Source organism: Syngnathoides biaculeatus, chromosome 11, assembly GCF_019802595.1.
Source record: "Syngnathoides biaculeatus isolate LvHL_M chromosome 11, ASM1980259v1, whole genome shotgun sequence".
Taxonomy (NCBI): Eukaryota; Metazoa; Chordata; class Actinopteri; order Syngnathiformes; family Syngnathidae; genus Syngnathoides; species Syngnathoides biaculeatus.
In genome coordinates this window covers 27,694,783-27,766,871 of record NC_084650.1, presented here as the reverse complement: position 1 = coordinate 27,766,871, position 72,089 = coordinate 27,694,783, and the positions used below count along the sequence as shown (strand labels likewise).

The window sequence follows — 72,089 nt, the reverse complement described above, 5'->3', positions numbered from 1 at the left end:
CATTACATAATAATAATACATCACTATTTATATGAGAGCAGATATGATGATATAAGTCAGTGATATGACTAAAGATATGTGTCTTGTATAAATTATGCATATAATGTGAAATGACAGCATGATTGGACATTAAATGACGCAGTGAACCATAATGTGTTATGACAAATCACGTGACATTGGTCTTTTCTCATACTGGTTGCTGCATGTAAAGAAGAAGAAAGTTTTGCACATGGACAACTCAGTCCAAGTTCCTGATTAACACAATATGGAGACGCATTATAACTTTACTGGCGTATCTGCCAAGTTATAATACACCACCTACTTGGCAATTTTAATGCACTTTAATGAGACAATTTGACACTAATTACATACATGCTAAATGAAATACATGACCTGAACATGCATTTATTGAAAGGATGTAAATTTGCAATGTGTTTTTAACACTCCATGTTCATTGCTATTGCTGGGCTTCCTCTCTGTCATTTTGTGTCCCAGATTCAACCACTCAAAAAATTCTCAAACAACCTGCAACTAGGATAATGAGCCCCGAAGGGGTCTTGGGGAATTTGCACCAACGGCGGTTTCATCAGGGCGCATACAATGCTTCACTTAAGTATGACAACAGACCAGAGGGGATATACCTTGGGCATTTTCCCATAGATTTCACAAAACACTCACAGCTTAACTAAAAACTCCTTGCCATTGCTTGCTGAAGCTTTCGCTTTAGGCCAAAAAGTCAAGTACTGTGCATTTAGCATATCGGTTGCCATGACAACTAGCATCTGACATTTATGGGTGTATTTTATTAGCAAGGGAAATCAGGAAAGTTCCTGTCTACAGAACCATTTCGTTTTACTTTGAGCTCAATGGTGTTGCCAGTTTATGAATTATTATAAGGGCAAAATGATTGCAAACTAATTACACTAGGATGACATAGACCAGGGGTCCTCAATGCGTCGATAGCGAAGCAGTCTTGGTTGATCGCGGGACAGCGTGGCAAAAAAAAAAAAAAAAGACATCAGCCAATGTTCCCTTTAAACTGTGCATGTGCGCAATTGTGCACCATCGATGCAGTCTCTTCACGTAAACAAAAAAAAAAAAAAATCTAATGCAAATCGAAAGAATAACATTCAGCTATTCAGTTTGTGGAATTTTGCAATGTGGTTCAATGAGTGAAGGCTGACTGGTTATTACACATAATGGAACAATTCATATAATACTGTAAAAAATGAAAAGAAGCCACTGGTTTCTTTTAAACAGCACACAGAATGTTCTTTAACAACAACCGCTCCTCCGCCACACTTTTTTTTTTTCCTAATTTACCTGACACCCGCCCCCCCATCCCCACTCTTAAAGTCGTACACTCATAATTACAAATGTTACAGTACTTACGCAGCCCATCAATGTGTTTTATAATGACTGTGTCCACCACCGTTGCTTTAGTTTGCAACACAGTCTGGGCAACGTAGACCAAAGACGAGCTAGACATGCTGCTTATGTTTACTTTCGATATTTATTTTAAGTTGCAATCACTGTCAGAGTATGTGAATAATCGAAGAAAAAGTGGTCAAACTGGATGAGATCTTCTTCCTCACTCATCTCAAAAACATGGATGGTAGGTTTATTGAAGACTCTAAATTTCCTGTCGGTATGAATGTTAGTGTGAAAAGTTTTCTGTTTCTATGTAGCCTGCGATAGTCTGGCGACCATTTCAATGTGTATCATGCCTCATGGCCAAAGATAGGTGGGGCAGGCTCCAGCACGGCTGTGACCCTTGTGAGGATAAGCAAAGCACAAATTCTATGGATAAATAAGTACCCTATGAAATTTCATTTTTCTCCAACACTAACTTTTACTGACTGAGACAAAATGTTTTTTAGTTTAGTTTTGCGTGGAGGTCATCAGAGAATGTGTTTGGTTTAATGCTATCATTTGAATGTTTCACAATTCTTAGGAAGTTCTTTCTGAAAAAAAAAATGACATGAGAGGCTGAATTTACTGTACATTTGGGGGAATTATTGATTGTACAAAGGGAAAAAATTGCATAGATGTATCATTGAGAATGACCGTGCATCTGAAAACGTTTTCTTGCTTGTAGAAGTATTTTTAAACATAAAGATGTAGACTGACACTGAATCTAGCCTCTAGGTGGTCATGCAGCAGGAGAGAGTGTACTGCTGTTGATCATAAGAGAAGAAGATAGACCTCGATATGCAAGCACAACAAATTCAGGTCTATTCGCTATGATGCAGGGATTAAGATAAAACAGCACAAAGACATTAGTGATTTCTGTGTTTGTTTCCCAGTTTAATGTTCTCACCTCTGCTGTGTAATTTCAATCAAACCTTGCACATTAGGGCTGACGTGTATTGCACACATGCATCTGCCTCTAGTGTTTTCGACATGTCATGTTGCCTGTCACATTTGAAAACTCATTTTTTGTTGTTGAGCTTCTATGTGTTCCATGTGGTGCAGTTTCTTATTAAACACAGCAAAGAAGCTGGAGGCCAGGTGTTTTATCTATACTCGTGCTAAAACCCACCTGGTGCCAGAGATGAAGAACATTTGTGCAAATATGTGGCAGATAAACACTTGAATAAGGCCGACTGTAGTCATCGTGGATCGTTTTGCCGCCTGACTGGGCAGTGGTGATGAATAATTAATGAGCAGGACAGAGGCAGTTACCATTTCAGGACGGTTTCCTGATAAATGATTATCAGCTCCATTTGGTCTGTATTTGCATAGGAGATGAAAATATTGAAAGGAAGACGCATAGCTGTTGCTGTAGTGGAGCCTCTAATACTTTTGTCTGCTGACCGGCATGTCTTCTAATGTTATAATCAACGAGCTTGGTTGCTCATAAGAGACCGAACATAAAACTGAAAAATCAAAGATGGGTGTTGGCCTGGCCATGTGAGAACACGCTTCAAACATGATGCATTCAGTTTTGTTATGCAAATAATGTTGGAGCCAGAACATTACATACACTGTGCAAAAACACATTTCCTTTTTTTTGTCTCACTGCCTGAAGTCTTATAAGACTAAACCTCTCCAGTTTCAAAACAGTCAGGAACACCCAAATTATTTAATTTTGTTAAATGTCACAATAATAACGGATCATTTCTCGAGATAATTTTTTTATTATTACAGACACAAACTGTACTGTCTTTAAAGAACCTGGGAAGCACAGATGAGGAGTTCATGGCTTTGGAAGCCCTTGATATGCAAACGGACAAAATATGAGTTCATTGACGGCACACACACGGATGTATTTAAGGCCAGACCTCAAAACTCTGCTTCCTCATTTGAAATAATGGGTAACTGAGATGAAAGTGTTTTGGTCCGAAATGTGCTGTGAATCAACCCTAAAAGAAAAGCTAAAGACCTTGGGAAGATGCCGAATGAAGCTGGTGAATATATAAAAAAAGATTACAGTTTGCAAAAAGACACCAAGACAAAGATCTTAACTTCCGGAGATATCTCCTGTGTTCTGATTAAACTAAAGTGGAGTTGTTCGGCCATAATTACCAAAGTTATATCTGGAGGAAAATAGAGGTTGCAGACCTGAGAACACCATACCAACTGTGTGAAGCATGGAGATGGTAGCGTCACGTTGTGAGGCTGTTTTGCTGCACCAAGAACTGGAGCACTTCATGAAATAGACGTCATCATGAAGAGAGAGTGTAAAAAGGAGTTATTAAGGCAACATCCTAAGACATCAGCCAGGAAGCTAAAATTTGGGTGCAAATGGATCTTCCAAAAGGTCAATGACCCTAAGCTTACTGCCAAACCGGTAAAAAAAGTGGTTTGAGTATAAAGTCGATGTCTTGGAGTGGCCATCAAAAAGGATTGATCTGAATCCCATTGAAAATTTGTGAACAGATCTGAAAAGGGATGTGTGACCAAGGCAACCAACAAACCTGACTCACCGTTACACCACTTCTGTCAGGTAGAATGGGCCCAGATTCCAGGCGAGCACTGTCAGAAGTTTGTAGAAGTTTACCCAAAACGTTTGACCCAAGTCTTGCAGTTCAAAGGAAATGCTATTTCATACTATGGAAATGTATGCAAATATAAATTTCTCTCAGAAATTCTCTCACTCATTTTTTTTTGTGGCATTTAGCAAAATAAAATAATTTGGATGATCCTGCCTGACCTGAAAGAGGAGAGGTTTGGTCTGATTTGACTTCAGACAGTGAGACAAAAGTGTGTTTTCACACAGCATGTGAAAACTTTCGGATTCAACTGTAAATTACTTGTCTCTTGCAGCAAAAATTCAAATTTATGTTTGCAGAATTCTTTTTAGTTTTAATAACATTTAGTATAAGGAATTAGTTATTAACAAAGGGGAAGGAAAAACAGGTTGTCAGACACAAATCACATCATCCATTTCTTAGCCCCTTATCCTCACAAGGGTCGTGGGAGTGGCGGAGCCTATCACAGCTGTCATTAGGCAAGAGGCGGGGGTACACCATCAACTGATTGCCATCCAATCACAGGGAACATAGAGACAGAGAACAGTCGCACTTACAATCACACCTAGGGGCAATTTAGAGTCTCCAAGGAATGTGGATGGGGGGACATGAGTACCTGAGAAAACCCACGCAGGCACGAGGAGAACATACAAAACTGCAAATAGGCGGGGCTGGGATTTGAACCACAGTCCTCAGAACTGTGAGGTGAACACTCTAACCAGTTGTTCCACCGTCCCCCCCCAAATCGTATACATTTTATTTTAAACATACTACATGTGATCAGAGTGACTTGGTAAACAGTGTGTGACCTGTTACCCAAGATGATTTTGCAGGCCTTTTTTCAAATAATTACAAGCAATTGATGGGATCACGACAAGGAAAGTGAGAGGCCACTTGCTGTGTTGTCCCTGGATCAGACTACAAGAAAAGTTTGGTCTTTCACAGTTACACCATGTTAGACTACTGCCAAAAAATCTTGCAGTATTATGATCAAACTGTTGTAAAATTAAACATCTATTTGTATACCACCATATCCGATCTTTTATTATCACTGGCCTTTATCTTGCCAAAACAAACTCTGCGGTGTGACCGAAAACGTGTCACCTCTGTGTAGTGTCCTTAATAACACGTTGGTCACAATATACAATCATACTGGTTGACGTCAAGGTGCTCGATAGTTGATACGTCACACTGCATGGATGATATCCCCAAAAACTCAACCATGCTAGACTTTTCATTTTGGGGTCATAGGACCAAATCTTTGGTTGTGGATTATGTAACATGACGTGTTTTCTCTGAGTCATAGAAACTGTCGCATGCTCATGGCATTGTGAGCATAAGCATTGTATAGGTGAAGGAGCCACAAATTGTCTCGTCTTGTATGCTGAATGAGCAAACGCTGGGGCATCCGTTTGCAGACATTCATCAATTGATCATCTGGCACATGTTAAAGAGGAAAATTTGTAGACTGTAGTTTGGGTTTGAAAGAGATCTTGTTTTTTATTTTATAATTTTCTGGACACACAAAACCCGGAGGGCAAGAGTGGAGGAGGGGAGCAATTGGGTCACGGGAAAAAGACGTTGAACAAAGATTGCCAAGAGCCAATGCAACGATTGAAGTCCCTTGAAGATGAAATAGACCACTTGGTGTACTGAGTAACAAACATGGAATGAGCAGGCCCAGGAAAATATTGTTTTGTGGCAATATTCGTGTCAGAAACAAGAGTCTCTAAAAATCTGAAACAACTTCCAAAGAGCAAGAGTGCAGAATCTGCACTACAGATCATGAAGAGGAACAAATTACGGCAACATCAGAATTTGGGTAAAAATGGACAAACAGCTGGTCTCGTACTTTGCACTTTTGCCAGTTCTGAGGTTCCTGCACAAATCTCAGCTTCTCCTTTCCTGCGGTCCTTGACTATCTTCTAAAGACTAAATTGTTTATTGTGCATAGTTGTTTGTTTATATGTGTACTGTCATTGGCTGGCAACCAGGTTACGTTTTATCCTACATTTCATCCAAAAAGTCATCTGGGACAGGCGCTCACTCCAGCAGATGTATAGATGGCTGTGTAGATGGTTGGAGGGGTAGATGTACAGATGGCCAAAAATGTGGAGAGAGAAATTGGGTCTTTTTGCTGTCTTAGTTACCGCCAATGTCAATATTTGTTGACATGAACACATATAACTTTGATTCCTCTCGACTGTGTTCAGTCTGTTCTGCATTCTTTCCATTCAGTTGTCCAATCATAGGATTGCAGGAGGTCTACCTCCACCCAATAATTAGCATACACAATACTTGTTACGGCCAAAGAGAAATGTGCCAAAAAGATTGGTGGATTTTGCTTTGCAAACATACCACTATGTACAGTAACAAGATTGAAGTCTGTATATTTGCAGTGCTTCTGGACGGTTTGGCTTCCATCTGAGGATGAAGCATCCCTGTCAATATCGCAAGTTTGTTTATAACCTTTGGCCCCCACTTTCTAGCCCCATCATGCACGATGTGTCCCAGTGTAATCAGCTTTCTCTTTTTTCCTTTTTTTTGGGGAGGGCGGCTTAATCTTGTCAGGCCTGACAATGACGACTGATCTCCACTGTTCTTCTTTGCAGTGGGATCATCCCACAGCTCGGCCTATTCAAACAGCGAGATTCCGCAGAATCCATAATCATCTGTCTGAGGGATTTTTATTCCCTTTTTTACCCCCTAATTTTCTTATTCAGTAAGAGAAGTAAAGTAAAAGAAACAGTCATCTCTTTTGATTATAAGCTCTTTTAACTAAATACAAAACAGACCTGCCAAATTCTGAAGGTCCTCCCTTTTAAAGTCTTGCATAATCTTTTCTGTTAAAAAGCGACAAGCAGACAAGTGTCTCTGAGTGCTCTTAAGATTACTTGGCGCTTAGAAGAAAATAGACAAGGGAGGAGAAGACTATATTATTCGGAGGCTACTTACAACTCCTCCACAGAGGGCACTTAATAAAATACTGTACAAGCTTCCTTTTACTATGTTCTCCACATCATGTTACTTTGATAACTCTCCAAATAACTTCAAATTAGTTGATAATGCAGCATAGTGGATGAGTGGCTATTATATTCCCCCTTACTTTTCTAAGATTTGTGCCAGACTCTGGCCTTCCCGTGTGGAGGTTGCACATTTTTTCTTTGCTTGGGTGGGTTTTCTCTGGGTATTCCGGCTTCCTCCCACATTCTAAAACATGTATGTTAGGTTCACTTGGGTCCATTTCTGCTCTGTGATTGGCTGACAACCAGTCCAGTGTGTACTGTACTCTGCTTCTTGTTCAAAGACTGTTGGATAATGAAGGGATTTGCGAGTTTGGACCCTACACGTGTTCACGAGTCAAGGAAGATATGACCAATGATTAGAAAAAGTTAACAGCAAATGGATTTATTACAAAGGAATGCGCAGTACAGACGACTGGGTCTTATCTCGGTATCTGCCGCACACAAGACGTGTCTTCTGGCAGGATAGCCAAAGAAGAAAACAAAAGTTGCCCGGTAACACAAGGTTTTTATATGTATGGGTCCATGCTAAAAGTGGCAAGCCCCCCCAGTTCTGAGGACCCGGGTTCAATCCCGGATCTGCCTGTGTGGAGTTTGCATGTTCTTTCCGTTTTCTCCAGGCACTCCGATTTCCTCCCACATCCCAAAAACATGCAACATTAATTGGATACTCTAAACTGTCCCTAGGTGTGATTGTGAGTGTGGCTGTTTGTCTCGATGTGCCCTGCGATTGGCTGGCAACCAGTTCGGGGTGTACCCCGCCTCCTGGCCATTGACAGCTGGGATAGTCTCTACCGCAACCATTGTGAGGATAAGTGGCTAAGAAAATGGATGGATGTGACATGAGGAGGCTTGGCCACTGCCAAGAGCGGCGTGGCCACGCCATTGCTATGGGCATTGACACCTGTCACTGCTCACAGTTGTGCTCTGAGAGGATTCCGATAAAGACATGACAAACTACTTTCCTCCAGTGAAAAGGGAGTGGACTTTATCATTCCCGTCGCTCCATTCTGTTCCCAAGAACAATATTCATGCCCCCCAGTTTCTGCAAGTCTCCCACTGGGAACTCTGACTCTGAGCCAGACGAGAAGCCAATCGGGTTCCGCCTAAAGCTGCCGACTCTCATTCATTCGGGTGGGCCAAGTCAGAAAACGATAGAGCAAAAACACAGCATTCTGCAGCCTGTGGTTCTTCAGGCACAACCCTACAAATCCTATGCTCCTGTTCAGGCAGCAGCGCCGACTCCACGGCTGCTTCCCGTTCCTGTCCTGGTGGCGGCGATGACTCGTTGGCCGACTCTTGTTCCTGTCCCAGCGGCGATGAAGGCTCGTCTGTTGCCTCACATTCCAGTCTCGGTGGCACCGAAGGCTCATCGACTGCCTCACGTTCCTGCCCTGGCGGCGCCAAAGGCTCATCGGCCACCTCACGTTTTTGTCCTGGCTATGGCGAAGGCTCATTGGCCGCCTCACGATCCTGTTTCAGCGGTGGCGAAGACCTGTCGGCCGCCTCACGTTTCTGTCTCGGCAGTGGCAAAGCCTCGGCGACCACCTCACGTTCCTGCCCCGACAACGACGACTTTACGGTCCCCATCGTTATGGTGCCGGTTGTGACAGGTATTCGTCCGTCTCACATTCCTGTCAAGACGGCGACTGTCCCGCGGCCGCTCCCTGCTCCTGCTTCGACAGCGACCCGTCCCTGGCCGCCTCACGTTCCTTTCTCGATAGTGACCACCCTGCGGCCTCGTCACGCCCCTGTCTTGACAGCTGCGCGTCCCTCTCCTGCTTCAATGGCGACCATTCTGCAGCCATCCGAGGACCAGGCCTCGGTGGAGTCCAATCACCAGTTGCCTCATGACCTAGACTCGTTGGCGACCAATCCACGGCCATCTCATGACCTGGCCTCAGGGGCGACTAATCCCCGGCAGTCTCATAACCTAGCCTCAGGGGCGACTGATCCACGGCTGCCTCACGACCGAGCCTTGGCGGCAAACGATCCCCGGCCACCTCATGACCACATCCTGGGAGGTCTTCGTCTGGAGCAGTTGCTTGGTCCCATCTGGTTACTCCTTCGCCTTTGGGTTACTCCTCAAAGACGGCTGACCGAATCACCCTGAGGGGACCCTGGTACTTGGCGTCCGAGCCAACCTCCTGATATGCTCGCCTGGAGGCCTCTCTTTGGGTGGCCTGGATGGCCACCAGACAAACTGGGGTTGACACCTGTCACCGCTCACAGCTGTTTCACATTGGGACTGTAATTAGACAGGCATTTAAGTTGGAGTTTTTGTCACTGGCATTTGCCAGTTCGCTGCCTTGAGTTAGTGAGTTGCGTTCACTACCAGCAGGAATCTACACCACCAAGAGAAAGTGCAGTGTGAGCTTCTTCTTGCCTACCCTAGCGTTGTGTTGCCTCTGCCTTCTCGGACTGCTTACACTGTGTATGACCTCAGGTTTTAATAAAACTATCCCTAACATCATGGCCTCATCGTTGAGTCGTGCATTTGGGTCCAGCCCCGCACCATTGTTTGACTGGATGGATGGATATTCTTTGCATTATGTACTTTGGATGTATTTTTTTTTTTGGGAAGCCAAGTAGACCATCTCTCATGGAAAAAATAAATAAAAACCTTTTGAAATCTAAGGTAAGGATAACATTGACATTTTTTAAACTTTATGTATAAAACAAACTAGTATATTGTATTTAATGTCTCACGTTTAATGTCAGCACGTAACAAGTTTACTTTCTAATAAAATAACCATTGTTTATTTGAGCCCCCCTCTAATACTCATGAATTTGATGCCAAACTTAAATTTTCTATTAGCAGCGAATAGAGGTGACTAGATTATACAAAAAATAAAATAAAAACTAAAGTCAGAGTAGTTCCTTGGGAATAATATGACAAGTAAAAGAAAAAATAGTTCTCCAAATAATTACTTGAGGAAGAGTAAGAAAGTAATCAGTGAAAAAACTGCAAGAATTGCGTAATTAGTCAGTAACTTTTGATTTTAGTTTTCTATTTTATTTTTTACTAGTCCTGCTCAGCTGCATGGCTATGTAGAATGGTGGATCTGCATACCTTTTATCCTTGAACAGTTTTGCTGTGAAACAGAGGAGTTAAAAATATTAATAAATTTCATGTTTTAAATCAGAGCAATAATCCATTCATCCATTTATTTTCTTAGCCGTGTATCCTCACGAGGGATGTGGGGGTGCTAGAGACTATCCCAGCTGTCAACGGGCAGGAGGCATGGTACACCCTGAACTAGTTAACTAGTCAATCGCAGGTCATATGGAGACAGACAGCAGTCACACACAACTAGGGGCAATTTAGAGTGTCCAATTAATGTTGCATATTTTTGGGAAGTGGGAGGAAACCGGAGTGCCCGGAGAAAACCCACGCAGGCACAGGAGAACATGCAAACTCCACACAGGCGGGTCCGGGATTTGAAACCCGTTCCTCAGAACTGTGAGGCCAATGCTCTACAGATGTTCCACCGTGCTGCCATTTACACACACGCACAAACACACAGACACACGCGCGCATATAACTTCAAAAAGCAGCAAAAAGGACTTCAACAGGGGGCTATTGATCCTTTTCAAATAATATAATTGGACTTTTCATTTGTTGGAGGAGATCAAATGAACTCCATCATTACCCACCAAAGACAGCAAAATATTGTTTTTGATGTAGATATACTTTTTAAAGGGAATAGGTTGCCCACTAGTGTTTACATTTTTTGGCATAAGCATGGTCTGAATAGAGCCTAAATTTATTTGCAAAAGATGCACAAATTCAAATATGAACATCGTGATGAATCACAAATTTATGGGTTATGCACGGTTAGCGAGTGAGGACGATTGTCTTGGGGTTAAATTATTTTCACACCAACAGGTTGGCTGTTTAATGGAGCAAAGCATCAATGACACAGTATCTATCATCTTTACTCTGAAGTTGACATTCGAACGTGTGATTGAGACTGGGTGTGGGGAGAGAGCAGAGTGGGGTTAGATAGATGTCGGAAGTGCTGTGCTCTTCAGGCTTTCAGGCGTAGGTCAGTGCAAGCATTTCCAAATTGGCTATGTGTTCAAAGAGAATGAGAGAGCGGTGAGTGAAGATGAAACCTCTTATTTATCTCGGCAATACCACACACTCTCTGAGGCCTTGTTTTTTTTCTTTTTTTTTGACACTATCTGCTACTCACCCAAGCAGCACCCTTGGGCCATAGCAGCATGGAGGTATCAGCACATAATGTACGCTTTCAATTTGAATATGAGTCCTCGTTCAGCTATTTAGCTTTGATTATGCACAAGTGGAATTATTTAAAAGTGTCCTGGATTCCCAAACTCCTCTCTACCCAACTCTTCTTCTCTGATTCATCAAACATGTTTTTCTTGCTCATTGGAAGCTGCATGGAGGATGCAGACGGAAATGTGAGACATCTGGTGAATCGCTGACGGCCTATATCATCATCGTCTTGACATGTAAGATGATGTTGGCCACAGGGTAAATGGTAGCACTCACAATTTTTCTTTTTTCGGCGCTCAGATGGTCAGAATCTTCAACATATACCAAAGTGGTTCTCTTTAAAGGAAGTGTCAGACGCCCTGCCTGATAATGAGAAGTATCATGATCCATTGAAATTATTTACATTCACACTCACAGTTTTAACAACTGTGAATTGGTTTTATATATTCAAACCATATTTGGATGCAAAGTTATATTGCATAATCAGACCAGTTCACTATCCGTCCGGAAGAAAACTTCTGTTTGTTTTAAAGTTTAAAATCATCAATGTCGCATCAAAATTAAATGCTTAGATGCTGCATTGCGACATTGTGCATGTTGTATTTTGAGGCTAGGCTACTTATAGATTGTAGGGGTGGGTGACATACAGTATATCATCTGTGATATAATTCTAAATGTTGCTTTAACAATTAGTTTCATACTGTATGTAAAAGACAACAAGCAAGCAGGTGCATGGACAGCATAGGGGAAAGAGAGGAAGGAGGAAGTGCATACCTCATTTGCCGAATCATCTTTCAGTCACGTGACTCAGAGGGAAGCAAAATAAACTTGTTTTCAAACTGGAGGGTTGAGCAAATCTTTCAAGGGGTTTTGCAGCTAAAAAAAATGGGTAAAACAATGAACCTCAGTTGAATGCATGTACCCTCTAGTTTGTTCTTGGCCAACAGGAAAATGACACAGGCCTCCGATGTAGATGCTGATTTCGCACACTGTTCAAAAGTGAACCAAAGAGAATGAACCGCACTGTTGTGAAATTTTCACTGAAGTATTTGTTCATACATCCATCCATTTTCTTCACCACTTATACTCACGAGGGTCACGGGGTGGCTGGAGCCTATCCCAGCTGTCAACAGGCAGGAGGTGGGGGACACCATGAACTGGTTGCCCGCCAATCGCAAGGCACATTGAGACAAATAGCCGCACTCACAATCACAACTAGGGGCAATTTCAAGTCCCCAATTAATGCTGCATGGTTTTGGAATGTGGGAGGAAACCGGAGTGCCCGGAGGAAACCCACACAGGTCCGGGGAGAACATGCAAACTCCACAATGGCGGGTCAGGGATTGAACCCGGGACCTCAGAACTGTGAGGCCAACATTTTACCAGCTGAGTCACCGTGCTGCCTGTTCATTTTGGATGAATTTACAAAGAAAACCTTATGCTGTCAAAGTCAGCCCAACTGCTGGTGAGGGTAATGCAGAAGCTCTTTCCACTCATTTGCTTCCCATTGGAGTTTTGTCCGTGAGCTGCCCAATGACCAGCACAGGTAGCTCGGGGTGCTGGCAGGGTGCCCTATGGCAGGAAAAGGTCAGGCACATCCATGCCACCTCGTGGTGAGAGGCGGGACTTCCTAGCTGGGATAGGTTCTTTGACAAGGTTGAACGAATTAGCGAGCGCAAGTGCGAGGATAAAGGAGATTTGGCCTGTTTTGCTCAGGCATAGCAGGTTATCACACTTGATAAGAAACAACCAGTCAAGGTTTTAAAACGTTGTGATGAAACTCTCAAATCAAATTTCCCCTCACAGGATGAATAAGGTTTTCATCCAGTCATCCATCCACAACTTCCAGTAAAGAAAATATGAGAAAATCTACAAAACACTCAGAAAAACTCAGGGTGTCATTTAAGCAAACAAGTACCATATGAAAACGCCTTCAACTGCATTTCTTTATGATGCATTCTATCCAAACGTGTATACCAGTGTGCTGCTGGCGTGCCAAAGTTGCTCAGTTTAAAATATTTAATGACAAAATTTGTTATAGTTTGATGTCTTCTTGATTTTGGGCCTTTTGTTTAAATTTTTTTTTGGGTCAATAAAAGCTTGACTATAATATACCTCATTTGACATATTGTCCTGTATAGAGCCTGAGCGTAACATGAAAGAATTCTTTTAAATATTGCCATACAATATTCTTGCGCATTGCAAAAGATGCATGAACGATTTTAAGACAAGAGCTGTTATGAAACGTTATCTTGTGTCAAATTATTATAAAAAATGTAAGAAATGCGATTTTTATTTGCCCATATCGCCCACACTTTTTTACATTTGCTTTTCTGTATTGGGAGGTATTTAGATATTTTATTAGTTATGTAGAAGATTCTGGATAATTTATTTTTCATCATTTTCTTTATAGTACCTTTATGGGCATTTCACGACACCATTCAAAGAAAATAAAAAAAAGGCGCCAGGTAAATAAAGTTTTGACCACTGTAAGGAAATTGATATCTATGCATTTTCTGGGCCGCTTATCTTCACAAGGGTCGCGGGAGAACTGAAGCCTATCCCAGCTACAGTATCTATGGGGGGGATGCAGAGTACACCCTGAACTGGTTGCCAGCCAATCGCGGACACACAGAGAAAGGCAACAGTCATACTGAGAATCACACTTAGAGCCACCAATTAATATATGTTTTTGGGATGTGGAAGGAAATGGAGTGCCCGGAGAAATCACGCAGGTACGGGGAGAATATGCAAACGCCATACAGGGAGGGCTGGGATTTCAATCCCGGTCCTCAGAACTCTGACTCCAATGCTCTACAGCTGTTTTCCCTGGGAAATTAACAAATTAGTTTTAAAATACTATTTTCAAACAAATGTTAGAATCGCTCTATGGGTGTTGTAAACTCCTGATTCTGTGCCAGAATTTTACTGGCCAACTAATTAGTATCTGACCCCATGTTATTTAAATCAGTCACTCACATTTGAAAAATGTACGGGTGTGGTCACTCATGCCTGCAGATATAAAGTTGCAGGTGTGTGTTATGTTTATAATCATGAGTGCACCCCTTTAAGAGCAGATAGGAGCGGTGTCAGGTAAACTAGGAAGTAGAAGTAGGCTGAGCAGCAGTTCTGCCGTGAGCTTCAGTGTTGAAAAAAAAAAAGACACATTAGGCTGCGGTTCACAGCACTGGATCAGTGGCGCAGCTTAGAGGGAACATTGGTCAAGACTACACAAAATAAGCGATGTTTTTCAATATCTATGTATTTCTACTCGTAATGTATTTTACGAGTGTGAGTTTTTTTGCGCTCGTCTGTGCAGATTTGCGAGTGCGATGGCGTACACGCCCGTCAAATCACAGTGACTCCTGTAAATTGTAACTTACAAATGTAACCCTGATTCAGGAACACCTTACTATTTGAGCTATTCCATCTACAAACTACAGAACAAAGAAAAAAAAATTCTGATCGGTGCACTTTGTCGCAGGGGGCAAACGTTTCATTCATCTTGGTTGTCCCGGTGGTGAAGTCGGTGTGGCGGACTGCTTTCAACCTCCCTAGTAACCCTATTCCTAGTGCCTCATTATATAGTTCTTTTTTTCTCCCCTTTATTTTCACATTTGCTTGCTCAATATGCATCCAAGAAAAAGCAAGGGACAAATGTCACAAAAGGTAGAGACTCACATTGGACTTAAAAAAAAGACTAGTTGTGAGAAGTAAGTCACTGTTGCATGCATTGCGTAGTTTGCTCTCAAGTAGGCTACAGAACAGTATGGAGAGAAAGAAGTCCACATTTACCACTATCGCTGCTACCATGGCTACCGGGGTGAAGTATCTTCGAAAGGACTGACAGTTTTGCACCAAGTCTGTTGGTTGTTTAAACCAAAATCAGGTCGCAAGTATCAGCATTTAAGAGGCTGTCATTTGTGAGATGAGCCACTTACATGCTAACTTGTCTTCAAGATAAGAAGCTGTAAGTTAAGATGTTAAGGTACAGTAGATATCAATTTTTTATTGTTAATAGCTGGAAAAACACGATCAAGTTAAAGGGTTTCGTGACTTCCAACTGCCTATGAACACACCAGAGCGACTCATGACACAGTGTGGCTGTGTTTCGGCAGGGCAGCTACATATGAATGAGGAGGTCAGTTCCACTTGTTGTTGGCTTATCTTAACTTACTTTAACTCAATGCTGCGAGGAAATGTTCAAATATTGATTTGATTAAAAATGAAGTCACTTTCAGTCTTGTCATGGTTTCAACTCCAATCAAACCGCACCATCATGATTCTTACTCCTGTCCAATTCCGGTGACTTTGTTTTCATAGTTCATGCTTCCACCCTGTCCTAATGACCTTCATTCCTGCTCCTGCCCAATCCTGTGATTGATGGTGAAAGTCACGCCCATTCAACAGGAGTCCTGTGCAACCTATGGAACCTAGTGAGAATTCTGAAAATGTCAGCACTCTAGTCTACAGGGTAAGAGACTCACCTCACGAGCACAAGTCTCCCTCGGTTTGTTTATTTTAAATTTAAAGATCTCGTATTTTACCAAAACAACTTCTTTTTTTTAGTATTTGGGACATAATATAGAGCTCGTGAACATGACATCACAGTTTGCATGGCACCGTATTGCCGGTGAAACCAAGCTGCTCTGGACTGCGGAAGCCATTAAACCAGAGCAGATTTTTCAAATTGCCCAAGACCTGTTGTGCTGTTGGTGGTCACAATAGATGACACAGTCCTTCAAAGATATCATTCTATAGACTACCAGTTGAAAAGACCAGAAAAGATCGATGGGTTGCCGGTCAAACAAAGTTGCTCGGGCATCGTTGAATTGGAGTACGTTTTTCTCAATGTCCGAGACCTATTGTGCTGTAGGTTGTCACAATAGACGAGACAATTCTTCAAATAGATCATTCTATGGAATGCCAGTTGAAAAGACGAGAAAAGATCGTAGTGCTTTGCGGAGGTTAACATGTGGCTGCAATACGCTTCCGCGTACGGAGGAGACGACTCCCTTTCCTAAAATTTCCCCCCAATCATAGTTAATGAATGCGAGTTTGTGTATAACCAGGGGTCATTTATTTAAATAGTGGTATTTGTATTGAAAAAATCTGAGTGGGTCCATCACAATGTGGGATTTATTTCTGATTGAGAACAGATCCAGCAACGAAGTATTTGTATCCGTCCAGACTTTTATACACTTTCGAAAACTTCTGTGTAAATCTTGCCAACTTACTCACCAGATACATGTATATCCAGTTGTCCAAGACAAGCGGAATCGAATTAACTGTCCACTTTCTTATCGGCGAAAACGTCGACTTTGGCATTAAATATGGGTCCTCTATGGCAAGTGTCTTATTTTTCCACGAACCTTTGTTTATTATCACCTTTTAAAAGTTTAACAGTATCAGACAAAACTGGATGTTGTGCTATTAGACGTATTTTCATTTCGTCTCAACAGAATTAACTTGCAACAATGCTTTGTTTGACCATCAATATGGCGAGTCAAGTGATTTTTTGACATAGTTGCACAAGCTCTATTGACTCAATGGGCCTCATTAAAATTGAAATATTTGTTAAAATCATCCACACATGTAATGAGGCCATTTTGACTTCTCGAGCTTATCTACGTCACTCGCGAAGTTCTTCGACATGCTCCCCACTCCCGAGGCAGCGCTGCAAATATATCAAACATGCATGCTCTCACAAGGCAGTCTTGAGGCAACTAATCCTACAAAAGGGGGGTGACTTGTTAGACAAAGCGAATACAAAACTTATAAGGTTTTGGAATGGCATTTGTGTAGTGAAATTTTGAACCTGGAACTGTTTTCATTTGTAAGGATATGATTTATTATGTTTAAAAAAAAAAAATCAAACCTTGAGAAACCAAAACAGCAAATTCAAATTGAACAACATATTTGCAGTGAACATTTCAGCAACAGAGCAAAGCCTGCAGCCAATAAAGCACTGTAGTGTGTTTACGATGCACAAACTGTGTGTGTGTGTGTTGGTTTCAGATGAAGCCAACCGGCGACTTATCTCACTTGAACTAGTGCCTGGGGAAACCGACTGTATTTCAAAGTCCACTAAAAGGTTCTTCCAGTGGCGTAGCGAGCCAGGAGTGCGTTATGAACACGAGTTTGTTGCTTAGTGCACTAGCCGACTTAGTCCATGCGCATCACTCGGCCTCGCCCCCATTACTCTGTCCTCACTTGTATTGCTCACGCTAACTGTTGTTTCGCAGACATCTCTTCCAATTACCATATGAGGGCACCACACTCGAGGTCAGAAAACAGCACAATATCGAACCAAAGATGGTGGGTGTCGCTCCTCTTTGGAAATGGATATGGCTGCCATCCAAATGCATTTTTATTTTTTTGCATGGAAATGAAGTCTGCTGCTGTACAGGAGAGAGCCGACATATTGCTTTGAAGCTGCTTTTAGTATAATCCAGTGAAGCTACACTCTCTTCCACTGCTCAACCATGCAGCTGTCAGTCTAATTAGTACTAATGATAACTGCTAGACGCTGTAAGTTTAGTTCATTAAATACGGCAGCCCACTACTAATGTGATTCCAGTGAAGCTGCTGGCAAACTGCAAGCACTGTGCGATGGTGAGGGCAAGCCCACATTCTCTTCCTCCGTTAAGAGGAACACAGAGTAAAGGGGTCACGTCTTATTTTTAGTACCCCAAAATACAAGCAGCACCATGCAGAGAAGGAGCCAAACGTAGTGTGGTTATTAAAAAATAAAAACTGAAGTATCAAACAGCTATAAGTGTTCCGACCCTTTGCTCAGTATTTAGTGGAAACACCCTTTTGAGCTAATACAGCCATGAATCTTTCTTGGGAATGAAAACAACAGGTTTTACACACCTGGTTTTGGGAATCCACTGACATTTCTCCTTGAAGATCAACTCCAGTGCTCTCAGATTAAATGGTGAACATTGGTGGACAAGAATTTTCAGGTCTCTCCAGATATGCTCGATTAGGTTTAATTCAGCTCTTGCTGGGGCATTCAAGAACAGTCACGGAGTTGTTCTGAAGACAGTCTTTGTAGGCTGTGTGCTTGGAGTCAGTGTCATGTTAGACTGACTGAGTTTGAAGGTCTGAGCACTCTGGAGAAGGGTTTCTTCCACGATATCAACTGTACTTGGCCGCATTCATCTTTCCTTGGGGTGCAACCAGTCGTCCTGTCCCTGTAGCCAAAAAACACCACTATAACATGATGCTACCACCACCATCCTATATTGTCACGTCTGTATTGGACAGATGATTTACAGTGGCTGGGTTTCTCTACCCATACTGCTTAGAACACAGGTATCAAACACAAGGCCCGCAGGCCAGATCTGGCCCGCCACACAATTTTATGTGGCCCGTGAAGGCAAATCATGTGCGCTAAGGTCCGTGATTCTTGCTAAAATCTATACCAATATTTCAAATTTCATGTATAAATATGATGAGGTGATTAAAGATTTTTCTTGGTTTCACTGTCATAACAGCCCTCTGAGGGAAATCATAACTACAATGTGGCCTGTGAGAAAAATAAGTTTGACACCCCTGGCTGAGAAGTAGGGCTAAAATGGTTACTGTCTCTACTTCATGTTCTCTGACAGATTATATTTAAGTGATTTCTTGATTCAACAAGTATGTTTATAATCAGGTTTGGGTGTGGCTTGTGAAATTGAACACAGCTGCAGGTGGAGGGAGGCTACACTCTTGTCATCTGGGGTGAACCCCAATTTATAGGCACTGAGCTGAGGAGCAATAAGTATACCCACCCCTGCTCAGCGCCTTTCACCATGGGCAACTTCAGTGTAGAACAGAGACCAACCTCTCTCAAGAGGACTGGTACCAGAGCCAAAGGAGTGTGTGGAGGTGAGTCCGACTATATCTAATCAGAACTTCTTGATCTCATGCACCATCTTGAGCTCCCTTCCTGCCAGAGAGGTGACATTCCACATCCCTAGAGCCAGGTTCTGTAGCCAAAGATCCCTGCCTTCGGCCACTGTCCAGCTCACACTGCACCTGAAGTCTAAAGCCCCTCCCACAGGTGGTGAGTCCAATGAAGGGGGACTAATGTTACACTTTCAGGCTGTGCCCAGCCGGGCCCCATGGGTGCAGACCCGGCCACCAGGTGGTTGCCTGTCTCCAGAGGGGGGCCCCAGTGACCCACATTCAGGCAAGGGAAAATTTAAATCCATTTATACTTGCCATCATAGGGGTCTTTTTACCATGCTTTGTCTGGTACCTCACCTACGACCTCTTTCTCATGGGTGAATTTAGCAGTAGTGTGAAGTGCCTGACAACTTAGGTTCAAGGATTTTTGGAACACACAAACCCCTCCACCATGATAAGATGACTGTTTCCAGTATGGGACGTTAAACACTAACACTAGCACGACACAAAAGAACAAACAGTTCTGCTTAGTCATCCACAAATGTCATGACACAAAAGTTAGTTCTTGAGAAAGGTACTTGGACTGACTATTTTGTAAATTGCTACTTTTTTATATATATTTTTTTTTTCAAATAACATTTTTTAACTTGGCATTCTGAGGAGCAATGTGTTAGGTATTGAAGTGTGTGGCCTTCTGGCCCCAAGCCAAATCATTCCAAACCGATGAAGTGCCTGCCTTGATTGGACCTCTCACCAAACTACGACCATGAGTCATACAGACCAATCAATCCAAAAAAGAGCACCTAGGAAGCGTAGACCTTTGCCTGATTTAAGCATTCAATACCTACAAATTTCAAATAAGAAAGCTAATAAAGTCCGACCAAAACGTTATATCCAAAGATAACAAATTACAAGATGATATTCTACTTGAGTGTATAGATTGACTGGATAGCTGAAAATGTCACCTGTGTCATCATTTAGAGAAAACTTGCAGTGATAAATAATTCATTTCCCGATGTGGAGACTTTGCATTGAGGGGTCTTGTTAAACATTCATGCTCTCAGCTGTGCCTTCGCCCCCTGGAGGACATTTGACCACCAAAGCAATAACTCAAAAGGAAAAGGCTTCTCACAGACATTAATATCAATTTGATATTGCTGCAGTCAGCCCATGAAAGATCATTTTCCCTCTCAGTTTCATACACAATGTATGTGGTTGTAATTGCATTGTTATACAGTGCTGTGAAAATTTATTTGCCCCTTTCCTGATTTCTTTTTTTTTTTTTTTTGCATAGCTATCACGCACAAAGCTTTCAGATTATCAAATCTATTTTAATATCACTTAGAGACAAACCAAGAAAATTCATTGTATTCAGGCACAAAAATATCTAAACCTTTGTGGTCCTTTGCGGAATAAGTAATTGCCACTTATACCTAATAATGGTTCTGCTACCCTTGGCAGCAATAACTGAAATAATCTGTATCATCCAAATGGTCATTGGCAAACTTAAGACCGGCATTGACATGTGCTAGTTTAAGCAGGGGAACCTTCCATAACATGCATGATTTCAAACCATGACATCTTAGTGTAATACCAACAGTCACCTTGGAAACAGTGGTCCCAGCTCTTTTCAGGTCATTGAGCAACTCCTACCGTGTAGTCCTGGGCTGATTCCTCACCTTTCTAAGGATCATTGAGACCCCATGAGGTGATATCTTGCATGGGGCTCCACTCTGATTGAGATTGACCATCATGTTTAGCTTCTTCGATTTTCTAATGATTCCTCCAACAGTGGTTGATGTCTTTGGACAGCTCTTTGGTCTTGGTCATGTTACAAGTTTGAGTCTTACTGATTTTATTGGGTGGACAGGTGTCTTTGTGCAGCTAACAACCTCACACAGGTGCATCTGATTCAGGATAATACATGGAGTGGAGGTGGACTTTTAATGGCAGACTAACAGGTGTTTGAGGGTCAGAATTCTGTCTGATAGAAAGGTGTTGAAATACTAATTTGGAGCTGTATCGCACAAATAAATTGTTAAAAAAAATCATACATTGTGATTTCTGGATATTTCTTTTTAGATTATCTCTTTCACAGTAGACATGCACCTACGATGAAAACTTCAGACCCCTCCATGATTTCTAATTGGGAGAACTTGCAATATAGCAGGGTGTTCAAATACATATTTTCTTCACTGTATATATATATAAATATATATATATATATATATATATATATATATATATATAAATAAAACACTTTAAAAAATCTACACTATACAAGGGAGCCATAATAAAAAATAGACAACGTATAGTCAACAACAACAGCAGGAATGCAGACGCTGCTCGCCTGGAATAAATTCTATTGATTTTGAGGTGGCGAGTCGATGTTTTGTTGTGTTGTGCTGAAAGAGAAAAGAGAAACAAATGTCATAGTTCTTTTGACGTGTGTTTTCTTTGACAGTTAAAGAGTTTTTAAAAGGTGTTGTTGAACTCTTTCTCCTTTACTGGAGCACAAAGAGCACTCATCAATCACGCTTGCTGTGAGAACAACAAATTAGTTATTTTTGTGTGCTGGTAATATATTAGAGTGACAGCTGGAAAATGCAAGATTACATTTATTTCCCTCCTCTTTCATATTTCACTGAGGACATCATTCTGGAAGGTCAGTGTGGTTCCAACAAATTGTTGTTTGAAAGTAGAAAATTTTTGATGATGATCACGTTTTTATATATTTTATTGTTTTTCATCATGAAAAATGGTAGTGTATATTTTGTAGCTCAAGAAGCAGCAATGCATTCAAACAAAGGATATATATATATATATATATACCCTTATATATATATATAAGGTTTTTTTTTCCAAACCTTTGTCATGATCTGGGTTTGGAGTTTAGATTATGATTAGCTTTGTTTCATGTTTTCCTATCTCTTGCCTTCTGATTTTTGTTTCAACCTGTTCTCATCACCCTCAAGTCCACCAATCAGCTCCCTCCACCAAGTCATCAGTTTGCGTGTATTTAGTTTATCGTTTTCTTTCAGGCTAAATTGTAGTCTGTTGTCATAGTCCATGTGACAGAAGTAAATCCAAGCCATTCGATTTTGAATCTGAATTACTGACAATTTTTTTTTACGAGCCAAGTATCCAATATACACTTCAGCTTCAGTTCAACGTTCAGCAACAAATTCTTCATTCTGTGTAGGTATCAAATATATTCAGTTACAAATTCAATATTCTGACTATATTTAAAAGTTCAACATTCAGATGCGAATTCAACTTTCCCAAACTTTTATGCACGGGCCTTTAAAGGTCACTTCCGGTGCAATGCACAGTGTTGATGGTGCACTCCTCCTGAGATGCTGGATGGTGGAACAGAACTTCCTTGAAGTCATTGGCAAGTCATTTTCTATGGGCTCACCAAAATCCTATTACGCCTAACTTTTTACCTCAGCGACCACCAGAGCTCCATTGCACTTGACCAGCCTGTACCCCCATCAGCTGCCTCGGGAGTCCCACAGACCAAAACAGCCTGAAAGAGTCCTTTCTTCAATATGACGGCATACCTCATCCCTGGTGTCCACCAAAGGGTTGGGGGATTGCTGCCACGACAGGGACCAACCACCTTATTGCCACATCTCCGGCTTCAGCAATGGAAGCAAGTAACATGGTGCACTCAGACTCTCTTGACCCCTCCACCCCGAACATTGAGAGGGAGAGAGAGAGAGAGAGTATGATAAATCGATAGATCGAGAGAGAAAGAGAGAAAGAGAGAGAGAGAGAGAGAGAGAGAGTGAGAGAGAGACTAACAGACTTAAATGTTGGCTTACTATTTTGCAAGTAGGAGGTCACTGTCACTTTTTTGCAGTGCGAGCTCATCCTGATTTATTTAGTCTTTTGATTTAATTGACAAAAATAAAACCAGTGTTTTTACTTTAGAGTGTGTGCATTCAGTCAAGACATTTAAATTCAAGACATCTGCTGATGTGAAACTTTTAGATTTTTTTATAATAAAGTAATATACAGTCAATTATCATTAGATTGTGTAATGACCCACAGTACAGTGCTCAGTTTGATCTCAATCTTTTTGACCAAAGTTTATTGGGGGGGGATGTATTAAGACAGAAATATCATTGCTCTCAATTTAATTCCTAAATTGGTCATGTGTTTTTGCTAAATGCACAATTGTGATTGATTCTATGGTATCTTGAAATTGGAACCTACCAACTGTTGTACAATTTGAAGTTTGATCCAGATTAATCATAAAATATTTTCTCACATGACACATCGTCTTACAATATGTTGTCATTCTCTTTATGACAAATACTGGTTTTATTTTGGCCAATGCTTCTTTTTTTTCCACTGGTGTAATGGGACTCTTAACCAGTATCATGCTGTTTTATGAACAAAAGAGATTATATGGATTTTCTGCTGCGGCTTTGTCTTTGAGTCAATCGGGTTATGTTCTTTGACAAGAAAGTGCACTGTAGAAACCATTGATGTCAATGTTAACTTAATTTAGCCCACAGATGTTCCCCTGGGATTCAGTCAGAGGTTTTTCTTTCTTGTTTGGGGTTTTAAAATGCAGGCGGGTAGAGGTCAGGAAGTAGACACAAACATATGAGACGTCACGCCATGGAGCGAGCGAGGTGACCGATCCATCATTTTGATGACAAATAGGATTGTCTTTTAAGCTTTCCCATTGTAGCACACATAAATTAGCCTCGGTCAAAGTGGCATCAGTCAGTGATCGGTGGTGGTGGTGGCGATTAACGGTGGAGCACGAGCATTTTGGAGGGGAGGAGAGATAATCCTTGTCACCTAAGACAAAAAAACTCACCTTCACCTCCTCAAGGTGACAATTTTGACTTTGTGCAAAAGGTGGAACTTAAACTCTTTTGAGTTGTGATGAAAGCCTTTTTGAAATGTATTCTGCTCATGTTCAACAATCTCTCATTGTGCCCAGGGGACTAAAATGATCAGGCAATTATAACACCGCTTTACGAGACCCAAGAGATGAAAGTGAAGTTTACATAGCCCAAATTGGTAATGTGAATGGTAGTCTACTTTACTAACATAACGTTAGCACTATGGGCTATGGGGTTTCTTTCAATTAGGAGTACCATTGAATGTGTGATTTTTTTTTTTTTTTATAAACTAGGACAAGGACAGTATAAATCAACCACAACTGTAGTGTAATATTTGCCCAGTTTAGTCATTGCACAGTTGTGCTCACGTTTAAATTACCTAGCCAGAATTTGTAAGATGTGTACAATTGTTTATTCTGCTCCAATATTATATCAGTGACATTTAAAAAAAGCAATACATTTGTTTGTCTTGAAAATTTTTGGTCATTAATATAGTTCTAAACACAATTTCCTATCGTTTCGGTCCTAAACATAAAATATATTGATTGAGAGCAATGGCAATGAATAACTAGTGTATTCATCAGGCAGGAAACTCAACTGCTTGCCAGCCAATCGCAGGGCACATGGAGACACGCACAATCACACTTACGAGCAATTTAGAGTCTCCAATTAATGCTTAATTGCTTAAATGCTTAATATTCATTCAGAATTAATTAAGTGGGAGGAAACCAGAGTGACGGGAGAAAAGCCATGCTGGCATGGGGAGAACATGTAAACTTCACTCAGGTGGAGGTTTTGAACCCTGGACCCCAGAACTGTGAGACCAACGCTTTAACCAGTTGCTTTTCTCTAACTGGCAATGAATCTCTGTCAAAATATTGTGGCCCACTCTTCCTTATAGAATTGTTAAACTAAGGGTTAATTATTATGAGGGGCTTTTGTTAAGGTCATGCACCTGCATTTCAAAGAGAAACAAGTCTGGACCTTGACTAGGCCACTCCAAGATCTTCATTTTCTTTTTTAAGCCATTAAGAAGTTGACATATTCGTTTGTTTTGATTGCTATCCTGCTGCTAAACCTAAGTGCGCTTCAGTTTGAGGACACAAACTGATGAGGGGAAAATTCTCCTTCAGGATTTTCTGGTCAAGAGCAGAATTCATGGTTCCATCAATCGTAGCAAGCTGTCCAGGTCCTGAAGGACAAAGGCAGCCCAAGATCATCACACTCCCACCGCCATATTTGATTTTTGGTATAATGTTCTTTATCTGAAATGGTGTGCCGTTTATACCAGATGGAAACTGACACACACCCTCCAATGAGCTTGACTTTCATCTCATCAGTCTTTATAATGTTCTCCCAAATGTCTTAGATCGGCAGTGGTTTTAGCCTTGGAACTCTGATACGGAGGCTATCTTTGCCCACTCTCTTCCTCATCATTGCGTCGTGAAGACTGACCTTAACTGAGAAAAAAACCATGAAATTATATCCAAATTTGAGAAAGGCTCCAATACTTTTTCATAGCACTCGATGATTTTCTACTTGAAACAGAGAGTACCAGGACTAATGGATCAAAGTAACAGGTTTTGATTGAAGATATGTCCTACTTTTCAAATGTTTCCAGCCTTTCTTTAAATGCGGCTTTGTATGGATGTTCAACGGTTACAACTCTTACAATAGTAACACTATCCTGTACAGCACAGGTGTCAAGCTCAAGGCCCGCCGCATGATTTTATGTGGCCCGGGAGGGCAAAATCTGAGTATGAACTTCCATGATTTTTGTTCAAATCTGGACCAAAATATCAAATTGTGATGTCATAAATGTTAATGTTGGGATATTGCACGCATTACTGTGTACCCGAGCATCAGCAATACTTTAAAACACATTAACCTTGATTTCTAAAAACTCAAAACTTACTCATACATTTCATGTGTAAATATGATGCGGCGAAACATTTTCATGGTTTCAGAGTCATAACGGCCCTCTAAGGGAAACCGTCACTACAAAGTGGCCCGCGACAAAAATGAGTTTGAAAGCCCAGCTGTACAGTATATAATGTGAGCTGTACATGTGGCGAATACGTGGTCATGTTTGTATTTGCATTGTTGGGTAAAGGGTTTCAAGATCGCAAGATGACTCCCACCATGTTTTTTGTTTAGAGCTGAAGAAACTGGGTGGGATGGATGTGCTGAAAATGGATTTAGTCAATTTGAGGTTTTAAGATGTATTTGTCTTTGTTGCGACTTCAAACCAATTTGGCATACCAGCTCGTTGGTGTTAGCGGAATGGCAGCATCCATCTGGCTTGAATACAAAATGTTCCCACATCGTCATGGTGGTGTTACAGTTCGAAGCTAATTCTTTTTTGGACGCTCATTTTTCTGTAACTGTGCAGCTCCCAACTTGTCTTCAGAAAACTGAGCATGCATTTGAGTCCCCGCATTTGAAAAGAACACACATGGATGTGCACGGACAAACATGAACCTGTATACAGCCAGTCAGTTCCCTAAGAGGTCAAAAAAATTCTTAGATTTCTTAGATAGGGTACAGGACACTAGGACACCAGCAAAGGTTGGTTTGAAGAATCTATCTGTCCATCAAATCGATCTAGTCACCATCTACATAACCTTGTTGGTGCTCTTACTTGCTAGGATGTTTTCTTTATATTCTTTATCAGGCTTGCCTATTTTTCCTGTAGTTAGAGCGAGGTAAAATGCATTTTAAAAACAGAGAAGTCATACTTTTACTATCTTCTGGCCATGTCTGTGTTTAATGTTGAACTTGGTATTTTTTTTTTCAAGCTTATTTTTGAGGAAGAGAGGGAGAAATGGCATTACACGTTTGCTCGGTGTCATGTTTGACATTTGGTGCATGTGGGCAGTGTAAATTTCACGCCTCTGCTTGTTTTTTGGTTTAGCTTTTTATAGTATTGGTTGTTCAATGGAGGTTTTCCATACACCATATGCTGATAGTTTTCATTCAAGCTCTGAAGTATGAAAACGGCAGATGGTGCAATGTCTTCAATGGCTCACTTTCATCTATGTTCTTGTTCTTCAATTGATCCCCTGCAACATAATTCCTGTTTATCTTTACGTCTACCATTACTGCCTTTCGATGGTGACTGACGCAAGGCACGGTAACCCAACCAGAGAATTCTTCAGTGACCTGTACGTCACTGAGCGCAGCATCACATCCTTCCCTGCAAAATATCCCTTTCATTTTAAGGACATCCAACATAATCCTGGAGAATGTCACATCAATGACTTCTCTGCAAACTTCAGGGGATTAGTGTCATGATAAAGAAGGGCTGAAAATTGTCTGGTGGTCTACAAAAAATCCTACCCTCACCATCTATCCATCCATTTTCTGAGCTGCTTATCCTCACAAGGCTCATGGGAGCGCTGGAGCCTATCCCAATCATCACCGGGCACGAGGCGAGGTACACCCTGAACTGTTTGCCAGCTAATCCAGGGTACACAAAAACAGACAACAGTTGCATTCACAATCACATCTAGGGGCAATTTAAAATCTCCAATTAATGTGTTTTTTGGGATGTGGAAGGCTAGTCGGAGAGCCTGGAGAAAACCCACGTAGGCACGGTGAGAAGATGCAAATTCCACACAGGGAGGTGTGGGATTTGAACCCCTGTCCTCAGAACTGTGAGGCCAACGCTTTAACCAGTTGCACCACCATACCACCCCCTGTCCTCATCCTTTATAGTTATAGTTTTGAACACATGTGCTCACCTACATGTATGTTTGATCCAGGAATAAAGAAAATGCATTTTCTCAAAAGGTAAACTTTGTGTTGAACCACTGTTAGATGTATTATTTTAACCAAGTGAGATTCGTGTCAAATGGTTTTTATGAAGTAATTGCAAAGTCTTACACATTGCCTTGAAGCAACCCACCCTCATCAACCTCACAACTGACCCCAGCACTCTAAACTAACCTTTTTCACTGGTTGGACTGATACACCCAGCTTTTTTATGTTGAGTAAACTGGCATGGTCACTTGAAAAAATAAATAGCCTTCTTAAGAACAATTAACTTAATTCTCAATAATATTGACTAGTGACATTGAAATGTAGAACAATTTATTTCAGACATCGACAGAGTGAACCCATTATGGCGGGAACTCTCTAACACACTAACACCGGAAGTGTAACCAACAAGAACGTCCGTGCGGAACCTCGGAACCTAACTCGAGGTCCAGTGGGTGAATTATGTAGACCACCACAAGACGATTGGAATTGGATATGAGGGCTGATCCGAAGCAGCCTAAACTCCATTCATGTTTTGGGTATGCTTGTTAATGAACCAGCCTGACAGTTTAAATGGGGATGGTGCTAAAATGCTCAAGGACTCTGGGCAATGTTAACGCTCACCTCTCTACTCTAATATCGAAGGCACGTTAAATATTCTTCTTGTTTTCCTGTCTCTTCAAAGTTTTCCAAGCGCTCCAACAGCGCCTATTTTATTTTAGGGGAGCTCGCCACTTTTCTCACAAGAAATGCAGATATTCTTCATCCACAAAGCAAAGCCAGAAGACCTCTAATGAGCCTTTGAGATTCTCCTGCTAAATCTACCATAAAATACCCTGCACGGGAACATGGAAAGCCGGCTTCAATTTGTCAGGAACGAAGCCTTTGAGTGTCGGCATAATAGACACAGCAGCAAGTGTGAGTCTCATTTGTTCAATTTACTTTTATTAATAAATAAAGGATTACCTCGTTTGTTCAATGGAAGATTGGCTTTAAAAAAGGGCTTGGCGTTGTCCCTCAAGCTGTCCATATTTTCCCATATTGCTCCGCTCTGTCAAACGTTGCCAATATCCCTGCCCTTGCTCATTAGTGAAACTAGTGAATTTGAACGGAGCACATAAAGTACAACACTTACTATCTGTGTAGTGTGTGTAAAATGCAAGTATCCTTGTTCACGTACAAAGGACTTAGGATGAGTTTTATTTCTGTAGCAACGATCTAACTTAAATATGAACGTAAGTTGGAACCTGTCATAGTCTAACAGTAACTTCAGCTGACTAGAGTAAACACTTGTATTGAAACTTTGCTTCTCTGTGCTGTCATTTAACTGCCTGGTTCCGCCTAAGCTGGTCAAATGGAGTCAAAGAACATGTTGTTCCATTCTATAGGTGAAGCAGAGCCATGTGACTGTGCCCACGGTGCAAGTCTTTCTCACAAAACCAAAACGTGTAGATCAAGCAAGCACTAATAGATTAATTTAAAAAAAAAAGTAGAAGGCAGAACGTAGTTCAATATAATGAATTAAATGTACTTGTACAATATTCAAGTATAAAGTAAAAATTATGTTGCATTAAAACTATTGTGATATATACTATTTTATCCAACAAATGACTTTGGTAAATGTTCAGGCGCAAATACAACATATTACAACCCACCTTTGATAGACAGTCATTGGGTTTATCCCTCTTCTGCATAGAAGTTCAACAATTGAATCGGTTTTAATGTTTTTTAGAAAAAAAATGTCTTGTTTTTAGTTGTCATGTTCTCACTTTTGATTGAGTTGGGATGGTTTTGTTTTTCCTGTATACAATGTCTTGTGTGCCATTTTGTTAGTTGTTTCCACCTGTTCTCGTTTACCCTTCTCCCTTGTGTTGACCAATCAGCTCCCTCCAGCCACTTGTGTCCTGTCCAGGTGTTTCTCTTTGTCTTGTCAATCTCAGTGTATTTAACTGCGCCCCAGTTCTTTTCTTGTCCTAGTCCTTGTCATGGGTTGGTTGTTGCTCACTGCATTTTTCAGTCACGGCAAGTTTCTACTTTAGATTTATTTCAGTCGAATTTGGATACGTTGAGTATTTTGTTCCTGAAAATAATTTTTTTGAGATTCCTCTACTCCTGCCTTGCATCCCTGATTTCCTGCACTTGGGACCTCCTCACCTTGCCTTGCCTTCTTCGCCCTTCATTAGTCCTAACCGTGACAGTTCTGTATGAACGCAATATTTTTATAGTCGAACATTTGCTAATGACATCAATAAACACACATGGGAAAATATCAAAGACAACAGAACAAACAGGAATGTTTCGCAAAAGCCTGTACTCATCAAATGAGAATATTTGCTTTATCTTTTCTGGGAGTGGATTAAATTGACAGTATTTTGATTATTAGATGCAAAAACAGAACTTGAAATCTCAAAACGGTAATATCAGGAACTAAGTATGTCTTTGAAACATGTGACATTAGTATCAGGTAGGATGATATTTTAAGTATAGAGCTCGTGTACCAACGTCATAAAATCACTTGACTCGCCATATTGCTATCTCCGTTTAGACAAAAACAAAAAAATAGACACTTAGCATAGAGGATTCATATTTGCCATATGTATATATGTTTTCGCCAATAAGAAATTTGACTGGTAATTTGCTTCCACTTGTCCGGGACAACTGGATATACACATGTACAGTGAAGAGAATAAGTATTTGAACACCCTGCTATATTGCAAGTTCTCCCACTTAGAAATCATGAAGGGGTCTGAAATTTTCATCCTTGGTGCATGTCCACTGTGAGAGAAAAATCCAGAAATCACAATGTATGATTTTTGGGCAATTTATTTGTGTGATACAGCTGCAAATAAGCATTTCAACACCTGAGAAAACCAATGTTATTTGCTACAGTAGCCTTTGTTTGCAACTACAGAGGTCAAGCGTTACCTGTAGTTGTCCAGCTGGTTTGCACACACTCTAGGAGGGATTTTGGCCAACTCATCCACACAGATCTTCTCTAGATCAGACAGGTTTCGGGGTTGTCGCTGAGAAACACAGAGGTTCAGCTCCCTCCAAAGATTTTCTATTGGGTTTAGATCTGGAGACTGGCTAGGCCACACCAGAATCTTGATATGTTTCTTATGGAGCCACTCCTTGGTTTTCCTGGCTGTGTGCTTTGGGTCATTGTCAAAGTTGAAAGACCCAACCACCACCCATCTTCAATGCTCTGACTGAGGGAAATAGGTTGTTTCCTAAAATCTCGCAATACATGGCTGCGGTCATCCTCTCCTTAATACCGTGCAGTCGTCCTGTCCCATGTGCAGAAAAACACCCCCAAAGCATGATGCTACTACCCCCACGCTTCACAGTAGGGATGGTGTTCTTGGGATAGAACTCATCATTCGTCTTCCTCCAAACCAAAAAGTTCCAATTTGGTCTCATCTGGCAACAAAACTTTCTCCCGGGACTCCTCTGTATCATCCAAATGGTCATTGCCAAGTTTAAGATGGGCCTTGACGTGCTGGTTTAAGCAGGGAACCTTCCGTGCACATCATTTGAGGAGACATGCTAAAGATAAGGTAGACAAACAAAAACTACAGAAGCACAACTTGCCATGTTGCAGTTGCAAAATCTAAAATGCAGGAAGAAGCCGCTCTTGCTCTGATCTCATCTCCCTCTGTCAGTGCTGAGTCCATGATGTATCAAGCAGGTTCATTCATGGGTCGAGGTGCGCCCCTGGTGGCCGTAACGTGTGCTTCAATTGTAGACAGCCTGGTCATTGGGGCCACGAGTGCAGACATGACCTCAAGCATCTGAATGAAGCATGTGGCTACAATCAAGGAGGTTACAACCATCCCCAAGAGAGTCAAAGCAACAGTCACAGACTCTTTTGCCTTCTTTTGTGTTTGCATCAAACTGTCCAGTCAATCTTTTGGGTAAAGATCTCTTCATCGCCACATGCCCTCCCATCAAATGCAGCCTTGATGGACTCATCCTGGAATTTCCAGATGGTAACACCTACTGCTGCTCCGCCTCCGTTGCCACCTCCCAGTTCCCGCTTGTTGAACAACGCCCTGTGGCATGCGCCACTGCCGACATCTACTGGGCAAGAGTGGATATTGACTCCAGTGCTTGACTCGAAGCCGAACACTTTTGGACTCTCTGGTCACCTTGGGTTCGCAACCTCAGATCTTATGATATGGTAACTGATTGTATGCATTGCACTCTGTACTATGACAGATCAGGGGATGAGATCTATAGCAAGGCATTTCAGGAAATTGAAAACAACATATGGGAATTGAACATGAGTGATTTGTTTGCAGGCAAACCAGGTGTCGCCTTTTCGGCGTTCCTGACTCCTGAACAACTCAAATGGTACAGGATGGCGGATCCCTCGGATCCTTCTATGCCTCCTTGACACCCACATGTCTCTTTGATGATCTCGCCTCAGCACACAATGAAGGATCTTGGTCCGTTTGTCCTGGCATGCACACAGGCCACAGATTGGCAAAATTCATTTCACTCTGTATTGCTCTATTCCCCGTAACTTGATGCTTATTGGATTCAATCTAACACATTTTTACCCACTTCTGTTTTGGAGCACCAGCTTCTGGATAGACACTATGCTTTCTTTTGAATTCTGCTTCATCCTTCCATGAAGAATTTTTTTGCTTTCAATTGGAATGGTGTTTGCTATTCCTACAATCGCCTGCCTCAAGGCTTTGTCCTTTCACCTGGACTCTTCAATGACTGTCTTCGTCAGATGCTGTCTCCACTTGAATTGCCTCATGGCGTTCTCCTGGTACAGTATGTGGATGACCTCTTGCTGACGGCTCCATCTGAAACTTCTTGTCTCAAAGCCACTGGGTCTTTGCTTTCTCATTTGGCCTCTGTTGGACTGAAGTGTTCCAAGTCCAAACTCCAGATTGCCGACCGCAGGTTTCCTTTCTCGGACGTTTGACCTCACGCCATGGCACAGGAATCTCTCCCTCTCACAAAGACGATATCCTCCATCACCCAAAATTAACAAATGTCAAAACCATACTGGCCTTTCTTGGTCTTTGCAACTACTCCAGGCATCATGTTCCAAACTTTGCTGAACTCACTTACCCACTCCGACGGATGGTCAATGTACAAGGTATGCGCAATCTTTATAAAAGTCTTTGTTGGACCACGGAAGCAGACACTTCCTTCATCTTCTTGAAACAACATCTTTCCACTGCTGCAGCTCTTGCAATTCCTGATTACAGTCGCATGTTCTATCTTGATGTGTCTGAAAAGATCAGCAGTGTTTCTGTACACGCACACCTGACCTTCCTGTTATTTTTAGATATTTATTATGTTTATATTTCTTATATTATATTTTGGGTGGCATGTTGAGCAGCTGTAGAGCATCGGGTTCATGGTTTTGAAGACCGGGGTTCGAATCCCAGCGCCACCTGTGTAGAGTTTGCATGTTCTCGCCGTGCCTTTGTGGGTTTTCTCCAGGCACTCCGGGTTCCTCCCAAATCTCAAAAACACCCATTAATTGGAGGAACTAAACTGCCCCTCAGTATGATTGTGAGTGTGACTGTCTGTCTCTATGTGCCATGTGATTGGTTGACGACCAATTCAGGGTATACCCCGCCTCCTTCTCGACGATAGCTGGGATAGGCTCCACCATACATGTGACCCTTGTGGGGATAAGCGGCTGGGAAAATGGATGGATGGATATAATATTTTGATGTCAACACTTGCTTAATATATATAGGTTTGGTAATCTTTTGCACATTTTATTTTTTACGGTTTTAATTTATGTATAAGATGCTTTCAGTCTAATTATACGGGTAATGATTAAAGGGATTCTTCTCTCATTCTGTTCTTCTATTCTTCTACATGAGTGACTGTGTCTGATTTGTGGCTGACAAAAGCTCCCGAATCAATGTGCTCACTCTGTGTTGTGTTACACCATGTTCAATCAAGCAACTGAAAGTGCATCAACTTATGGTATTGAAAAAAAATAACCAAGTTTTTTTTTTGTTTTGTTACCCCGTGATATATATTGCAATGGGATAAAATAAAGAATAATCTACTTCTATCATGTGAAAAACATCCATCCATCCATTTTCTTTGCCGCTTATCCTCACGAGGGTCGCGGGGAGTGCTGGAGCCTATCCCAGCTGTCAACAGGCAGGAGGTGGGGTACACCCTGAACTGGTCGCCAGCCAATTGCAGGGCACATCGAGACAAACAGTTGCACTCACAATCACACCTAAGGGCAATTTAGAGTGTCCAATTAACGTTGCATGTTTCTGGGATGTTGGAGGAAACTGGAGTGCCTGGAGAAAACCCAAACAGGCATGGGGAGAACATGCAAACTCCACCCAGGTCCTCAGAACAGCGAGGCCAACGCTTTACCAGTTGATCTACTGTGCCGCCATGTGAAAACCCACACATATTTTTTCTTTTTCCCTCATTGTATTTTTGGGACAGTTTATAATAACGTCGGCATAAAAGCAACTATGCTCAATAGAGCAAACAGATACACTGAGTGACAGTAATTGGTTGAAGTCTACCTCTACATGTATTGTAATATTAAACAGGTCCGGTCTGACGTTGTAATCATTTATTTTCATGTCCAGTTGTATGCATTTACATATGTCAGAATCAAAATCAGCTTTATTTATGTTACATCCAGCCATTTTCTTAGCCGCTTATCCTCACAAGGGTTGTGGGATTATTTATGTTATCACTCTTCATTAGAATTTAATCAATCTGTAATTCTACTCATATTTTATTAATGTGCATTACTATTTCTGTATTTGAGTCCATTGGTTCAAACAATAAAAATTGGTGTATGCACCTTGTGCCTAAATCAAACTACTAGATTTTAACCCCATTCTTGGCCTGATAGCTGATTTTCCACATTAGGCATGACATTCTACTTCTCGTGATGTGATATAATCTATGTACAATGAATTGGCATCAGAAAAGCCTTCGATGCCAAAAGGAAAAGTTGAGCATATTTGATATTTGGGCCATCTCCCGTGTAGTGTCATTGCAGTGACATACAGTATCCAGAACCCCCTGGCATATCAACAGGGTTCAGTTGTTTAAAGGTAATATGATCAGAGTTTGGATAATGGATTAAATCAGTTCTTGTTCTTATTCAAAATCAAAATGAATTCTGAAACTGGATTAGATCACATAATTTGGATCAAATCCACAGTTTGTTCCGAAAAAAATCGGATCTGTGAAGTTAGGTGGATTCAGGGCGGCTTTCTGGAACACACTGGTATTTGGATTAAAATCTATCTAATCTATTAGATTAATGAATCACATTTATTGTGCGGCAGGTATCCATCCATTGTCTTTTTCATCTGATTTTCAAACCATACAGTGGAAATGATAGACCAGTTCACACTACGAACAGTAAATACCATTAAAGAAGAATTAAAAGAATGCTCTCAAAGTTGAATTTTTCTTTTTAAATCAAACAATATTCAATTAACACTAATTGAAAAGTTAATATTCACAGACTCATATAAAAGTCATTGTTCAATAATAATAGCCTACAATGGCTTCCTTAAAGCTCAAGTGTCGTCAAACGGATGATTTTTGGTATATTATTAATCAAAAACCCACAGCCAATATGGTTCCATGTGTTTTTTCACCACAAAACATGATTTTTACGTATACAGCTTTTTGTAACTCCCGCCATGAAAAGCCTCTCTGGGATTTGTTTTCGAGAAGAAGCAGGAAGTGACGTACAAGACAGAGGCGCCCCCTAGTGGACTTGTTTGTTTCCATTAGTTTTACCTCCGGGACGGCAGCTCGTCGTTCCCTCGTGTTAGCCAAAATGCCGGCTCATTGCATTGCTGGACATTGCTTGAACACTCGGGAGAATGGAATTCCCCTTCATAAGTTTGAAAGAGACCCTGTTCGTTGTGAAAAATGGATTGCACGGGTGCAGAGGATGAGAGCTTCGTGGGTTCCAAATAACAGATAGGTGTGTATACAGCTACTAAAAGAAAAATAGTTTGGGGCGGACCACGTAATCGGTCTCTCTCATAACGTAGCAAAAGATCCGCGTATGAAATGTGTTGATGTGCGCATACAGCTACTAAAAAAAATAGTACTTTGGGGCGGACTACGTAATCGGTCTCTCTCATAAGATAACAAAAGATCCATGTATGAAATGTGTTGATGTGTGTGTCGCCCAGTCAACAATGTCTCACTCAGCCTCTAACATAGCTCGGCTCCACCCTCTCCTTTTATAGCACGGCGGGCCGAAACTCAGCCACACCGGCTGAGGCGCCGCGTTCGGCGGTCACATCTTCTGCGAAGGCTGCACGTCGGGCTTTGCGATGGGCGGGGGCTCTTGACTGTGTTCATCGAGTACTGTGGCGTCCGTGAGCCTGCCCCTAAAGCAGCACCGCTCGGCTCTGTCATAAGCCATACCGGCCGGCTGCGATGAGCCGTGATGGCTCATCTCTGCCGCGGAAGTGGATCGGACGGAATGTGGTTTGGCCGTGATGGCATATCATCTGAATATGGCTCGAAACAATAGTGTAATATTGCCCTGAGGGCTCGAAACAATAGTGCAATATTGCCCCGGTAACTTCACTCGGTTGTGTGGTGTTGTCCTTTTTGAAAAGAGCTTCCATGCCAGAAGGGGCGTTGGAAAAATCTGAATGTCTCTCTTTTTCGGCTTCCATAGTAGCAGGCACTGCGCGTTTTCAACGGCAGAAGTGACGATGATGTCAAAGACAGATGACGCGACTAATATGGTGACCACTTGGATTTTGAGGGACACTCAATTGCGCGACTTTGTGCATGGATGACGCGCTCTCCGCTCACTTTTATTTTTTTAGTATAGACATTGAAGTGAATACTGGTATATGTATTTTTCATTACAATATCTATTTTACAATGTTTATTGGGATGTCACCCGCACTTTAACTGCATGTACCCTCACGGTCTCATTCTGAGAAAAACTCATGGCTTTTCATTTTCAGCTTGATGAGATGCATCACTGAGCTCAGCACAGAGGGTCATACTGGTTTGTGGCAATACTGTGCATGACAGTACACGCACGTATTATGCTGCACACTCCTTGGGGTTCCATTTGCAAGTAGTTGAGGAATGCAAAGGACCTCTTCAGAACCGTATTCAAAAGCTCAATAGCAGACCATGTTTTTCAATTTTCAAGGTTGGAATTTAAAGATGGTCAAATAGATACACATTGGGTTATGCCATTGCCAGTTATTTTATTTATTTTACACATCTCAACTGTGATATGCATGTAATGATTCTTAATCGTATTACAGTATATGGGAGAGAGGCAAGGCGCAAAATGCCACCCATGCTCCAAAGGAGGAATTGCAGTGAACAAATCATGACAATACAGTCTAATAAAGAGCACTCATTATGCAGATTTGAAAAAGTTTGTATCTGAATCAGACTGATCCAATCCAACTTTGTTTTGAGGAACTGGGCTAAAAGTAAAATGGATTACGTGATCCTGTGTGCCCAAAAAAAAGATTTATAAAATTTGATTGATATTGAACCAGATTACGCTTTTTTGATCCAGATTACACCTTTTGAACACATGGAACCTAAAATAGGATATTTGATCCTGATTCAAGTCCAATGGTAATCCAAATTTCCTGATCCTGATAGCATGATGTTCTTGTGTATTTCCTAATTCCAAGGTGAGGATTAAAGATCAAGATTATACTGCTCCAAATAGAAGGGTGGATCCACAATGTGGCTATGAAAGATGACGGCACAGCTACACATCACAATGTGCGGTCTACTAAAATAGAAGGATGGATATGGCCATTATTTAATTTAGATTTTTTTTTTTTACATTTTTCCTGGACCTGGAAAACAGACCAGATGAAACCTTGAATATCGTGATAGAGTTTGGATGTTCTTTCCATTCCTGGGTGGGTTTTCTCTGGGTATTCAGGTTACTCCCACATCCCAAAACCTTCGTGGGAGGTTGATTGAAGACTTTAAATTTCCCTCAGGTGTGAATGTGAGTGCGAATGGTTGTTTCTATGTGTCCTGCACTTGGCTGGCAACCAGTTCTTGGTGTACCCCGCTTCTCGACCGAAGATAGCGAGGGTAAGCTCCAGCATGCCCGCGACCCTAATGAACATAAGCAGAACAGATGGTAACACAATTGCCTGCAATCTCTCAATGTAATTTTAAGTGATGAGAATTTGCTATTTTGTAACATGTTTTAGCAAGAAACATGAAGTTGGCACCCATGATTTGTTTTCGCCGGTCACATGAAATTATGTGGTGAGTCAGAGCTGCCCCCCAAGCCTCGAGTTTTACACCTGTGGTCTACTGGAATGGATGTTCCACTGGACGTCCGTGTATTTATTGAGGTACAAGCTCATCCCTTTTTGCCTCAATGAAAAGGAACTGGATTGTCAGTCCTAAAGCAATGCATTCAGTATAACTACAGTATTTATTGTATTGTGTTTATATAGCAGAAAGCATTCTGTGGAGCCTCACTGTGTTGTATATTCAGCTTTCCCAGGAAATAACAAGGAAAGTGACTTGGCTTTGAGAAGAACATCATTTAAGTGCACACTTGCACGCCACTGCTATATCCTGACTGCTGCCTTTTTAGATCCCAATGTTTGAAATGTCAATTTTTATGTTTTCAAGCTCCATAAACAAGAAGCTGCTTCCTCTTGAGCAGACAACAGTCTTGCTGCAAGTGATCTAACCATAATGAGGCCTCAGCCACACCAACACAACACAGGATGTTCTCTTTGATAGTAAAAAGTGCAGTGTCGTTTCAAGTTCCTCCTGTATTGATGTGCGGGGCCTCTGCGGGCACTGATGCCACAGTCAATGGTACAGTGAATGAGTGTGTGCACTCACAACACAGGTCAAGTGTTCTATCCGCTCTTCGTGATAACGAAAGCCCTATTCAGCGTTTGCTTGAGACGAAACTCCTCAAACATTGTGATTTGAACAAATGTGTGACAGGTGAATATTGAGTGTGCTGTGATTCTAGGTTTTGTGTGTTCTGATAAATGATAAATTAATGTCTAATACCTTTTATTAAGACGCTTGGGAACTGTTTTGAAATGTGAATTATCTTTTAAAGATAAAAATGACTTTCAAAGAGCGATTGTCTTGCCTGCGGGTGCACATGATTAAAGGTGTAATGATGGTCTAAGATAATAATTACTGCAATAGAGCTGCTACCTGTAATTATGTAATAATGTCGTTGTCTTTAGATACGGTAAGCATTACCATTACCAAGAGTTATTTAAGTGTTTTTGTGTGTTTGCATTTGTGTGTGTGTCTTTGTTATCATAAGGCGTTTCTTGTATAAGTGTATAAATGGAACAGCAGCTGCCGTATTAGGCCTGATCCACACATCAAGATAATTACCCTGTTTTTCTCCTAATTTCACCACTTCCCAGCCAAGGATGACAAACGCCAAACTATTTTTATCCTATAAAATTATTCTGAAATTTCACGTGTTAAAACTGGATTCATCCAGATTATAAATCCCAAAACAGTTTGAGGCCAACAATCCTAAAGAATGGAGACGTTCAATATCTACAACCAAAAATCTTTGTGTGAAGGGAAAGCAATCTGTTAAATGTGACATACAAGATTATTTAGCCAATTAAGATTTATATATATATATATATATATATATATATATATATATATATATATATATATATATATATATATATATCTGTGTGGGGTCTATCATAGATAAAATATCTTTTAAGAAAGAAAAAATCCTTATTTGTGGACTAGTCCTTATTCAGACCGTGTAGACTGCATTGCATGCATCTGTTTTATGCGTAGCTCATTTTTGTCGGAAGGTATGAACTACAATGATTAAATACTGTACAAATATCTCACTTTGAGCCGTGTAGTTAAAAATTAAACTGCAATCTGATTATTACCCTCGTGTACTTGTTTAACGTGAATGTATTTTAGTCTGAGTTTAAAAAAGGCAAATGTGTCACGTTTCTGTAATTAAAAAATAGCTCCTCTGCTGGCAGTGCTTTTTGATGTTATGTATGGCGATATGCTAATGACCACACGCTTTGATTGGGCCACCAACGTTAGTGACTGGGGTTGACAAAGGTGCGCAAGGCTGCATCCACTGGCCTCATTAAACCTCTGTCCAATTATAGAAAAGTAATTGATCATCTTCTTGTGTAGCTCTCTCTTTCTCTTTCTCTCCCTCTCTCTCACAAACACACACACATAGCTACGTTGAATTCTTGCGATGGCATTGGCATGGCAACAGTTGCAGGCATTCATTTTGGCTGATGTTCAAATTATGTAAACCTAATAATTTACAATGAATAAATTGTATTTTCTTCAGCAAAACACCAAATAATTCAGTTTGCATTACACACATAGATCAAATTGATCCTTTGATAAAGTGCAATTGTGTTGAGAAGAACAAAAGTAAATATTTGTGCTTCATGTCTGGTAGCGTTCTGAAAAAAAACGATTCGGCAGATGGTTGAGGAGTTGCACGTAAATTCATTGGTTTTATGCTCAGGCTTTGTATTGTATATTTTGTATTTCAGGGAAATCCTAACTGGCTTTGGGCAAGAGGCAGGGTACACCCTGAACTGGTCACCAGCCAATATTGCAGGGCACACACACATTTGAATGTGGAAGGAAACTGATGTACCTGGAGAAAATCTACAGAGGCACGATAGAAATGCCGCCCCAGTGTTTCAATGAATAAACCATCCATCCATCCATTCTTGTAACAGCTTATCCTCACAAGGGTCACAGGAGTGCTGAAGGAAGGAGGCAAGATACACCCTGAACTGGTTTCCCACCAATCGCAGGGCACATACTCTATAAACAAACAACCATCTGCACTCACATTCACACCTATGGGCAATTTAGTCTTCAACTAACCTACGAAGCATCTTCATTGGATGTGTAAGAAAATCGGAGTGTCTGGAGAAAACGCAATCTTTAAATGAACCTGCAGTAAAAGTGTTTGAAAAAAAATACAAAATGAAAATTTACATTTGGCCTAAAAAAATGTATGTTTTTTGACAGGGCATACACACATATCCAGAGATGCTGGGCTGGATGATCTTGAAGGAGAGGAGTTCAGGAATGATGGTGTTGCGAGCTAACATCTATGATCAGAATCCTGGAGTAGATTTGCTTGTTGGCAGACTGCAGGGGGCCAAGATCTTTAATAATTAACCAAAACATAAACATCTTAAGAAGAAAATAAATTAGTGGTTGTTGTTGTTCAGCTATTGTTTATATTAAAAAATTGTTTATATTAAAAAATTAACACAATATTTCACAAATTCTGCTTTTCTTGCTGTCTATAGCAGCTGGGAAATACAACAATGTGACTAATATTGGCCCTCAAGAACCAATTGGAACATAAATTAATGTCCCAGTTATTCCCGAGTCATTCACATTTTCAAAAAAGGTTCTCCATTTTACCGACCTGAAAACGAATTTGTTGGAAACCACCTGAGAAAAAGACTCATGAAGTACATTTGCAATGCCAATCAAAAGTGTGGGTTGAATAAATATTTAAATGAAATAAACGACAAATCAGTTCAGTGCAAGACTTGAAATAAGATCCTTGATTCCATCCACTTTCTGAGACGGTTATCGTCACAAGGATCACTGCGAGTGCTGGAGCCTATCCCGGCCATCTTCAGGCAGGAGGCAGGGTACACCCTGATCTCGTTCTCAGCCAATCACAGGGCACATAGAAACAAACGAGCTGTCACACTCACATTCACACACCTAGTGTCAATTTAGAGTCGCCAGTTAATGCATATTTTGAGAATGTGGGAGGAAACTGGATTGCGTGGAGAAAACGCACGCAGGCACGGGGGAGAACATGTAAAGTCCACACAGGCGGGGCTGTTATATGAACCGCTGTCTTCAGAACTGTGAGGGTAACCCGCTCACCAGTCACGCCACTGTGCCGCCTGCAATAAGATCATATTGCACAAAAGAAATTGCATGATTAATAATATGATTACATGGTTTCGAAGCAACGGCGGGCTTGTCTACGACATGCACGCTCCTGCTCCAAGGCCAAGCACTGCAGTGAGTTCAGAAACATTGAAGACAAACAAAATGCTGTATGTCTTATGCCAGCACTGAGATGGAGAACATGTAAAAGTAAACCTAAAATTGTAGGTCAGTCAACTCAAATTAAAAAAACAACTAACACTAGCTAATGCAATTCAAGCAAGTGTGTTCTAAATCTCCCCTATTAACATCTAATCTACCTCACTGAAAAGAAAATACATATGTTTTAATTAGAGTTCAAGGGTTTGATATTAATATACAGCAGGTTTACTGGTTAAAAATACCCCTGTGTGAAATTCACATTAAAGCTTGTAAAACATGAATAGCAACAAATTGTGTGTTTTAACATCTATAGAGTAATGTTACTGCTTGGCTATTCTGTCAAAGGCATCTGTTTTTTTTTCTATATTTGGGTTCATAGGAGACATGACTCCATGTCATAGAAAATAATGGTTGTCAAGGAAATGTGATGTAACTTAAAGTTGAAGTTATAAGCATTTAGCAAACCCTAAAGAACTTATGAAGTCATTTAAATAAATTAACCAATTCATTGGCTAAGTTTTTTTCTGCCAAATATTGGTAATTGATAAAGGAATCCATATCAGTCAGTAACATATACCTGTATTTATAATCTCATGTACATATCTGTGGCTAGAAAGCAAAGTGTGTAAGAGTCATCGTTACTGAGGGGCACTGATGCCTTCAGTGAGTGCCATGACCGATCACTGTATTCACACACTACTTTTTCATGCCAATTTTCTTTTTGAGGCCATGCAGTTCTTCCTTCAGAATCACGTGATGTTTTTGTGGTTTGAAAAACACCTTGACAGTTTTATTATAGCAGTGTGTCAGTCGATGTGAAGGGCTCAGTCGCTTGGTGTGCGGACAAGTCGCCAGCTGTATTTTTTTTTTTTGCAATAGTCTACTTCAGTCGTTTTCTGACTTAAATAATTGGAAAAAAAAAACATTGAGACAAAACAAATCACTTACACACAACACTATCGTTGTCCTCGAGGTGTGTTAATGTGTGTGTGTGTGACTCTTTGATGAACACATATATCGACACGTTGAGTCAATCAGCAGTCGAGGTCTCATTCATCTGGGGTGCCCTCACACTACTTCACTCAACCAACATTTGTATGCCAACTGACATGTCTCCTCCTTTGGCCCTTATGGCCATTACAAATAGACGCTCTGCCTTTGTGTGGGCCCATTTTTAAATAAGTGCAGGGATGAAGGAGGCAGACAAACCTTTTGAAGTCTGGTCAGGGTAGACGCCATGGCCATTAGAGCCTGAGCATTAACAATGGCAAGAAACAATAGCAAGAAAGAGAGCGAGAGAGAGAGGGAGTGGGTTGGGTTGATGCATGGATGGATGCGGGGAGAGGAGCTGCGATTGTGGGAATATTGCTACCTTGTTATTATAGCTTGTATTGGTTGATGTATGGTTCCAACCGTTCATTTTCTTTGGCTTATTGTTTCGGTGTAGCATCAAACAAAGATACAAAAAACGAGAGCTAAAAAAAACTACCATGGATTTAATGACGGCATCATCAATATTAAGTGTTAATGCTCCCTTTATTAATGCAGTTCCTTACAATGATTGAAGCTGTGGGTAATTATTAATTTAGGTTGAAACACGTGCGCTAATGGATGTCACCGGTGAAGCCGGTCACTCGCATTTTGCTTTGGTGAGTCATTAAGTTGCTTTGGAGGAGGCAAGTCGCCAATCTGATCCATCATGGGAATAATGAGACAACTATGAACTCATCAATTTCATGATGCTGAGCGCCACATAGCTTTTATGGGTAACAGCCGCCGTCTGCGCCTTTGCGACGCCATCTTCACTGCCTCCCCCACCCCACTCCAAACCCCCCCTCAGTTTCTTCTTTTATGACTCATTCAAGGTGAAACTTTATCTGCGCAACAATTGTTTGTTTTGGCTCATTACATGAAGAAAGATAAAAAAGATAGATCTGCAGCTCACAAATTGTCTTCATGCTTTCTTACAAAGGCAAGAATGTGTACACAGCCAAAGTTGTTCCTATTTTTTTAAACTTTGAAGCAAATTGAAATACGTGATCCAAAAGTATTGACTCCCTTTGCTCAGTATTTACTAGAAGCAACCTTTTGCGCTAATACAGCGGTGTGACACGATCAGAAGGAAAAGGGACCCAGAAGCAAGTGGTGGCTGAAAGGGTTTTGATGAAAGGTTTATTGAGGCAGATATCTAGGTGGATCCCTGGGGGGGCGTATTGGCAGGTCATCGAGACGGGAAACATCAGGGAGGCAGGCGGTGTCGTGGGCAGGTGGATACCTTGGTGGTGTGGAAGAGGAGGTCACCAGAGTGGGGAACGCTGAGGATAAGGAAGAACACAGAGATCAGAAGGGTATCTAAGACTGACGTATCTTACGTGCAAGTTTGAGAGCCATTATACGCCAGGAGAAATGCTAATACTCTTGAGCATTACTGGGTTCCAGCAGGCTTTAATGCAGGTGAAAATTAAGGCTGATTCACCAATCAGGTGTGTGGCCAAGGAAATGCAGATTAATGCTATAAGATAGAGGGAAAGGGAGACGGGGGATGAAGAACCAACCAAGCTTCATGAGAAGGACTCCAGAGCACTACTCATGACACCATGAGTACTTTCTTTCAGCTTGTCCCATTAGGTGTCACCACAGCATGTCATCTGAGATGAACGCTCATATTTATTTGGCGCAGTTTTTGCGCCGGATGCCCTTCCTGACACAACCCTGGGTTTAATCCCGGCCCTCCCTGTGTGGAGTTTGCATGTTCTCCCCGTGCCTGTGTCGGCACCGACTCCGGTTTCCTGCCACTTCCCAAGAAACATGCAACATTAATTGGACACTCTAAATTGCCCCAAAGTGTGATTGTGAGTGCGATTGGTTTTTAGTCTCTGTGGCCTGCGATTGGCTGGCAACCAGTTCAGGATGTACCCTGCCTCTTGCCCGTTGACAGCTGGCATTGGCTACAGCAGTCCCGCAGCCCTTGTGAGGTTAAGCAGCAAAGAAAAGGGATGGATGGATATATTTTTTGTATCAAAGAGTTAAAAATCATTAGAAACCATCTATACCACTCCATTTATACGATCTCTCTATACAAACTACATTTTTACTATTCAAAGTATTCAAACTCAATTCTTCATCATTGCAAGTATCTTGACCAGTAGCTTATAACATCTTGACAGAATTTTCTCCCAAACTCTACCGGTTCTACTGGACCCTCTATGTTCCCATCAAGCTCAAAAGCTTCCGTACGCTGGTCGTATGTAAGCCGAAAGTGGTTCTGGGTGATCAATGAAGCAAAATAGGCGACAGTTTTTATTTTGTATTATTTTGTATTTTTGTTTAAGTCGTTCGAACAAAAATATTAAACTTCAAAGTATAAGTCAATATTATCTCCTACTCCTAATGAAACAATTGATTAATCCTTTTATTATTCGTTTTTTAGACTATGGCATCAATTCCAAATAACTGTCGTAAAACGATAATTTATTTACAGTTATGACATTGAGTGGCCGGTTGCTCGTAAAGTGATTTGACAGACAAAGTTACGAGCACGAGCAATATTTCTCATAAGTGCCTCTAGGAAAATATTATATTATTATATATTAATAATATAGGGAAATATTCCCGTGGAATATCATTAACTTCTCTTGAGTAGTACATGCACCCTTTTATCAGATATTGGCAAAGTGGTGGCATGATTTCGCCCACTTCCTTTGATGAATCCCAAAATGTCAAACTTCGGCGCAGGTCAAAAGGCACAAAAATGCATTTGACATGTTGTATTCCAAAATAATTGGAAGTGGAGAATTCTTGGAACAATATTTTATATATACATGTTGATACCTAATAACTGATGATACAGTTGTGTGTTAATATTTGATGCCTTTTAATGTATTTTGGTGTTAATAATTGTTTGTAATATTTCAAAACACCTGTGGAATAACCCATATATAGTCATTAAAAATATGAATTACAAATAAAAATATTGAATTGACGTGCATATTATTACGTGCTACTCAACAATGTATGACATCTCTGTACATCTTCTTTGCTTCTTCTTTATCATAATGTAGCTGTACACCATCAGTGATTGGTATTGTATGTTTTTATCATTCATATTTTTTTCCCAATTTGGACTAATAAGGCGCAACAACGAAATAATTATTATGCATAAAACAACACTCAGTGTCACCATCAAGTATTAAGACAACCTTTTTTTGAACAAATATTCATTCCACCTCTTGAAATAGCAGAGCCATTTTGACACCATCCAACTCTTTGGCTTTCCATTTCCTCCATCCGCAGTCCATCATCAAGCCGGCCGATCATTGGCAGCACTTAATGATTCATGAACACAGAAACTAATGGAGTACTTTACACGTTGTAATCAAGTGAGACCATTATAGCGGAATGAGCTCCTTACTGGGCCTTTGATTAAGAGAGGAACATTGAGAGAAATGTGATCATGTGACGCATCACGTGGAGAGCGGTTTAGACGACACACATATGTCAGATATTTTGTAACGTTAGTGTTCTAAAATAAAGTAGCTAAAGTGATCATATCCCGAGGTGTCCATCAGAAATGGGTTCATTGAAAACACATTTTTCATGTAGTACATAGCAATACTGTTGGATTTGTGTAATGTGGCAAGATTAAGCTAAGGATGCAGCTAACGAGAACAAAAAGGTTGATTGAGAGAATGAAAATTGTTTAATTGCACATTTGATTAGGTGCCTTCATAAAATCGCAGTTGTAAAAGACAACTGAAGTCCATGTGGAGTACAAGCTGACTTTGGATGAGAGGCAGAGTATGTCCTGGACCAGTCACCAGTCAATCAAAGGCTTTTTTTCTTGGAAAAAATAACACTTTACCCTAATGCTACAACATTATGTCCATAATAGTGCCTTTTTTGTTTTGACTTTTCTTTTTTACACTTATAAGACAGATGTACAGTCATTGAGATATACAGGTACAATAGCTCGACTTGGTTGAGACAGAATTAAACCTTCTTGATGTTGATGTTGTCTCTCCAGGAGAGGTCCTCAGAGATCAGCACCCCAGAAACCTGAATCTGCAGACTCTCTCCGCACACTCACCATTAATAAAAAGTGGAGCCAGTTCAGTTGTGTTCCCACTGAAGTCCAAAATTATTTATTATTTGTGTTTGGTGTCAGATTACTGCCTGGGCACCAGGTTGTGAGCTTTTGGACCTCCTTTCTGTAGGCTGTCTAATCTCCCTTTGAGATCACCCCGACAGCTTTGGCGTCATCAGTGAACTTGATGATGATGCTATTGTTGTTGACTGAACTGCACTCAAAGCCGTAGAGACACTACAGGAGTTGGTTCACCATGTAGACCTGTGGTGAGCCGGTGCTCAGTAACAGAATGGAGGAAAGGTGGGAGTCGTATCGAACAGTTTACGTTCTGTTGGTCAAAAAGTCTTTGATCCAAGAGCATGTGACAGGACAGAGACACAGGATGTCTAAATTTGTCATCAGGATTAGTTTCAACTCTTGCAATTAAGTCATTAAATTCTTGATCTGCGAACCTACCATTTTCTGCCTTGCATCATTGTTGGGACAGCTAACGACCTCACACAGGTGCATCTGATTCAGGATAATACATGGAGTGGAGGTGGACTTTTAAAGGTGGACTAACAGGTCTTTCAGGGTCAGAATTCTAGCTGATAGGTGTTCAAATACTAATTTGCAGCTGTATCATACAAATAAATCATTAAAAAAAACATACATTGTTATTTCTGGATTTTTCTTTTTGGATTATCTCTCTCACAGTGGACATGCACCTACGATAAACATTTCAGACCCCTCCATGATTTCTAAGTGGGAGAACTTGCAATATAGCAGGGTGGTCAAATACATATTTTCTTCACTGTATACCCTTCACTCAATCGTGAGATGTTCTCTTCTTCGAAAAGAGCTTCTGTGTCAGAAGGGGCATCGGAAAAATATGAATATCTCTGTTTTTCGTCTCCCATAACATGTGGCACAGCGTCTTTTCAATAGTGACTGTACTAGTGTGACAGCTGTAAATGACATAGCAGGCAATATGTCTACCACTTGTGTGTCGAGTGACACTTCCGGAACTTTACGCACAAATGACATGCTCTCTGCTCATATTTATGTTTTCATAGCGACGTTGAAGTGAATAACATTATATATAATTTTCACAGCAATATTTATTTTACAATGTGTATAGGGATGTCAGTGGAGCTTTAAAAATAGATGTGGTGAAAAACATCCATCCATCCATTTTCTTAGCCGCTTATCCTCACAAGGGTCACAAGGGTAGTGCTGGAGCCTATCCCAGGTCTCATCGGGTAGGAGGCAGGGTACACCCTGAACAGGTTGCCAGCCAATTGTAGGGCACACGGAAACAAACAGCACTTAGGGGTAATTTAGCATGTCCATTGAATGCATGTTGTTGGGTGTTGGGAGGAAACCGGAGTGCCTGGAGGAAACTCATGCAGACATGGGGAGAACATGCAAATTCCACACAGGCAGGGCATGGACTGAACCACGGTCCTCAGACTTGTGAGGCCAACGGTTTACAGCTGTGCCGCCATGGTGCCAGTAAAAAGTCAGACCTTTCAAAATAAAATTAGACAGTATAGTAGTTTCACTATACTTTCTTGAGCCACGATTGGGCCAAAAATATGTGGTGAAATTGTTGCTATAGTGGCATTCTTTTATTTTGAGCTCCTGACCTTTGATAGTTTACTACGCCAATGTTGCACTAACTTTTGTTGTTGGTCAGACTGTGCGACTTGTTATTGCCTTGAGTTGTTAACGAAGGCTTGCGTTCGACAGAAAGTTCAGAGTCCCAGCCATTTGATAAAGAAAATATAATTCAAGAACAAACTCATTGAAAGTGCTTCTCTTTCCCCTGCTCACTGTAAATGCCATCAAAATTCTTCAATAAACGTAAGACTGATGTTAAGTTTTTATTTCTGTTTCATACTGTTTTGTATCTAAAGCATTCTGTAAAATGAATTTACTGTTAATATTTTTGGATGAAAGTGATAATTGATTGGATTTACACTATTTCTTATGGAAAATTGTTTTGTAGTTCATATAATGACATTTTAGTCAGACATATCAGAACAGACCACAAAAACTGAGGTTCCACTGTTTGTGTGATGTCGTGGTGAAAAAGTCTATAATCTGTCTTTTCCCAAGAAACATTATAACGTTCAAGTTTTCTAAATCGGGATGGACACTCGGGCCCCCTCCTTCATTTCTGCCTTAGCCCAGTAAATTAAAATGCTGCTCCACTTCTTAGTTTTTCAAAGATTAGAGTGAGCACATGTCCTCGTCTGCTGTTTCATCCTCCCCGGTACATGTCAGATGAGAGCTTAACTTCCTGAGGGTTTCCATTTTAGCCAAGATCAATAGCCGAGTAGTCGTCGGCCAAAGCATCGTCAGCGTCGGGCCTGCGCAAGTCGAGAAGTAGACTTTACAAGCCCCCCGCTGGCCACCTTAACTTCATTTCCTCTCTGAGACTTTGCCCTGCTGTTCTGACAGGACCATTTCATGGTTTAAGTAGGTGACCTGAGGGAGTTGATCCAAATGGCCCAAACAGCCCCCGGTTCATTATCAAGAGGCCTAGAATTTGAGATTATAGGTGATTATGCTCTTCTAAAAAAAAAAAAAAAAAAAAAAAAAAGATAAATCTGTTTAATCCTCCTCTCTGGTGAGGCTTCAGAGGGCACCCAGGGACGGCTGGCATCCACTGTGGACCTAAAGAAGTGTTGAGCATACGAAACGAGAAGGCGCGCTGGCCTCTGCTCGGAAGGGGAAGGAGGCCAGATGGCTCGGGAACAAGAAGTGCCGGTCTGACCGATCTGGTGGAGATGCCACTTGGCCACAGATCACAGCCGTTGTCTGGGACCTCAATGGTGTGCCAGCTTGCGTGAGAAGTGCTCATGGGAGAAAAAAAGGAGGGATGGTAGGAGTTCAAGACCGACCTCCATCGTCGTGTCACTTGACCATGCACCAAATATATCCTTACCACAGAGAATTGATCGATATTGCGTGTCGATGATGTATTTTTTTTTTTTCAAAACAAAACCTTAATTCATGTTAAGTTTTTACTTACGTTATTGAATTTTGTGGTGTTAAAGCATTTATTCCTGTAATATTACAAGTTCTTTGGGTGTAAAATTAGCATTTGAAACATTACAACTTTTGATTTGTAACATTATGGACTCACTTTTCCTAGCATCGTGGCTTCCTGTTCTCCTGGGGGTGGAGGGTAGAGAAGGTGTGGCATTGGTTCCCTGCGCCCACCTCCCAGTGGCCAGTACTTTTGGTTAGTTGCAGGATATTCTAGTTCTATAGACTTCTATAATTTACAAAGTCAGTCCCACCGTTTTTCAGTTGTATGGCCGGGTTCCTGATCCTTGTCTTACATGATTTTTCTCCCCTCCTATCTTGTCCTGTCCTTCCTTCACAGAGTGTAGCACTACAGTCTCACACAACATCGATGTTTTATGTTTCTTTGTTGTAGATATGGAATGAATTACCTTTGTCTTTCTGTTTATAGTTAGAATTTTGTCTTTGTTTCTCTCACCGCTCTGGAAATTCTATTCTGTTCAACTGATCAACTGATCCTCAATAAAACTTTCATTAAAAATATGAAGAAAAGAGAATAGAAGCTCAAAAGCTCTACTATGACACATTAAAACTGTTCCGGCATAAAGGAGATATAGATTCTCCATTCTGCTTGGTCTAACAGCCGAAAAGGAAACAACCAACCAAATGACCAACGAAATGCAAAACCTGGCGTATTTTGATTTTGCGCAAGGCTCGGTGCCACTTTGCCAATTTGGCAGACTCGTCTGTGCCAAACTCGGCATTTCGGTGCACGACTGTGTGCCCTTGAAGATGCCCTCAGCAGTGTGACGATTTGGTGGGAGAAAGTCAATGTTTTAGGTGATTTATTGTTGTTGTTGTTGTTGAGTTTGATAGGCTCACAGGTAGCTGTTAGAAATTCAATACATAAAAATAAATCAATAGGGTTGGCACTCCAGTTTCCTCCCACATCTGCAAGACATGCATTCATTGGAGATTCTAAATTGCCCCTAAGTGTGATTGTGAGTCCAATTGTTGTCTGTCTCTATGTGCCCTCGATTGGCTGGCAACCAGTCGAGGGTGTACCCTGCCTCCTGCCCGATGACAGCTGGAATAGGCTCCAGCACTCCTGTGACCCTCATGAGGATAAGTGGCTCAGAAAATGGATGGATGGGTTTCTCTGCAAAAGCTCTACTGGGGCCTAGGCCCTCTACTACAGCGTATTCCCTTCTCCCCTACTCCACAGCTGCACTTTTACTAACTACAACTTAAACTTTTGATTACAATCATGAACACATTAAACATGACAGTAAAAGCATATACTGTACTGTATGACATTATGAGAAAGTCAGAACTCTCGGTTGCGTAATGATCCTGACATAAAGGTGTACTGCTTATTTTTTGGTTTTGCAAATCAATCTCTTGACAGTGACTCTGTTTTAAAAATTCGGATATACTATGCTCTTGTTTAAGACAAATTCAAAACAAAAGCTTAATCCTTCTTAAATAGTGATGCTCGACTGAGGGGATTTCATGTTAAAATATGACATGTTAAGTACCACCTGTTTCCGTCCTTATGTCACTTACCAAAACAAAGCACATTTAAGACTTAATATGTTAGTGAATCAGGTAAGAATTAGAGACAAAAAACATCAGCACTGGAAAAGATATAGGACATTTTTTTCTCATAAAAATGTTAATTTAAACTAAATCAAGATTTTAAACTACATATCTCTCTGTCTCGCTCTCTTTGTCTCTCCCTCTCTCTTTCTCTCGATATATATATCTATATATATATATATATATATATATAGATATATCTATCCCTCCTCCAGGCACTCCGGTTTCCAATGCAGTCGTCCTGTCCCATGTGCAGATGCTCCACCCCCAACCCCAAAAGCATGATGCTACCACCCCCATGCTTCACAGTAGGAATGGTGTTCTTGGGATGGAACTCTTCATCCGTCTTCCTCCAAACATGGTCAGTGGAATTATGACTTGTGAGACAAGAAGTCATTATTGACAATCGAGCTCAGTATCGTTTTGATTTCCTTTGATTGTGGGTTTGAATCTCCAATATGTGCACTCCGTGATGATGAAAGTTAGATCATGTGGAACCAAGATGGACTTCAGAAATACTACGAGGTGATTCAATGACACTCGCCTTTGGGTATGTGGCATTGAAGCCGATTAACATGACATTCATCCCGGCGCGACAACACGCGATCAAGGCACAAGGGCAACCAACAAAAGTCCCTCTCTCGTCATCCCTGCCAGGATAACAAGTTTCTTCCATCCATGGGCCCACCTGTCACTGCAGAGGACAACGAACGCGGCCCACTGCACAGCCGGGAGGAGGAAGAGCTTTCTGACCAAAAAGCAGCACTCATGATTCATTCATGACACGGTTACCATTTTTCAGAGTGTCAACAGCTTGTCTTTGAAGTGATAATCATAACATTGAGGGTGTCCTTGAATTTCGTCTCTCCATTAAAATGCTTAATGGGTGATGATTTCTGTAATTCAGCGAGGAGGAGCTCTCCCGGCCTCCTGTTAGTCCAAGCATGTCTCATAAAGCTGTGAGGGGGTAGGCAAAAATAATGCGAGAGGCTGTCTATGTGCTTGATGAGGAACACTACGATAGCAAATATTATAATTAGCAGCGGGTGAAAAGGGTGAATTATTATTATTTTAATGGTGTCGGAAATTACAGTAGATGATAAAACTGCATTTACTTGAGATCACCAAGGAGATTTCACAGTAAATAGTGAAATAACACAACACAACAACAGCAACATAATTTATGATGACGATAATAAAATAATGGTAAGATTTCTTTCTATTCCTCAACATCCTCACTTCTGCCACTTACAGCTCTGCTTCCTACAAGTTGTCTCTTCAGTGCTCCTGTCTCTAGTCCATATGTCCTTTATCTGAGCAGAGGCTCTTCTGTCACACAAGACACCTGACATCTTCCTCTGCCCGTTCCAACCTACTTTGTTCCTGTTCTTGCCTTCCATACCACACTTACCATTGCTCTGGATTGTTGACCAAAAGTATTTAAAGTCTTCCACTCTCACAACCTCTTAACACTGCAGTCTCACTTTTCCACCTCCACCACTCTCATTCACGCACCTACAGCGTATCATATTTTACATCAGCTAATCTTCATTCCTCTCATTTTCAGTGCATGCCTCTACTTTTCTTACGATTCTACACCTGCTCCTTGCTTTCAGGGCATATCACATTGTCATCTTAAAACATTATGCTCCATCAGGATTCCAGTTCAACCTCCATAATATTGCAAACAGGAAGGGGGTCAAGGATGATCCCTGATGCAATCCCACCTCCACATTTAACTCCCCTATCACACCTAAAGCAAACCTCACCGCAATTTTGCTGCCCTCATACATATGTACGCACTATTTGAACATACTTCACCTCACACTTCCACATGTAGTGCCACAGTTCCTCTGCTGTGTACTTTGTTATAGGCTTTCTCTAGATCTAAGATGATGTGATTTATTTGTACTTCGCCATCAACACCCTCAAGGCAGATGATGCATCTGAGGTACTCTTCCGAGGCAAATTCTCACTTCTGTCCTGGGTCTCGTGTCCACTACACTTCTCTACAACTTCACTATGTGGCTTATCAACTTTATTCTTCAAAAGTTCCCACAGCACTGCACATCAGCCTTTTTCTTAAATATGAACACCACCACATTTTTTGAAAGCAAATAATCATTAACTTGTAATTTTATGCCTGCAACAGGTTCCAAAAAAGCTGGGAGTGGGTCAGGTTTACCACTGAGTTCCATCACCTTTGCTTTTAACATCATTCATTTAAAGTTTTGGAACTGAGGACCCTAATTGTTGAAGCTTTGTAGGAGGAATTCTTTCCCATTCTTGCTTGATGTACAGCTTCAGCTGTTTAACAGTCTGTGGTGTCCGTTGTCATATTTTACATTTCATAATGCGGCATACATTTTCAGTGCTAGACAGGCCTGGACTGCAAGTAGGCCAGTCTAGTACCCACACTCTTTTATTACAAAGGCACACTGTTGTAACACGTGCAGAATGTGGTTTGCCATTGTCTTGCTTAAATAAGCAGGGGTGTCCATGAAAAAGACATTGCTTGGATGGCAGCATATATTTCTCCAAAACCTGAATGTACATTGCAGCCTTAAAGATGCCTTCACAGATGCTGGCTTGCCCATGCCATTGCCACTAACACAGGCCCATACCATCACAGATGCTGGCCTTTGAACTTGGCATCCATAAGTCGGGATGGTTATTTTCCCACTTGGCCAATGTCCACAATTTCTAAAAAATGTAAAATGTGGACTCGTCGGACCACAGAACTCTTTGTCTTAGATGGACTCAGGCCCAGAGAAGTGGCGACATTTCTGTCTGGTTTTGATAAATGGATTTTGCTTTGTATAGTAGAGTTTTCAGTAACACTTACAGATGTAGTGCCGAACTATATTTACTGACATTAGTTTTCTGAAGGTGGAATGGTGAAGGATCTGGTTAGAGCATTTGACTGCACAGTTCTGAATCCGGGTTCTGTCTGTGTGGAATTGGCATGTTCTCCCTGTGCCTGCGTGGGTTTTCTTTGGGGTGCGGGTTTCCTCCCACATCCCCAAACCATGCATAAGTTGGAGACTCTAAATTGTGCTTGAAGACATCCCTATATACATTGTAAAATAGATATTGTAATGAAAAATTAGATATAACATTATTCACTTAAATATCTATACGAAAAAATAAATATGAGTGGAGAGCGTGTCATCCATCCACAAAGTTGCGGAAGTCTCATTCGACATCCAAGTGGTAGCCATATTGCCTGCAACGTCATTAGCAGGTGTTACAACCGGGACATTCGATATTGAAAACACGTTTTGGCACCTGCTATGGGACACAGAAGCTCTTTTCAAAGAAGAGAACATCTCACAAGCAAGTGAAGTGACCAGGGCAACCCTATCATTTCGATGCATATTTAAATGATATGCGGATCACTTCTAATTAACAACAGACTCCCCGACAGTATGTATGAGCAGCCCCGGTGGCACCGCGATGAGCCACCCCAGCCAAACCCGTGCTTGGCGGACGCAGCACTACCGAAGCTGTCCACAGCACCGCCAAAGCCGTTTGCAGTGGACGAGGCCGCGACGGGCACATCGACACATTTAGCACCCCTGACTTTTGTTACATTCTGAGAGGATTACGCCCCACCACCAAACTACTGTTTTGTTTGTTTTTTATTATTAGCTCTATACACACCTACCTTTCATTTGGAACCCACAAAGCTCTAATCCTTTGCACCTGTGCAATCCATTTGTCACGATGAACCGGGTCTTTTGGAAAAAATATGAAGAGTAGAAAACAAGATACAGTTCAACCCTAACCCTATATCTAGCAATACAGTGAGCCGGCATTTTGGCTAACACAAAGGAACAAAGAGCTACCTTCCCCCAGGTAAAACTAGTATAGTAAAAATGATTATAATTATAAAATAATTAGCAAAAATGGTGGCGCAGGGAGAAAAGACTAGAGCGAAATTGTCCGATTTACCAGCTGATTTCTCACTCGCATTCTTAGCGAATAGTGAAATATCTTTGAAAAGCAGACAGCAGGGCTTCAAGTATTTCAGCGAGGGGTATTTCAATGGTATTTACATGCATATCGACGGAGAAACCATTGATATTAGCGCGAGATCTTTCCGGAGTCAGAGGAAGACCGAGAAGCCACATAATATAATATATTATAACCCAAAGACGAATTCGTCATTGACCGTTTACTATTTTCGTGTTACATACCACACTTGCGTGCAGAATCTGTATGTGTATCTGTATAGCCGTTTGTGAACTGCCGTATGAAGGAAAAGAAGGCGAGGCTTGATTTACGAGTTGTTTCTCTCGTTTTCTTTGTGTAACGTCACGCGCTCCCCGCAATTTCTACAAAGGGGTCAATTGGCTGGCAAGCAGCTCAGGGTGTACCCAGCCTCCTGCCTGTTCACAGCTGGGATAGGCTGCAGCACTTCCCGCGACCCTTGTGAGGATAAGCGGCTAAGAAAATGGATGTATGGTTTTCTGAAGTGTTCCTGAGCCCATGTGATGATATTCTTTAAATAATTATGTCAGTATTTGATGCATTGCCACCTGAGGGATTCAAGGTCATAGGCATTCAATGCTGATTTTTGGGCTTGCCACTTACATGCAGTAATTTCTCCAGATTTTCTGAACCTTTTGATGATATTATGGATATCCCTGGCATTCATTGTGATATTGTCTTTGTCAGTTTGCTTCAAAGAGTGACAACAGGGTGGAGAGGGAGGACATTCTGGTGACAAAATGTGGATAATGCATGAACAAAAAATTTACTTGAAGTTAAAGGTTTTAAACCTCTCAATGACATCGAGAGATGTGTAAAACCACTAATGTTGTGTTATTGTTGTTATTGTGGTTAATTGCTATTCAATGTTTTTATTATTATTGTACTTGTTTTATTTGATGATTTATTTGATCTAATCACTGTCAGATATGTATCTTGAGTATTGTTAAATGTGTTGTCTGAATAGAATTAATTTAACATTGTTGAGATGCAACAATATCTGTCAGATCTGGTTTTACAGGCATCACCGGCGACCAGCATTCTGCTTTGCTCCACTGGTAGATAGTTCCATGCTGGTTGCTGGTGGCACCCATCAGCAAGACCATCATGCTGGTACCAGGCTGGTTCCAGGCCAGCTGATTTCCATCAGCAAAACCAGAACTAAAACAAAATAAACACCATATACTGCATATTTTTGTTGGTTTTCACCTTGCTGGTCTATGCTGAATATTAAGCAGGGCACCCTCAACTGCAGCCAGTCTCTACAATACAGCTCCTACTTTTTCTAGAAAAAAAAAAGACAAAAAACGCCCAAATCTCCCCACTAGCAGATCCTGCTGGGTGTGAAGACCCAGAGCACACTTGAACTCTCCCCGGCGAGTGGAAACAGTTGGCTGCTGCCAAGCGCTCATCACAGGGGCCGAGCGTGGATGTGTGTGTGTGTGTGTGTGTGTGTGTGTGTGTGTGTGTGTGTGTGTGTGTGTGTGTGTGTGTGTGTGTGTGTGTGTGTGTGTGTGTGTGTGTGTGTGTGTGTGTGTGTGTGTGTGTGTGTGTGTGTGTGTGTGTGTGTGTGTTGATGCCATTAACATTTTTTAATAAACACCTTGTGGAGCTTGTGACAGCAGAAGGCATCCTACTTGACATGCTTCCTCCCCTGTGCTCGTGCAAACAGCTGCTGGAAAAGACCATAGATGGTGGCTGAGAATACACACGTGGCCACACGCTGTGTCGTGTGGGCTGTCAAACCTATAACCATGTGTGATGAAAAGGAGACATTGTGCATTTTTCTCTCAATTTTAAGAATACCAAGGTATCTAAATAACACATCAGTTGGTGAAAATACTATACACTACTCTTACAATTACAGTACAATCCACTTTACACACTGAAATCAGCTCATTTTATCATGTTTCATGCCCCTGCTAATGATGTGTGAAATCACCCTTGATTCTTTATTTTTTATTTATTTTTGGGGCGAGTGCATTTTGCACAAAATTTTAAGGGAATTTCAATTTATAATTTGGAATCAAGTCTCATCTTGTGAAATTTTCCAGATAAATGTTGAAAAAATATATAAATATTTCTATCCATTCATCTATCCATCCATCTTTTACCACTTATTTGTATACAACTAACTACTTGAAATTTTTCGGATTGTGGGCCCTGAAGCTATAATTTATGAAAAATTGAATTTTTGAAAGAAATGATGGACGTAACCTTTTCTATGATAAGATATAAATATTTCTGAGATATATCCACTTTTTGAAAAGGTTCACTCTCACACACAAACACATTTCGAAACAAAAGTATATGTATACATTCAGTAAGAGCATTTTGTGCACTGATCGCCTCTTAGTAGGACCACTGAGTATGATATCCTGTCAAGCCATCACTAGATGCCTGTGTTTAAATGAGCTTAGATTAAGTTGACACTGGGGAATATTATCACAGCTCTGGACTGCACCAGTATGGTTTTAATCACACAATGAAGAACATAGTGTATTACATTAGTCTTGAATTAAAGCAAAGCGGGTATTAACAGATTTCCTTGATGGGGTTTAAGCTGGAGTTTATCATTGCATTATTGTTATTATTATTATTACTGTGTAAATCATTCAAGTCGACTGCTAAAAAGGTTTTTATCTGTTACAAACAATATTTGGGTACATGACTCTTTTTATTTCATCTTTGTGTGACAATCAACATAGTGAACATTAAGGGCGCTTAGCTACCCACACTCCCCCAATTTGGAGCGCTCTTTTATGGCCTTGGCAACATATTCCTCCTGATAATATAAGACAATGGTTACTGTATGAGATGAGCTTTGGCTAATCTGTGCAACCCAAATAAAAGTGCATGTGAAAAGATAAAATCAACTTTGAGCCAGCATCCACCCATGAAACTCATCTTACTATAGACACCTGAACAGCACAAAGTAATGGAACAATCCTCCTCCCCATTTTAACTGCACAAGGTATTGCATATTGATATGGATAATAAACACACACAAGCACACATACTTGCTCCTACCATCTTAATTTGTTCCTGGTGAAAAGATTACAGATCTGTTTCATTAGCAGAGCTATGGGGGAGACAAGGGTGGGGGGCTTACTTACATGAACGTCGTTTAAATGAGCAGTCCGGATTCCAGACAACATTGAAGGTGTTCACTTTTTATTTTAAATCTTATTGAAGATAAGTATTGTCTGTCCTTCAGTGAGTCTGTCCTTACCTCCATTAATCCATAATGCTTTGCGCGATTAACACAGCAGTAAAATTCTATACCTAAATAAGTAAAAACAATCAAATGCACTTTTTACAAAGGAAAAGCGCAAAAATACTGCGGGTACAGCGAAGCCATGCATTTCTTTCCACTTTTCGATATACTGCACCTTCACTGTGGAATGTATGAAAATGCCCTCCCAGCCATTTTCTTAATACGAAAGTAAGGAAGCAGTAAGGTGCTTCTTCAAGTCATCAGCTAGAAATGATTGCTTGAAAAATTCATTAGTAGCTATTATTGGATGGAGTCTGATGGTAGACTATAGTTGCGTGAGCGCATTATAACGAGCCATTTACCAAAAAATCAGAACATGGCTAATATTTACATTGATTAGAAACATGACTTTTATTATTATGAACATTTATATATAAGCTTACTTTCATTTATGTAATTCCTTGTCCATTCCATTGTGTTGTCAGCAAACTTTTGTGCGGTGGGGGGGAAACAGACCCCTTGCTATCAAGTGAGCTCTCAGGCCTCACTTGTTTTTCAAGGGTGACATACATACTTTGTCTCAGTCTGTCCTCGAAGAATCGAGCTACCCCTTCATTCTTGTGCACACGCAAAACCAAGGCCTAAGAACAAGGGGAAGGGTTCAAGGCCTCTTTATAGAGCTCGTGCACATGATGTCACCATTTTCACCATGCCATATTGACAGTCAAACAGAGCTGCTTGACATTGTGGGAGACAATAAACCAGAGTAGAATATTTACAATACCCAAGACCTGTTGTGCCGTTGGTTGTCACAACAGACGAGACAGATATTCAAAGAGATTGTGGTGTTTACATAATTCACCCGCGGGACCTCGAGTTGGGGTGCGGGGTTCCGCACGGATTGTTTTTGTTGTTGCGCTTCCGGAGGAAAAGGTTAACAGAGTTCCCGCCGTTATGCGAGTTTTTTGGTGATGTCGAACAATAAAGCAAGTTCTGTTTCTGTGTCCGACACTCCGCCTCCGACTCCTTTTCTCCGGCGCTACACTGGTGACCCCGACGTCAGTCCCGGCGTTTTCGAGACTGAAACGAACATGGCAACCGCCATCCTCAAATTGCCGGAGTTTTGGGAGACGTCCGCGGCAGCGTGGTTCGCACAGACTGAGGCTCAGTTCGCCCTCCGCGGGATCTCAGATGATTCCACGCGTTACTACCACGTTGTCTCAGCACTCGGGAGCTCAACGGCGGCCAGAGCAGTGAACTTCATCACCTCTCCCCCGGCCCGAGATAAGTATGCTGGGATCAAGGCTCACCTTCTCAAGGTTTTTGAACTTTCACGGCCGGAACGTGCCCGACGTCTGTTGGCTATTAATGGACTGGGGGACAGCAAACCTTCCGAACTCATGGAAATGATGCTAAACCTGCTGGGCACGGAAGAGCCCAATTTCATTTTCATGGAACTGTTTCTCAGGCAAATGCCACCGCATGTTCAGACGGCGCTCACGAACAGTACTATCACTGAGCCCCGGGCCCTGGCCGAGGAGGCCGACCGTTTCTTCCTGGCAACCCAGCGCTTCTCCCCTGAGACGCTGGCCGCGACGTGCAGTTACTCACCTTCGGGCGCGGGGGTGGCATCCAGCAGGGGCCCCTTCGGCACCGACGGCCGTGCCGGCACAGGCTTGTGCTACTTCCATGCCCGTTTCGGTGCGAAAGCGAAGAGGTGCCGCGCCCCTTGCAACTACGACGCGTCGGGAAACGCCAAAGCCCACGCTTCGCAGCGGCCGTGAGTGTGGGCGCGAAGAGCCGGCTGCTGTTCGTCAAGGACAACCTTTCCGGGCGCAAATTCCTTTGTGACACCGGCGCCCAGAGGAGCGTCCTGACGGCCACTGCGGAGGACGCCGCTGGCGGGACTCATGGGCCACCCCTACTGTCCGCTAATGGCTCCCCTATCCGCTCTTATGGCATGAGGACTGTGGACTTGTGTTTCGGGAGTCAGCGCTTCACATGGGACTTTGTCACTGCGGATGTCTCATTCCCTCTCCTTGGCGCTGATTTTTTTTGTGCCCACGGGCTGCTGGTGGATGTTAAGAGGGGCCGTCTGGTGGATGCACTGACTTTTTCCACGGTCGCCTGCGTCCGCAATGAGGCGACTTATGGTGGTCTCTCCAGTTCGCTATCGGACGGCACCAAGTACCAACTCCTCCTTGGTGAGTTCCCTGCCTTGACACGGCCCACTTTCTCCTCTGCCACGACTAAACATGGGGTCGAGCACCACATTGAGACCAAGGGCCCCCCGATCCACGCGAGGGCCCGACGGCTTGATCCCGAGAAGCTAGCAGTCGCTAAGTCCGAGTTTGCCAACATGGAGCGTCTGGGCATCGTCCGCCGCTCGGATAGCCCGTGGGCCTCGCCACTACACATCGTCCCTAAACCGAGTGGTGGGTGGCGACCGTGTGGTGACTACCGCCGCCTTAACGACGCCACTACGCCCGACCGCTACCCTGTTCCACACATTCAGGACTTCTCAGCCCACCTGGCAGGCAAAATCTTGTTCTCCAAGGTCGACCTGGTGCGCGGGTATCACCAGGTTCCCGTGCACCCCTCAGACGTTCCCAAGACAGCTGTTTTCGAGGCGGTCCACAACCTCTCCCACCCCGGAAGGAAACCGTCCGTGAGGCTGGTGGCCCAGAAATTCGTGTGGCGCGGTCTCAAGAAAGATGTGCAGGCCTGGGTGGACTCGTGCGTGGCCTGTCAGCGGGCTAAGGTGCATCGCCACACAAAAGCCCCCTTGGAGCCCTTTGCTGTCCCCGAGAGGAGGTTTGACCACGTCAACGTTGACTTGGTAGGTCCACTTCCTCCCTCGCACGGATTCACCTACTTGCTCACCATGGTGGACAGGACGACCCGCTGGCCCGAAGCCGTTCCCCTCTCCTCGACAACGTCGTCAGACGTGGCCCGGGCGTTCATCGGCACGTGGGTTGCACGCTTCGGGACACCGTGCGACCTTTCTTCAGATCGTGGCCCTCAGTTTACCTCTGAACTCTGGAACGCAGTTGCTGAGAGTTTGGGGGTCAAGCTGCACCGCACTACCGCCTATCACCCCCAGGCGAACGGTCTTTGCGAGCGGTTCCACCGCTCCATGAAAGCAGCCCTGCGTGCCGGCTTGACGGACGGCAACTGGTTGGATAAGCTCCCGTGGGTCATGCTCGGCCTCAGGTGTGCCCCCAAGGAGGACCTGTTGTCCTCATCCGCCGAACTTGTCTACGGCCAGCCACTGCGGGTCCCCGGCGAATTCATCCCGGACGCCACAGCGCCCTGGTCCGCAGCCAGGCAACGGTCCTCCCTGCTGGAGGCCGCAAAAGGGTTTGCGCCGGTTCCCACGTCGCAACATGGCACCCCAGCTGCCCGGCTGCCCCGTCACCTGCGCTCTGCGGATTTTGTGTTTGTTCGTCATGACGCCCACCGTGGACCTCTCCGCCCCCCATACGACGGGCCGTTCAGGGTCCTGGAGCACGGGGATAAGAGCCTGCTCGTGGACATTGGCGGCAGACCCGAGACTGTTTCCGTGGACAGGGTCAAACCCGCGCACCTGGACATTGCCCAGCCTTTGGGGTTGGCCCTCCCCCCGCGCTGGGGTCGTCCCCCTTTGCCCTGTGCCCCTGTGCCCGCCGGGGTACCCTTGACCCCGCCTGAGCCCTTGTCCCGTGACTCAATGGACAGTGCGGCCCCGCCCCCATCGGCCCCTACAGTGCACACTCGCCGGGGTCGGGTCATCATCCCTCCACGGCACAAGGATTTTGACTATGGGTGAATTCTGGGGGGCTTGTGTGGTGTTTACATAATTCACCCGCGGGACCTCGAGTTGGGGTGCGGGGTTCCGCACGGATTGTTTTTGTTGTTGCGCTTCCGGAGGAAAAGGTTAACAGAGTTCCCGCCGTTATGCGAGTTTTTTGGTGATGTCGAACAATAAAGCAAGTTCTGTTTCTGTGTCCGACACTCCGCCTCCGACTCCTTTTCTCCGGCGCTACAAGATCATTCTATGGGATACCAGCTGAAAAGACCAGAAAATATCAATGGAGTTCGGCAATTGAACATGATGGATGGTGCCCAACCAAAATACACACACGCCTGTGTAGCGATCGCTTCATTTCAGGGAGGAATTATTCTTCTCAATCTCAAGTTACCAATAAGTGTTTATAATGCCAAATTGGCTCATTTGAGAAAAATGCTTATTTAAAAATAAACTGTCACTGAAGTTTATGGAGGTTAAGTGTGGCCGCAATCGCTTCCGTGTACGTTCCGTGGAGACAACTCCCCCCTCTTTTTTTTTCAATGATAGTTAATGAATGCGAGTTTGTGTAATTTATTTAAATATTGGTATTTGTATTATACTATACAATACACTATACTATACTATCTGAAAAGATCGATGGAGTCCGGCAAAGTTTAACGTGTTGCCGAACACACTTCCGCATTCATGAGCTGTCAAAAACTTCCCTATGTGGCATTTATTCCTGATGAGAACAGATCCAGCAACAAAATATTCGTATGTGTCCAGACTTATATGCTTTCAAACTTTTTCGTGTAAATCTCGATGACTTACTCACCAGATACATGTGTATATCCAGTTGTCTAAGACAAGTGGAAGCGAATTAACGGTCCAATTTCTTATCAGTGAAAACATCGACTTTGGCATCCTCTATGCCGAGTTTATCTAATTTTTTCACGTACCTTTGTTTATTTTCACGTTCTAAATGTCTAACGGTATTGGACAAGACTCTGGGCGTCATGCTATAAGACATATTTTCGTGTTTCCAACCGACTTAGCATTGAACAATGATTGCTAGACCGGCAATATGGCGAGGTAAACAAAAATCACGTGATTTTATGACGTAGGTGCACGAGCCCTATACTCCTGCACTCACACAACCGACAATTCCCACATTGCTTCACATGATTGACGCATTGGTCGGGTCGGCCCTTGTGCTTCACTTGAAGTGCAAACGACAAAAATTGTTACTGAACGTAGAATGCCGCGGGGATCATCGTTCGTCCATTTTAGTCACATGCTGATGAAGTACTAGCCGTTCCTCTCAGTTCCACATGCCATCTATGGTGGTGCCTTCGTGATGGATTTTCACCATTATTTAACATAATCTGATCATCTACGTCCATTTGTTCTAGCATACACATGTCCACGGTAACCTTTGTTGTTGCTTTGTTCCTTTTTACAGAATGTAAAGTAAAAAGGTTTACCAGAAATGGACAAAAAATACAGAGGAAACTCCATCCAGTGGCATTGTAGCCAATACCAGCTGTAGCATCAACCCCAACTTGGAGGGGAACCGGAGTACATTTTCAAAACTGCGCACAAGTTGTGCTCAAGTACAAAGGCAAACTGCATCCAGGATAGCCACAGTTACATCAGCCCAGTTGCCACCCACATGAGTACAAAGAAGCAGTAGATTTGGGCTTGGCCCCAAGACAGCAAATTAGCTGAAGATAGACATATTCTATACATCACACGTTCCCATTTTCCATCCATTCATTCATTTTCCAAGCCACTTATCGTCACAAGGGTCACAGGAGCGCTGATGCCTAACCCAACGAACTTCAGGCTTGGTAAAAAATAGTAGCCAAATTCAACAACGAGAAAGCTGAATCCATAAGCGGGAGTGGGTACTTGTTTGTAACCATGACCCCAAACTGCATGGATTCCGACACTTGAGAGGACTGAGGAAGAGACAAAGGATCCAAATGGGGTGAGACATTTACATTGTCCATGGATTTCCTCGATGGAGCAGGAGCAGATGACGAGTCCTAGGATTCAGGGGCATGTTCTCCTTCCTGCTCACACAGCTGGTTGTCAAGGTGAGTGATAATAGCAACCAGTCTTTCTTGCACCATGAACCAGTTTCACATAAATACGTTAATGTATTTCCAATTGCGTATTGACACACTTAAATACGCCACACTTCTAACATTCTTAGTCTGCATATACATCATCAGTACCACTTCTGTGCACCATTAGTTGTAAAATTATGGAACACCAAAACCTTAAATAGTTCAATGTGATAACTGCATGTTGCAGAAGAAAGTGGTTGCGCAGTCACCTTTATCAAATATTTACTTTTTTCGTCTTCCATGATTCTTTTGTTTTTGCATTTTATGTGTGAAGGCAAATTTTCTCAAAGACTGTGTGATCATTTAGCTACAAAATGACATCTTTAATACGCAACAACCAATAAGAAGACTGTTATTGTTGCCATGACAACCATGAATCACATCGAATTTGTGGCTGTATAATATCAGTAGACTCCTTTTAGAGCTTATAAAACAAACAATTGTAAAGCACAAATCATTTCCCACTGGAAGGATCATCTTCCCTCATGCAAAAGTACAGACAGTTAACTTTAATAATGCCGCCATTGTCATCTGGTTGTGCGTTATCATATTAATTGTCATTACAGTGTCGAACACAGGTGCACTCCCAATATTGTAGTATCGTCACTCTCCTCATACATGCTATATGTTTGAGAACTACATTTATTCTATTCATTCATTCATATTGTACCTCAATTGATTGGAGATGGAGCAACGTCCTGTGATGCAAGACTTTTATGGCAGCACATTGGCAAGGAGGGCATCTATTTGGACCGGGCTCTCTGGAACATAGGCTTTGAGGTTTCCGCTTAAATGGGATTTCTCCCTTTGAATCATTTTTGATGACCCGCCACAGCTGAGTCTGCAGGTTGTGCAGCCTGCTTTAAAGCGTATTATGGGCCCGAGATTGAACACAAGTCGAGACTTAGCATTCATGTGCACATACAGGCCCACACATACATCTACCACACAAATTGTAAGTGTACCTTGTGGTGACAATTTAGGCTACTCTCTGGGGGATAAAGGAAAGTAACGAAACAAAAGGGTTGGGGGAAAGGTAGGGGCAGGATAGGGTTGGGTTAAAAAGGGTTACGGTTAATGATTCAGATTCGGTGTTGTGTTAAAATGTTTGGTGTTAGATTAGGGGAAAATGCCTGTCTCATGTTGGGAGACTGGCATTTTTGCTCTTCACCCTCCCCTATAGTCTTCCTTAGATAGATAGATTTAGGCTAAAGGTAGTTGTGTTTTCTTAGCGCAAGGGAGGTTATGGTTAGGGGCTTGGGGTTATTGTTCAAGGTTGTGATATTGTATGTAACACTGGATGGGATTTGGGTGGGATTTTGAAAAGGTAAGGGTAGAATTGTTGTAGTGTTAGGATGGTTATTGCTAGGGTTAAATTGGATTTAAAATGGTTTAGGGTGGGGTCTATGGTTGTATTTAGGTGTTCAAACTATAGATTGAGTTTAGGGTAGAGTTAAGGTTAGGATGATGGTCAAGGTAGTGTTTGATTTAGTGTAAAACAGGATAAAGGTTGGGTTACAACTACAGCAGTTGGAGTTAGGTATTAAAATAATCATCCATATGTTCTCATTTTGTTCATACAGTAGTTGGTTACACATCAAAACCAAGCTTGTACCTTTGAACTCACTGTCTTGGAAACAGATGTCATCAATCCAACTTGATGTAATCAATCTAACAGATGTAAACAATCAAACAGTCACACACACGCTCATCATGTGATTCACTGATTAAACAGAAGCTGCAAGGGGACACAAGTTGGAGTTGGTTGGAAGCAGGGAGAAGTCCTGTCGCTCCCCTTGCAGCAAGTAAAACTTGAAGCCTTGTCTGTTCACCTTTTTTTAATAGAGAGTCAAGCTTTTTAAACCTGACATTAAGGTTGCGTTATTATGAGCGGAGAGTGGTTCAGTTTAGATAGTATTACTTGTTGGATTTTGGTTGGGATATTGTTTAAATTTGTGGTTAAGTTTTAGTAAGTTTATTAGTGCCAGAGACGTTAGGGTTGGTTTAGCATTATGGGATTGGATTTAGGGATTGGTCAGATGTTAGGGTAGGGTTCCTGTAGACATCATGATCAGGCTGTCTAGTGTTAGAGTTAATGTGGTGTTAGAATGGTTTGGGTAGATTAGGTTGTTTGGTTGGGTGTTAAAGTTTGAGGTTCAATTGTAAATAGATTCCCACTAATTGCCCATGCACAGGTCTCTTTGCTATTTAGAAGTGGGAGGCATAGTTGTCCTGTATAGATGAAAAAAAGAGTGAGACCTTCATGTGAGAAGATTTTTTTTCTACTGTGATCCCCTTTGTGCCTATCATTGATGTAATTATTGTTACCATCAAAGCAGAGCAGGAATGGTCCAAAGCTCTTATCAGCAGCTACAATCAGTGGGTGAGCAATCAAGAGTTTGCACTCTCCCAATCTCAGCTCAGGTACATTAATATGTAGGACCTCTTCTAACAACTGATTAGTGGCAGGTAAGAATCTTGCCTTGCTCCCTTTTTTTATTTCCTTGTTTGCTCTGTAAGCCTCCTCTTTTGACTTTTTGTCCTGGCCACGATGTCCATAATGACAATTCCAATATACTGTAGCTTCTTGTGCTGTGAGTGTGTTACTCGGCTTGCTTCATTATATGCAGTACACAAAATAGCTTTAGGTGCTCATTTACTGCACCTTGTTTTCTTTGCTCATACTGCAGGACAGCACAGGGATGACGACGGCCTGGCACAAGTGTTTCTATATTTTGCATTGGTTGTGAAGCATCTGAACCGGACTGAAGTCGTCTGGTGGCCTTTCCTACTGCTTGAACATAATGTAAGCTGCAGTTCGGAGTTATGGAGTTGTCATTTGCCATTTTTTCTTTTTCTTTCCTTTTTATTGTTCAACGAAGCAATATTTTTTAAATTAGTACACTGAGCCATGGCACCGGGTGCCCATCTTATGTGGTGGAAAATGTGACATAGCCCCTTTGTTGTTGCACCACGGCAGCACATAGAAAAATACTTTCACCGCACTAGTAGCTGACTGTGGTCTTTTTTTGTTTTTTTGTTTGTTTTAAAGGTATTTTTTTATGTTTCATTTACACTTAATGAAATATGCACTGTTTTTTTCCATTGAAAATTTTCTGTATGCCAACTTTGTCCGGGACCCCCTGAAAGAAAGAAAGTATCTCAACTGGACAATTCCTGGATGAATAACATTTTTTGTAAATTGTGGACTGCACGATGCACTTCGCTAAGTGGAGTGTTAAAAGGCCTTTAATAGGACTGAACCAAAAACTATCTCAGGGTTTAAAAAGTCAGTGTACTTTCTATCTTAAAATGCCACATCAATGAATCAAATCATTGTTCCATTAATCAACCCTTGATCAATCATCATTCATTGAAGGCATGCATTCATTAGCCTTCCATCTCACCAATTACTTCAATTGGTTCATTCAAACCATACACTCATTAATTTTATCCCATCATTTCATAGATCCAGTCTTGTCGATTCAACACTCCTACCCATTCTTTCTGTCATTTTTATCAATGCATTCAGCATACACCATGCCTTCTATTGATCATCCTGTCCATAAATCATATTGATACTTATAGAGATATCAAGCCATCATACCCAATGCCAGACCTTTTTTTTTGCTTCCACCCATTCACATTATCCCCATTCAATCATTCAATTTCCTAATCACACTAATGAGTCCATCAATTCAAGCCATCCCACTCATTATTGTTCTTATATGCATATCTTTTCTCCATCCACTGAGGTCCAGTTCCTTTCTATAAATGTATCCCTCGATTGAAGGCATCCACCCATCCCTTTCCTCATTTCCATCATCCATCCAAACATCCGTTGGTCGATCCACCCATTCTTTTCAACCCTTACATCAATTATCCCATGAAAAATATCTATATCTTTTATCGATTCCATCAATCTCTTGGACAGTTGATCTAGGGCATGCCCTATTCTTTTCATCCCATTGTATCCATCAATACATGTGACCACCAAGCTGTCCCCTCATCCACCCATCCATCCATCGCCAGCCAAATTCTCTCATTTCCACTGGCAGCCCAGCAGGCACTTACTCGATGACTGTTTTTAGTTTTTTAGCTGTGACACATTCCCCTTTCATTACTGCTCTGTTAAAAGCTTTGTGTGTGTCAAGGTCTCACGCTGTTCCAAAGTAGACATCTATTTTGTATTCCGTCAGGGATATGAACATCATCAGGTCCTGTGGATTCTGGTGGAGACACATTATTTTACATTCTGAGCACACACTCATCTGATATGACTATGGTCATATTTCTGTGAAAATGCATTTACGTCCATGCTTCTGACACCTGAAATTTTATTTGAATGTGTTGGCATAATATTTGTCAACAAAAACTTTTAGCAGCTTAGCAATTTTAGTCTCTACCGCTATGAACAACTTCCCACACAGTCTTTGAAATGTTTACTTTTAGCTTTTACTCTCTCCTACTCAGGCCTGACCTTTGGCTGATTCTCAAAAACTCTTCTGCCTACCTACACTTGCGGATTCCAAAACGCACGTACACAAAATGATGCATACTGAAATTCTTCCATATACTTTCTCATATAGGCCAAGAGACCTGCAGCACCTTTATTTTCACTCAGTTCCATCTCCCCATGGATCGTCCATCAGCCAATTTTTGCCCTAGCCACCTTCTAGCTGAGGGACCTCAGAAAGGTGGTAATGGAGGGCTGACGGAGGCCTGTCACTTTATGCTCTTTCACCCCGGAGACTCTGAGTGGGAAAGTAATGGCCGAGCCTGCCAAATGTAGCAGTCACTTTTAATCAAGTGTACAGCTGTCACTCCACCTATATTGATCCTGGCGAAATCCCCAGGCGGCGTGCAATCAGACCGGTTTCTTCCTTACAACAACTTTGCCTTGCCTTTCAAACACTCACTATGCTGTGACATCCCTCCCAAGGTAATCATAATCCAGCTGTCCCCGCCACTGACGGCAAAACCAGACGGGGTTACAACATCGACCGACGACTACGTGTGTTGCTCACATTCACTCGCTTTGTGACTTTCATATGAGTCCAATATTTGCATAATGCTTAATGAGTCTGGGCATCTCTGTGTCTTCTCATCCATGCGTGACCCGACGCCTGTTAGTTGTACAAGCTTGACACACACGGCTGCTCCTTCAATCTTTTTACTATTTGGATAGACTAGACTGTCCTTGCATGGAAAACAACAAGGTAGGTCGATAAAAAGCAAGTGTCTGAAACATTCAATATTAGCATGACTTTCATGGTCACATCTGGTGTCAAAATGCATTGTTTAATTTAATTAATGTATAAACAAATACAGATGACTTGAGAGGTGTGAGTGAATGATTATATCCTACTAATATGATGAAAGAAATGTTTGTTTTGTTTCCAGAAGGGCATGCCAAATTTTTACCCCAAAAAAATATGTTGATTGTATTGCTGTTATTTTCATGCAAATACTGTACGTGAATTTTCTGGAATGGTTTCGGAAAAATCGCATATTACATCCCATTTACATGCTGTCAAGGGGATGAAAAAGTAACTGGTGGTGTTATAATGGCTATCTTTTGTAACATCCAGTATATATAGAGGTGTGAATATGAACTTCCCTACATGGGAAGACACTGGATATAATAATAATTGTGATGCTATTAATGCCAACAGAGGTGGGCAGTAGAAGAACATTTTTTCATAAACTGTACTGTACTTGTCAGAGTATTTAAAAGGCATAGCACTTTTTACTTTCATTTGAGTACGTATTACTGTTTAGAGGGATCAATATTTTTACTTTGTTCCAATGAATGAAATGCCGTTTGCCCATTGTGGTAATCAAACAGCATCAATGTCATTAGATTCCAATTCACCAATGAGACTACAAAAGAACGTCACATGACTATGTATTTAACCTTTGCGAGCCAATAAAAATGACTAGTTTTGCACCAATCAGATGACACAAAACAGTGACAAATGAGTGCTTAGTTTGTTGAATGTCTTCGTTCCTAATTGGCTAAGGAGTGACATAGTAGTAGGACTTGTGCAAAAAATTAACTGCAGACTAGTACAAAGATTCATTAGTTTGTGCAAGAAATTATTTACAGTATTACACAGTGAAAAACGTGGGCTTTAAATTGTTACCCCGATGTCCTTCCGGGAATGGTTTTCAGTGGTATCCGTTTCACCGAACTAACAGGTAATGTTGAGTCAGTCAATCACATGAAAAAAGGCACACATGAATGGATTGTGGGTCAGACTGTGTCTCCATAAACTTAACAGACCACTGTTAGACAGGAGATTGACATGTGAGATAGATTCTCCAGTGCAAGACAAGCTAAAGCGGCAGCAGAAGGAAGTTAAGGTGATGTCTTTTAAGACATTCATCAGAAATTTTAAATAATATTCAACTACAATTAGTATTACTAACCAGACCATTGGGAAAAACAAACCCCTCCACCACGATTAGGTGACGGCTCAAGGAAGGGGGTATTATCACTGATTTGCAATTAAATTTATACTTTTATCGAAAAGCTCATTTTTTTTTAGTGTTGTTTTTTTCTTGTTTGCCTTTCAGTGCAACTAAATTGATTTAACAATCAGACATTTAAACCGTGCCCTGAGTCTGACTGGCGAACAGTTCAGGGTGTTGTCCACCTTTCGCCCGAAGTTAGCTGGGATAGGCCGCAGCATTCCCACGTTTGTGAGGATTGACAACTTGGAAAATAGATGGATGACTTTGTTAATTTGACAGACATGCTTATACAATGTTGATCTGGCCCACAACGGAATACATCATATTAATTGTATATATTGTGTATGTAAATACAACATACACACATAAAAAAAGAGAGTGATTTACAACAGTGGGATTTTATTTTGTTTTTTTCTCAGTTGAGCTCAGCTGTGCAAAGGAAAACTGCAGTGTACAGTCACTCATTCTGAATTCCTGGCGAATGACCAATGAGCAGCCAAGCATCAGGAAGTGCCACTCAGATGAGGGAGGGACTGAATTGAACTGAATGTACTTTTCTGAACTGAAAAGAATGAACTGCCATTCCTATGTGATTCATTCGTTGAGCTTCTTTCACAATCCACCGAGGAGAGACACATTACATGAGTGACTCGTGGGACTTCACTGAAAACTAGCGTGTTTGTGACGTACTACTCAGTGATTGTAACCATCCATCCTCACAGGGATAGCTTTCACTAAAATCACTAATGTGAGGGTTTGAGGCAAAAAGCCACTTGTTCGTGGTTCATTCTGTCATCACAGCACAAAGTCATATTCAGAATCAAAATCATCTTTATTCGCCAAGTATGTCAAACGCATACAAGGAATTTGTTTCCTGTAGTTGGAGCCGCTCTAGTACGACTAACACATCAAGTATGACAACAGACAGACAGTCAATTGGG

The 72,089-nt window shown here is 41.8% G+C and overlaps 2 long non-coding RNA genes across 2 annotated transcripts; one reads left to right on the top strand and one right to left on the bottom strand.

Annotated features, from left to right (window-relative positions):
* Nucleotides 1–17,257: 17,257 nt before the first annotated feature.
* On the bottom strand, nt 17,258–29,548 carry LOC133509172 (uncharacterized). The gene is made up of 3 exons (XR_009797245.1): nt 29,419–29,548; nt 22,586–22,829; nt 17,258–18,439 (listed from the first exon to the last, which is right to left on the bottom strand). It is a non-coding gene; the product is annotated as an uncharacterized LOC133509172 (long non-coding RNA).
* A 22,196-nt stretch (nt 29,549–51,744) lies between these two features.
* LOC133509173 (uncharacterized) lies at nt 51,745–56,436 on the top strand. The gene is made up of 3 exons (XR_009797246.1): nt 51,745–51,921; nt 52,043–52,110; nt 52,218–56,436. It is a non-coding gene; the product is annotated as an uncharacterized LOC133509173 (long non-coding RNA).
* Nucleotides 56,437–72,089: the final 15,653 nt, after the last annotated feature.